Source organism: Chrysoperla carnea, chromosome 3 (genome assembly GCF_905475395.1).
Source record: "Chrysoperla carnea chromosome 3, inChrCarn1.1, whole genome shotgun sequence".
NCBI lineage: Eukaryota > Metazoa > Arthropoda > Insecta > Neuroptera > Chrysopidae > Chrysoperla > Chrysoperla carnea.
The window spans coordinates 45,841,634-45,913,722 of record NC_058339.1 but is presented as its reverse complement, the minus strand read 5'-3'; the positions used below and the strand labels follow the sequence as shown (position 1 = coordinate 45,913,722).

Here is a 72,089-nt window from a genome sequence, read left to right as displayed (position 1 = left end):
TGAGTGGTATTAATGTATACATTTCTTTATTAATTGCAAGAAATTTTTCTTGCCACAAGAAAGTTTTTGTTTTCCTTCTAAAATCCACAAATATTCTTGAGGCAAGAAAACCATTTTTTCATGTATGCAATTAAATGCTAAGTTCGAGAAAACATTTCTTGCTTCAAAAAAATCTCTTTTTCTTGTGTGTTTCCAGCTATTTACGTATTTAGGTCATATAGGTGCCTGGCCATAGGCACATTTCAGTTATGTGTAGTCAGTAACTTGAAATGGCACAAAGCCATCAGAAATAAGCATCACTGAGGAAGTCTCTATCTTAAAAAAGGCCAATTTTAGGGTGGCATTAGGAACGTACTTGTGAAACAGCAAGACAGATATCGTTTAGTAAAATCCGGTGCTGTTAGTGTTTCGTTTTCAACGATCTCTATACGCAATATAGTGACGAATATTACAAGGCTCTGTCTGGGAAGTAAGTCCCTAATAGTTTATTGTAGAATCATTCACAGAGAGCGGGAGATACAATGACTCATCTGTTGAAGACTTATACGCTGTTAGCCATTCTTTGACATCCTCTCGAATTTAGAATTTTGAACTCTTGAATAGCTCCAAACAGTTCAAAGAATAATCGTTCTTTTATGGGGCGATATCCTCTTCAGCTACCATAATGGACTTTATGGCCCAAGTGTGTCCTACCCGGAAAATCTCTGCAATCTAACGTAATCTTTTTACAAATTCAATTATCATTTTGTCCAATAAAATAGTAAACACATAAACTATGTATTGATATTTGAATCGTGTTTGTTATTTAATCCTTTTGTAATTAAAATAAGTAGAATATATGAAAAATGTTCATTGTGCTTCAATCACTGTCTAAATACAATATTATTATTTTTAATCAATCATATTTTAATCGGTTTGTTTAATTTTTTTTTTTTTATAAATACTGCATTACAAATACAAAACATAACACTTTTTTTTGTTAATTATTACATAAGTACGGTACGGTTTTGTTTTAAACTACTGTCTAAAATATTATATTTATTATTATTATGTACTTAATATATTGGTAAAGTTTTATGTGAGACTTAAGTCTGTAGCATGAGAGTAGTTTGTACTATTTAGTTGTTTTTTATTTTTATTTTTTTTTATAATTTTTTATTTTAAATATTTTTATTATTATTGTTTATATCATTATTATTTTTTTTTTAAATTTCATAATATTTTTTATTATATTTAAGATTTTTTCATTTGAAATGATTAAGATCAATACTATATTGGAAGCGAAGCAATCTTTGAGATCGAAGGCTGAAGGCTATCTTAAGGGTCAGAGGCGCTAAGTTGTATCAAGGAAAATTTATATTGTGTGTTATATACAGACGGTAAATATAGTTTATTTCGCAATTTCGCAATGTGTGCCATTTCAAGAGAGAAAGCAATTCAAAAAAATTAGAACGCAAAAAGGTAATCGTTGTTGGAGACAAGAAATGCTTCAAGGCAAATGATAAGAAAAAACGCTCGAGAATATTAGGAAAACATAGTGAATCACTTCGAGATGAAATCTGCAAGTTCAATCCACGTGAGTCACTAGTATAAAGTAAATAGATTTAATCACACTCTAATTATCTATTCATCACCCTATTTTTGGTGTTTATAGTAGCACTTTTCATTAGTTTAAAAAAGAATGTGGAAATAACTCTTAAAACTGTCCGAATTAACATATGAATGAAAATTTAATGTTATTATCATGGTTCATTGAAATATAAGTTTGAAAACTATATTATTGATATCTTCAAATAAAGCAATTTTAAATATAATAAAAAATATTAATTAACGAATACTACGAGAAAATATAAACAACGCTCAGTAAAATGTTTATTTCATTTCAAAAAATGGTTGTCTGTTATAATAGAAAATGTTGCTTTTATTCTCTGTATAACTCGAATGAATATACCCAGGTACTAAATGCTACAAGCTCTGCATTCGTTTTATTTGTAAATTGACAATATGTCATCACCTTTTAATTAAAAATTAAAAAAAAGTATGTATTTTATTTATTTTCATCTATCTGAGATTTAAATTATTTTAAAATTATCATTATCAGTTACTATTCATAAAAAAGAGCCGGAAAAAATTGATCCGACTCTTAACAAAATTATTGCCGAATTCAAATACAACGTATAATATAATAATGTCCCTCTTATCATCTTATGTTGGACATGGTATAATTCACCAATGCGTTGTGTTTTTTAAAGTGTACCGAGATCCAAATAGAATTGAAGTGATCCGCTTATCTTAGCGCAGAAGGCATTCATAATTAATGGCTTTTATTACTGTTAAACTGTTAGCTGCATTTATGATTCATAGACGTCAGGACTGTTATAAATTGTATCTTGCACCCCTAATTTTCCCTCCCCTGAAATTAATATCTTATTCTACCTTTCACTCAATATTAGTACAATTCTTTTTTACATTTAAGTTTCTCTTCATCACCATAATTTCGACACATTGGATAAGGAACGAAAGAAATGGATGATGAATTCTTTCAAACGTCTGGTGTTGTGACTTGGATCACTGTATCAAATATTTAGAGTAATACTTCGTTAAAACAGTTGACAAAAAATTTAATTAATTGAATTTCGAAGGGCATGTTTGATTTCTGAATGTCAGAAATATTATTCCTATAATTACAGCTTAGATTTTACAACATATAAAATCATACTCAATATAAAAATAGATTTTCGTCCATATGTTAATATGTATTGCATAAAAGTTGTTGAGAAACTAATAGAAAAGCTATTATAATAACTTGAATGACAATTTTAAATTAATTTAAAATTAAGTAATAAAATGATTTCTCATAATATTATAATAGCTAATTATAATTTATGAATCCGAACTAAGTAATATGGATTTATTTTGTTCACGGCACGTTAAGCAATTATTTTTTTTTTTTTTAGTTATTAGAAGTAATATTTTAATATAAGACTTTTTATAATATATTAGACAAAAAAATACTATACTTTCCACAATCAAACTGAGTATATACTTTTAATATTTTGTGCAGTGAAATTCTTAGCGTCTTTCATTATAATATGTGATAAATGTATGTCGAATTCCTAAAGTAAATATCTATAATACAAATTAGTAAAAAATATTGTCCAATTTTTTTTTTGTGGAGATATTTTTTTTTCTTCTAAAGTTTTTGTATAAAAATAAATTTTGCTTTCTCAATAATATTCAGCAATTTAACACCGTATATTTGAATCGAACATATTTTTAGGAAATATACATGATATCATCAATTACCGAACAAATTACGATTATTGAAAATAACATTATGAAATAATTAATTTAATTCCTCTGTAATTAAGAAATTAATTCAATTTGCATGGTTATTTACTTAGAAAATGACTTAACATTATAATATATATTGATGAGATTTTTATGACTTTTGAAATTGTTTAAATAATTTCTTATATTTACTACTTATGTACTATATTTTTAAATAAAAAAATAATGTTTTGATTTTATCAATTAATGTCCATTTTCAAACTGAACAAATTGTAAAATTATTAGATTTTTTATGATTCAAAAGTCAAATTTCACATTTATATATTTTTAATAATATAAAAGTGATTCATTTACATTGCCTCATATTTATTATGTATTGAAGTTTAGAAGTTTGTAAATTGACGAAATTGTGAATACAATTTTAAAATGCGTTATGTGAGGTATGAAGGTATCTGCCACAAATTACTCTTCTTTAGCGATAAGGATTTGGAATAAAAACATTGAATAGAACACCCGTTTTGATAATTTTTGAGTTTCGAAGAAAGAATCAAAGAATTAAATGATTTGAATTTTAGAACACACACATATTAATGTCTGGACAATTTCATATACCGCTTTTAAGTAAAAGAGTGACCCTATTGTCCTTGTGTCTCTTCGTTATGTAAAAACACAGTCAACTGATCTGAGTATACCGGATCACTCTGGCTTTAAAGGGAATGGAGCATCGAGCTCGTTGGTACGAGAGAGATCGAGTCAAATGACCCTTTCCTCTGAGCCTGTTGTTCCCATAGCAAGATGCTCCGTAATTTACCGAATCAAGGAATGACTACGCCAAGGCAATCTTCATTATAGGAACTTTGCGCAGGGCAAACTGTATATAATCACTAGAGCATAGCTGAGAAGGGTGGTGAAACTCTTGACAGAACACAGTCGATTGATCTACCACCTTATATAACATGGGAATCTCTAATAATCCTTCATGGACAACGATGAAATGATATTTATACCTGCAGAGCGTCAGGTTTAGAATGTTCAAGTCCAAAACCTTGGATCTATCAATTCTAGGAGAAATCCCGACAGACAAGCTGTGGACCTTCTGCGTGGCGTCTGGCCTCGGCAGAATCTTATAGCTTCATCTGCTTAAAATAACACTTTTGCTTTATTGTCGCCATTTTTAATCAAAATATTAGCAATATATTACAATATATAATATATAAAGGGAAAACGAAATATAATTTGTTGTTTTACCACTATACATATTAAACGTTAATCAATTCTTATATAAGAAATATTATCGATTAAATTTTGTGAACCAATCTCACCTTCTTATCTGATGAGCAAATTCTGATTCTAGTGTCTTTAGCTGGAACTGAATACACAACAGAATCTGGCCATGAAGCAAGAATCGATCGGTCTGACAACAGATCGTTCTACGATTGCACGGTAGATTTTTTTTTAAACTGCGAAGTATTTTTAATTTCCCAATTACTAGATTATTATTTTTTTAAATGGTTCTCTATTACGGAATTTTGTTTGGTAGTGAAGAATTAATCTTTGAGGTAGATCTTATCATCAATTATAGCTTCAATACATACTGAGGCAAGTTCAAACACTCCATTAAAAAAAACCTATCTGAAATAATTTGAGTTGTAACACAGAAGTACATTTTATAAAATAATACACAAAAATCTACAAGTCTACTTCGGAACAAATAGAAACTTAAAATTCTGTCGATTTTAATACTGTAACATGTCTATAAATTACGAAATTTGAATTTCCACTGTCAATTGTTAATATCGATTTCAAATTAGATACCAATCATATATGATAACATATGTATGTACAAATATGATACATTTTTTGTCTTTTCATTCAATGATCAGCTGAGTCTAACAAATATGGTTTACATTTTTTTTGCTCGTGGTGCTGACATCTTAGCGTTAAAATCCCTGTCACAATGATTGTTTTATAAACAATCAATAACGCATAATACTTTCCCTCTTTACAAAAATATTACTAACGAGCAATAAAATTGGACAGTAAATAAATCGAAATTAGATCAAATTTAAATGCCCTGCACTGTCTTGAAGCACTCACATATTAAATAAGGCCGTGTCTCCTGAAAAATGAATTTTTTCCTCCACAATTTGAATTCAGATAGGTTCATTTGTTTAATCAAAAGTGTTTCGAAATATATAAATGTTTTAAAATTAAGAATTTCACTTCAATATTCATTTATTTCTCTTATAAATAATATCATTCACATTTTATAATTATAATGAAGCAATTATATGATTGATTTTTTTTTAATAATATTTTTTAATAATTTTGTTTATAAATTGAGACAGTTCAGACATAATTTTTTTTTTCAAAATAAAAAAATTTTAAATAATAAATAAACATATAAATATACAATTTTTTTTATAAATTTTTTTAAAGTCTAAAATCACAGATATTTGTAATCATATAATTACTTCATAATTTTACAAAATTAATTATTATTTTTTTTTAAATTAAATTGTTTATTAAATGTTATTATTAATTAGAAGAAGTTGATTTTAATTATTATTTTTTTTGAATACTACAAAAATGCTATGGCATAATTCTAAATACACTACATGTAACACTCTGTTTTTTTTTTTTTTTAATTTTTTTCTTTTTAATTTATAGTTTTTTAATATAAAAAATGGCACAAACAAATTCTATATTTATTGTTTTTATCTTTTTTTAAATATTTTATTAAGTGCGAATTAAAAAATAATAACAAATATATAATAAATAAACAAAAATAACATAAATAATAATAAATAAATTATAAATAGAAAAAAATAAAATGATCACATAAAAATCAGAGGTATCCTTTTGTTTTTAGTTTTTAAGTGGCAGTCATGCATTTGTTCATGGGTCGATGGAGCAAGAATAAGGATTCCATTTCAGTAAAAAAATAATTCCCTGATGTTCAAGAAAAAATAAATCACATAAATAAATATAACAATCGATTCTAAAAAATTTATTTGGTATACAACTAAATAATAGAATAAATGGAAGACTGCATTCATAATTTGTGATAAAGAATGAGTATGTAGAAACTTACTATTGAACAAAAGATGTATTTGAACTGATATTTAAAGTTCACACATAACGAAAAATTTTTAATAGAAGGTCATTTGATAAAAGTATTGAATGAAAAAAAGCAAATAACTGAGATATTATTTACAATATCTAAATCAATGGCAATTGCAAAAATAGTTTCCAAATGTTACAATTGTTTATATATTAATTACTTCATAAAATTGTTGAGTAATTACAGGCCGGTGCGAATGAGGGGTTTTTGGGGTCTAACCTCCTTTTCATAGAGAATCGCTCTACATAAAATTGAGCAATATAGCCCTGTAATTCAGCCATTTAGGAAACGCATTTCCATTGACTAGCCCGCTGTTTAAGATATTTATGCATATTTTGAGCTCGATCCATTTTTTGACTTTGTCTTTGAGTCAAATACTTTAAACAGAAAACAAGAATCTTGGAGAGACTACTGAATGATTGGTTAAACGGTTTAGTCTCGCACAATATACATCGCAATATAGAGATCGATGTGCACAGATTATTGGGAAAGTTGTTAACAAAAATTAATTGAAAGTTGAAATGATGAAAAGTGCAAGAAAATTATCTTGAGGCTAGATGTCCGAACAGGCAGATCGTTCATATTTTCCATTTACTGTTATATTTTTAATTCAATATTTGAAACTTTTTCTTAATCCAATCGTATGCAAGATTTGCAATCGTATGCAGAAAAAAAACTATAAAAAATTAGCTTTGTACGTGCGTAAAAAACGATAGTACGTGTGTCAGGTTTTTCATCTTGTTTAAAACTTTAATATTATTCTTGTGCATATCAAATAGATTTTTTAGAAATGTTTAAAGCGTTAATTAAGGTACAAAATGAAATTTAATAAAAAAATGTTTTGAATTTGAATTCAATTCGAAAAATAAATAAATAAAACAAAAACAATCATAAATAGATCCAATATTTTCCTTCCAGTTTGAACTTTTGATGCATTAAAAAATATGCAAAATATCACTTGAAATTTTTAAGGTATTAAAATCTGTTTTATTAACAAACCTGAGTTTTTTTATTATTTTTTTTTTAATCTTAAAGTTACATAGTGAAAAGAACGTATTGGAATGGAAAATTAATTTTTTTTGTTTTGTAAAAATATATAAAAATTTGAGTAACAAAAATAAATAAATAAAAAATAACAAATCTTAAAATATTTAAATAAAAAAATATTTCTTTTATATTTTTGTTTTCTTTTAAAGAAACGTTTTTTATTATATTGCTTTCTTTTATTTTTTGGGTGCAAAAATTGGTTAATTTTGATGTGTGTGAGTTAAAAAAATATTTTGAATAAATTATGACCAATTTTTGCCGATTAAATTTAAATTAAGTCTTCCGTTTATATCACCTAAATCACCTTTCTTTTTTTTAGTTTTCTTATTTGCCACTCCATCACTCACACCGGGGATTAAGGTTCATGACATTATCGCCTGTTGATTCGGTTGCGTTGGTGGACCGGGAGCTGCTACTTGTCCACTTTGTAAACTACCTGTTAAATTTGGTGTACCAGCTTGCTGTGATAATTCAGCTTTTACTCGTCGTGCAATGTGCGATCTTGTATGCTTTCGTAAATGATCTTTACGATAGAAACCTTCCAAATTAAAGAAAATATCAAGTTAGTAAACATAATTTTGATATAATTAAGATTAAAAGTATCTTTGATTTTATAAAATAGGAAGTTAATCCTTATTAAATACTCTGGTAGAAAAAATATTTGAAGAATAATAAGTCTTAGAAACTTTGAAAAATTCTTAGGAACTCTGAATAAATCTGAATTACTCAACGTTTTTGGACTGTCTAATATGAATTAGATAGTTCAAAAACGTTGAGAAATTCAGAGTTATTCAGAGTTCCTTATTCTTAGACTAGACATATTCTTTCTTCAAATATTTTTTCCACCAGGATAGTTAGAAATTTATCATTTCACACAATCCTTAGAATTCTTATTGAAAATTTTAGCAACTTATAAAATTTCCGAGCGTGTCACCAAAGATGTGTCCTTTTTAATTCAGAACTTCTGTTCGAATTCAACTCAATAAAACAATTAACGATAAAATATTAACGAGGTCTGCAAAATGCATGAGTTTAAAACGTTCTACATTGACGCATTTTATACCAAGATAGATGCATCACTTATTCGTTGTTTAATTAGATTTCTAATAAAAGCAAAAGTCCCTCTTTTGGCTGGGGCATCATAAGTGAAGGTAAGGTGTTTTAAAATAATAAAGTACAACTAACCTTTTCCGCATTCTGGACATATATGGCGTTTTTCACCACTATGGATAACAAAATGTAATGTCAACTGTTCTTTGCGCTTAAATGCTTTTAAACAAACAGTACATACATAAGGCCGTTCAGGATTATGTGATTGTTTATGACGCGTTAGATGATCTTTTCGCTTTAAGCCAGCTCCACATATATCACATACAAAGCGTCTCTCTAGTGTATGTCCAACCAAATGTTGTTCTAGCAATTCCTTTTCAGGGTATGCCATATGACATTCCGGACAACAGTATAATGTTGAACCGTCTAGTGCTGTTGTTAAACGTATTTCACCAGGTTTTGGACGTGGTTTCTTCTCTTTTGGTGCCTTCTTCTTCTTCTTCTTTTTCGATGTTGTTGTCGTATTTGTATTATTGGTGGCATTTTGTGTTTGTGTTGTTGTATTGTTCACCACATTATTTGATGTAATTGAATTACCATTTACAACGCTACCTAACAATAAATTATTCGGATCGGATGTTTGATGGCTAGTGTTGATATTTTGTAATGTTTGTACAGTTTCTTTTTTGATATTTTCAGCGGAATATTTTAAAAAGTGATGTAACGATAATGGTAGTGTGGATGCTGGTAAATGTGATAAATAATCAGCAACTGTTGAACCGGGTGTTGCAAGACTTTGCCAACTGGCTGGCATTGATGCTGTTGCTGTTCCTTGTTGCAAATGACTCGTTTGTTGTTGATGCAAACCTAAATCGAATAGTTTCTTATATGTAGACTTAGTTAAAAACATAAATTTTGAATTTGAGAAGAAATAATTTTTTCGAACAATTGTATCTAAAATATCGTTAGATCATATCTAAAGTTCGGAAAATTCGGAAAGAATACAATAGTTTGATATGTGTTTACCGATTGCTTTCCGCGCGTCTACTTTATTAACTTCTCGTGTATTTTACAACCAAAAAGTATTTCAAAGGTCAAGTATCCTATACTTATGACAAAGGTTTGAAGCTTTTATGGAAAAGGCTTTTGATTGTTCCACAAAAAAATTTATCAACGAACTTAGGTTTATCAATGTTCTTGGAATACCTCGGTAATTAAAATCTTTAACGGCAGGAGTAATCTTGAAAAGAACTCCAATTGTCGTCAATGACCTCCTAAACGATACGCAAGACAGTCTGAAAGGCGAATGGTTGTATTTTTGTGAGATATTCGAAACAGATAACAGATGTGGGTGGCCATTAATAGCAAAACGTTCAAAGATGTGAAATTTCAATTTCAATGATCATTATCACTATAATTTATCCACATTAAGAAACGAAAAGTTTTAAAAAAATAAATGCTGTATTATTTTATGCTCAAAACTTCGATGCCTCAAAAAACCAAGGGTCTCCTGCTTGCGTTTCCTGCAACCGCCTTTTTATCATGGGAGATTATGTTTTGCAAGGGCAAGTCAATAGCTTCCAAACTACATATACGAATAACCAATTTCACGTGATCGAATGTATTAAAACCGTCAATTGTATTAACTATTTGTTCGAAAAATTTTCTCATCAAAATAATAATTTAGTACCAAAATCCATACTATTACTTCCAGGTCGGTTATCATCATTATTACCACTATCTTGTTCCTGTTTGACTTTTTCATGTTGTTTAACATCTTGTTGCTGTTGTTGTTGTTGTTGTTGCTGCTGCTGTTGTTGTTGCTGTTGCTGCTGCTGTTGTTGCTGTTGCTGTTGTTGCTGCTGCTGTTGTTGTTGCTGTTGCTGCTGCTGTTGTTGTTGCTGCTGCTGCTGCTGTAATATTGCCGCACATAACTCTTGCTGTGTTTGTTGTGTCCCATAAACACCAACACTTGTTAAATTTCTTTTAACATCTTGACGATCATTATTTACACGACTGTTACTCTGATTCTGTTGATGTTGCTGTTGCGTTGCATACAATGGACTTGTATAATGTTGTGCGAGATTTGAACCTAATTCGATTAATTTATTCCAATTTTAATGAATTGATTAATTAATTTATTCCAATCTCAATAATTATTCCGATTTTAATGAAACTTTTGTATTTGTCTTTTTGCAGTAACGGTCTTAGAGTGATGGAAGTGGTGCACCAGGGGGCCCCTTTTGGAAAGTATCAAAACGCTATAGATTTTTCGATTTTTACGTTTTTTTTTTAATCACATTAAGTATACAAGCTCTAAAGTGTTGAGATTATTAAAATAATTGCATCTAGGCTAAGACATCATCAATTTTTGTCAGGCCCATCCCGAAAAAAGAAGATATTATATGAGGCCTTACATCAGACAAAAACAGACTTGAAATAATTTTTTAATATGAACCTCCTTTTCTCTGTGAAAATGCCCCTAGATGTAAAAAGTGTATAGGCTTTCAGTCTCTATGTACACCATAATTACAAGTCTATGTATATGGGAGTACGGTGCTCCAAAATCAAATCTTGCACCACCCTTAAAATGTGCCAGAGTCGCCCACTATCTCTTTGTATTTTATTTAGAATCAGTCAAAATAATATCTCGCATCACTTTTGGAATTTGTGACAGTTCTTTAGCAAGCCAAAACACAGTGTGAAATCAATTTTTGGATAGAACCAATATCTACGAAAATATGAACGATTTAAATGTAAAAATATGAAGAAAGGAAAGTAACATATGGTGACGTCATAAGCTGCAATCAATCGATTTTAATTTTGATTTCAGATTTTGTCAACTATTCTCGCACATTTTCAAATTTTAACGAAAGATGCGTTGAAATCGATATCAGGACAAAGGCTACACTTTTACAGAGATTGATTAAAGCATATACCTACACTTTTTACATATTTGTATTAGCAAATCCATAACTTTTGGACTATAATATCAAAACAAACTTTTTAAAATTAATCAAAATCGGAACTAATATGAGAATTGAAAACTAAAATTCTTTACAAATTCAACTAACCGGCTGTATGATATTTAGTAGGACCATTTGTAACAACATTCATCATGTTATGTTGTTGATTTTGTGTTGTTTGTACATTATTATCATTGCGGAATTTACCCATATTAACAGGCATTGCCAATGGACTATGATGTTGATTAAAATGACTGGTGGCAGCGCCACCAGCACCCGGTCCATGATAACGTGAAACATCTTGATTATGACCAAGTGCTGCGGTTGCTGCTGCTACACCACCTAATGGTGTATCGGGTGTACCAAATTTTGCAGCAAATTGATGTATTGTCGGTATTGAGGCAGGAAAATGTCCTCCAAATGGAGAAAAATTCATATTGAAATGTTCAATTTTGTTGATTATTTAAAAAAATTGTATTGGAAACTAATCACTTTTGCATTCCTGTAATTAAAAAGAAAGAAATATGTCAAAAACTTGCTAACATTCTAATTTTAGGTTTTCCACTAAACGGACAGTTGACTTTTTGTTGAAAAACAAAAACAAAATTGAAATAAAACTGAAACTGTAATGGTCATTACATTGTCAGTCTTCAAAAAGTTGCAGTTTAGTTTTTGTCGACACGAGTTTCTGTTTTTTTTTTGTTTGCCCGTTTAGTGGAAAACCGCTTTTATTGCAATACAAATAACAACCGACTGCATCAATAGTTAATACATGCAATGTTCTTATTTATCAATTATAATGTGTATGTATTGGCGTCAACTTTACTCCATGAAATCTGTAATGAGCATTTTTCATATATTGTGCGTACTTGGGGTCAAGTTTTCGACAGTTCGGCAATTTAGCGCCACACACAGAACACTGCTGGTTCTAAAAAATCATTTATTAAGGTAAATTGAAAACGAGGATCAATGTTGGCAACCGCAACTGATATAGAGAATAGGGTATCTTATAGTAATTGCATACGGACATAATAAGAATAAATATAAAAATCAAAACCTCATTTTGATTGAACTGTAATAAAGATCTCGTACGATTCTAAAAATTCTGAAAATCACTTTGATTACCGGTACTCTTTGCGAAAATAATAGCTTAAACGTTATAATTGTATAACGGAAGTGTACGTATAACGACTTTGAATTACCAACAAACATTTTTTAATAAAATTTTATCATTCCAACAATAAGTATCAAGAATTTATAATCTTGAAAAAATTGTGAAACATTTTCTTATTTAACCACAAAATGCTTTAGTTTTTCACAGGAGTAGCGAATTTTCGATAATTTCAAATATTTAAATTTCAAACACTACAAAATATATTTACTTTATAAATAAACCTAAATACATTCCAATTATTTTAAAATTTCTAATTTAAAAAAAAATATTTTTTCAACTTTCAAATGATTTAAATTTTGAAAAATTTTAGTAAAAAAAAATTTAATTATAGTATTTTACTATTTTTTAAATAATCTTACTTGTAAAATTTATAATTTGAACAAAATGTTCAATGCTAAAAATATATTATTAATTTATAATATCAATGAAGCATTATCACATTAAATAGAAAGGGTGACATTTGAGGTGAAGGGATGCCTTTAATTAGCTAGGGGTTAAAATCCCGAGGTCATTTGCAAACAGAAATTAAAAGATCAATAATTATTCTGAATATTATTTTATATAAATTCATAATGCTTCATTTGTAATAAATTTTCATTTATTATATCTATTGAAAAAAAAAATTATTTATACTCTTTTTCCTAGATAATTTTCACACCACCCTTAAATTAATCCACTACATTCAATATAAATGTATGACACATATACATACATGTATGTATGTATATTGCATAAAAAAATGTTTTAACAATATATTAAAAAACTTTAAATAATATAAAATAAAATTAATAAAATACTTACCATTTTAAAAAATTTGAATAATTTATTTTAATAAAACACACTATATATATTTTTTATTATAAAATTGTCAGATCTGCGTGTATTAAAACTAAAGTGGTTTGATTGCAACTTATTGGACATCTAGGGGTAGGGGTGCGCATTTACCAAATATTATGTATTTAAATTACAACGCCAATATAACAACCTTGATGATAAAATAATTATTTATTAATTCATTTGAATTTACCCTTAAACTTTATATTTCTAGAATATCAAAATATTTTGGAAAATTGTAATTTAATATACATAGTAAAATGATTAAAATTTAACAATTAAAAGTAATTATCTTGGCAATTTGTTTTCTTTTCCGGAAAATCATAAAGTCTTTGGTATTATATGTTAAAAACCAAATTTTGAAATAGAAATAATTTAAATGGTTCTTAAGCTGGTACTAGAGCACCATATTTTATAAACAAAATTCCGACCGAAGTTTTAGCTTGAATACTACGGTCGGTCACAATTTCGTATTTTTTAAAAAATCGGACGAAAATTGAGAGTAAAAAAGAAATTTGTTTGTATGATCAAACATTGATTTAGTCATTCATTTTATTGTTAATGTCCAAAAAAAGAATACAAGAAATCTGTTTTTGCTGTATTAAAATTAATTTCGTAATATGTGAAAACTGTTGAGAGTTACTCATAGACCATAAATCTCTACAAAACGATCATCTACATTACCATAATAAGCGTCAATCGTTAGTTTATGAGATACTGAAGAGAATTTATCATTGGCATAACTCAACTAATTGATAAATTTTCGAGTTATTCGAAGTTTCAAAATTTGGAAAAAAGTTTCTTTACAAGAATCAGTTTATACGCAATACATATTACAATTATGTGCTATGTATTGCTTATTATACTGATTGATAAACAATTTGAATAGCTTCTTTTTAATATTCTCGAAATATCATTGTGAAATCTAATTTTAGGAGCAGGTAAGTTGAAAATCGGAGAAGATGGTAATTTAACTCATTATTTTGAGTTGTTCCAATATATAATTAGTATATATGTACCATTACCCCCAAAAATGTAAAAGTAGACTTGATACCATAACAAAATTTAAATGTTGAATTAAAATTAATTAAAAAACGAAAAAGCTATGAGCATTCAAAGATTGTTGCCCATCTCTTTCTTACAAAAAAGAGTTTTACGTGTAATCTCTATGGCGATACTCAACAATGACGTCCCTTTTAAATTATCTTCCTCTTTGTTTAATTAAGAGTTTTAAACGTTCATATTTTGCATACTTCACTTTTCTGTCCGTGTAGTGAGAATTATTCACCTAAAGTGATAATTAAAAATAATAAAAATTTAGAGTGTATTTTTTATATTGGCCATTCATATATTTTATTTAAGTCACGGTAAAAATAAATAGCTGTAACCGATTGTTCTTTGTATCGGGGAAGTCGGAATGCTATATGTTCCGATCTTACTAATAAAACTAAAACGTTTTTTTATAAAAACTAATATTTATAAAAAAACGGTCTTATTAACAACATCTTAGGAGGAGTAATTTTTCAAAATTAATATTGATAAAAAAACGTTTTTGATCACAATTACCTAGAACTTCTTCTTTTGAAAAATATATTCTATACATCATTATGTTGCTTTCCTTGTACTCGTTTATTTAATAAAAAAAATTTTAAAAAAATATTGCATTCAATTATCTTCTTAAATACTATAGATTTGGCATGTTTAAATTTGAATTACAAATAACAATTGTCAATCTCGACGATAACCAATCATTTTAAGTGTTATCATATTAAAAACAAAAAATCTCCATAGTGGAACCGCAGGATTATAGAACCAATTATGGAAGTCTTAGCGGTAATATCTTACGTTGTTCATATGTTGAATCGAATATTTCTTAGGCAAAGAAAACTTTTGAAGTCCGTATACAAGTAAAGTAAGCAACGTGGAGGTCGACATAAGATCAAATTTTTTAAGTAAACAGGGCTCGAATCTGGTTACAAACTTATAATAACTCTGTTTTCCATTGAAGGTTAAAAAATTACCACTTTTTTCAAAACTGTGAAAATAAAAAAATTGGGAAATTTGATGACAAACACGACATATGAAAATATATACCTCTTGTACTTTATTTTGAAAAATATCGTGTTCAAATATTTATATATACTTTAAATACATGAATGCTTATTAATTTGCTGTCATTATCTACAACTAAAACTTTTATTGGTTATTTTTTTAATCAATAATGAAAAATTAATAGAAAAAAAAGAATAAATATGAAAAAAAAATTCAAAATGTGCAAAATATGTAAGAAAATGCTGTTGCTAGCTTTTAGATAAAAAAGAAAAACTCTTTTAGGGATACATGTTTTCATTTTTCTTCTAGTAGCCACTGAATATAATAATAAATCATTCATTTTAGCTTTTAAAAACTCAAAAATCTGTTGTCAAATTCAAAATAACTTTTAAAATAAAATTTTTATTCCATTTAGAGAAAATGGCAAGAAAATGAAATACTGTTTGTAATACTTATAACCTTCATTATACAAGATGTAGATTAGTGCACAAAAATTTAATGTGATATTCCTTTCATTGAATTTAAAGAGAGTTTATAAAATAGTTTGTATTCAGACTTTTTGCAAGTAAATTGTAATTTTGGTTAAATATTTTCAACAATTGTTATAATTTAAATATTAGTTTTTCTAATTAAAACTACTTGATGTTTCTTCACTTTTCTACATTTCGAAAATGAAAAATTATTATTATTTTTTTGTAGCTTTTATTATTTATTCATCCTATATAAAAGCAAGTTGAATGTAAATATGATTGTCATTAAAAATTATCTGCTTTATTCTTGATACGACAATCCAGAAAACGATTAAGGTAAAATTTTATTCATTTGAAAAACTTATTTTAGTGTTTTATTTAATTGAACAAGAAATATGGATTAGCAAACTTCTTCTTATGAATTATTTTCTTGAAATAATTAAAACTAAACATGAATGAGTTATTATTAAATTTTAACTCCGGATCTAATGGTAGCTCTCAGATATACAAACCTTAAACTTAGTACGTATATTATGTATGTATATATTTAATTATATAAAAAATAAACTTCAAATCAAAATTGATAATCATATTTTTTTAAACTGATATTTCAGTTTTTTTCTTCATATTTTCTTACAATATTACATTTTGCTATTTTAAAATTTAAGAAAATTTAAGACGATATGGATTTTTCATTAATTTCCTTCTACTCATTAATAGTATTTTGTTTTATTTTCAATGTATTTTTATAAAAAAAAACTCTTAACATGGACTAAAACGGTCACATTCGAAGCACACGTAATTGGTAACTATAAAATTTTTTTCTTTAATTTTGATTCGAGATCTTATATGTGGCTTAATTTTCAACTCAAAGTCAATTTATTTTTACAAATAATTGAATTTATTTCAATATAAAATAGTAATGAAGAGTTATATAAATTGACGCAATTTCGAAATAATTCTAAGACAGATACCTTATCGGCGTGTGATCTGGCAGACATTTTGAGAGTTCCAAAAATCTAGTTACATATGTTAGCGAAGACGTTGTCTCCAGTGATTCTCTCTACCTCGGGAGAGAGATCTCGCACGTTGGCGCGTGCGATTCCAGTTAGTTTTGACTGTTAAAACTTCGAGCGTGGTCTACCAGACCAGTCGTCTATACTTGTGGTTTTAAAGAAAACGGTAGATTTTATTTATTTATTTTTATTGTTTAACTAAAATGATAAATGTTTTTGTTTTCCAAAGAATAAAATATAAGTTTTAATAAAATATTCCATTTCTGAACAACTTTTCAGTATTTTTAAGAGGTCTATCAAAATTATAAATAATTTCGGGTTGTTCGTTACTTCAATATATGTATTTACTAATAAAACTTGAAAAAAATCCTCCGTCTTAAAAACTCTTAAATGTGATTTGATTTCTATATTGTATATATTTATAAATTTTATTAATAATGATAAATGAAAAATTAAATAATATTTAAAAAATTCTAATAATTAAGTTTCACCAAACCAAAAATGTATTTTTTTAAATAATTTAATCACTTAATTAAAGATTTTTAATCCATATATAAAATAATATGTAATAATCTTAACAATTAAAACTCAACGCAAGTATTTATATTGACAACAATAAAAAAAGAAATATTATTTCATATTTTATTTACTTCAAGAAAATTTTGTGTGATTCTAAAATAGTAATCTTCGAATAAAGTAAATAAAATATAAATTAATTATACTTAAACAGAAAATTGTTAGAGAGAATGAATAATATATCTAGAAATATCATTCAAAATAGGATTAAACAGCTAATCAAATTTTTTATCACGAAAATACTTTACACAAATTAGCTGTAAATAGTTTGGTTTATTTCAAATTCAAACTTAAAACAATTAATTTTTTTCTATTAAATTTAAAAAGTCGACATAATTAAGAATTTTTAATTGCTTACTATTTTTTAAATAGTTCAATTAGATTAATTCATGCAAAACTTAAAAAAAAAGTGATGTCAACATTGGAATAAAACAAATAAAAATATCTACCCTATTCGTAGGTTTAGGGGCAGGGCACATTTTAGTAATTTATGCGAATAAGGAAAAAAATTTGAAAATATTTCGACGAGGTAGTGAATAACAACTTTTTATTCTACAAAAATTCTTACGATCGGGGACATCTCTTTTAGAGAGGACGGAAATGTTTTAATTGCGCTTTAAGTTGGAAATTAATTAATATTCATTAAGGTAATATTCAAATAAAAAGATATTTGAATACCAAATGCAAAAATCATTTAACCCCAATCAAGTTACGGTTATGTTTATTTTCGTACTCTCAAATGGTCTTGTTAAAATATGTTACCAAAATGTACCTTGGCTCTAGACCTATTCATTCGATAAAAAAAATTATTATACTTTTCAATTCACTAAAAAGCTTTCATGGTTGCCCGTTAAATCTGGTAATCGCTTCGGATAACCTAGAAGCATGTTCCAATATACACTAGTCAGTTTTTCAAACAATTATCAATCAATAAAGCCAATATTTTCTAATATACATTTTTTAAAGATTTTAATAAAATGATTTTAAGAAATAATAATTAAACTTCTTTTTTTGCCGTATTTTGATAAAAGAGTAGTTTTAAAAAGTTTTTATTCTATTTTATTTCAAAGCAGTTTTAGCCGAATGATTTAAAAAATATTAACCAAGTTCTCCGAAAACATGGTTTATGTATGTTTTTGAATGTCTTTAATACCGCCATTCCAAAACCAAAATATCGATTTTGATATAATATCGATTTAAAGAACTATTCAATGATTTATCAAATTCCGATGGATTGCACTTTAACTTATTCAACGCCTTAATGATTCCGGAAATTTTGTCTTTAAAGCCAATCATTCGGCTGGCACACACAAAAGTGTTGTAAAATGTGTCAACCAGTATATAATCCAAATTAAGTGCACATCGTGTTGAAATATGTAAATGTATGACCCATTTTTTGTTTAAAATAAAACCTTCATCAACAGTTGACAGTGACGTATGATAAGTTCTTTAACCGTTTTATTACCAATAGTAGTTGACAAAACAACTACAAGCCACGCCGTTAATCAACTGTGTCATTCGTTCCGAATGTCTTATTTTCATATATTTCGGAATATTGTACTTCACGATTTCACGATGTACATTGGAACATATTTCTAGTATTATTTTGAATCACATTGCAAATGGAATTGCATAAAAAAAAATAAATATAAAATAAAAAAGAAATAAACATCAATTTACAATTTTAAAAAAACTTTTATATACTGTACACTAAAATGATGTATACAAAATTTTAATTATTTTTTTTTAAAAAACATTATTATAAGTTTTAAAAAAACACAATCCTTTCTTTTAATTCCATCATAATATATATATATATATATACTTTTTTTATTAAATAAGAATATACTATGTATATAAAATTAAAAATAATATTGTCATTCATATTTAATTCGGTAAGAAATAAAGTAATAATAAATACACCTTGTATTAGCAAAAAAAACAAAAACCAAAAAAATTAATTCTAAAAAAATGTAAGCAATTTATTTTTTTTATTTATGTTTTTATTTTTTGCTGTGCTTCATCAAATAAATATCAAAGCCGAAAAATTATATCAGATGGAATACCAGCTTGTGTTCTTTAAATACATGTTTGTATGATGGTATTCGAATATTATGACGTCAATTTGAATTGTGGTAGATGAAAATTGATGACATCATATAGTGAGACCATTACAAAATCACACACAAGTGTTTAGGAACACAAGTGAAATTTGAACAATTGATCTTTATTTGAATCAATTAAGAATTCCATCATTAATAAATTCAGTAAAATTTTTTATATTTGTTTGAGATAAAATTATATTAAAGCGCATCATAGACCTTCAAATTTTGTCCTAGTTATATACCTATTAAATAACACCAGAATTTTCAAAACATTCATAGTTTAACAATTCATTCTTAAGTGTTTAACAATTTAACTGTACTTTCAGTGTTATCATTCAGTTAAATTAGTAGGAGCAAATGCAACATCGCTGACAACCCTATCTACCTTAGGTCAAGCACTCCAGCAATGATAGTTGACAATTCAAGTTAATAAGATTTTTTGCTGTCAATGATAAAACATGTTTATTTATATTGTATCAAATTTTGCGTATATATTCGAATATAATTTTTAGCGGGTTGTTTCGAGTGTGTATCGAAACCTATATAAACATGAAATATTGTTAGAATTTTTTAGGGTAAACTGTACACATTTCGAAAATAAAATTCGGTTTTTCACTACTGATTGTCAAACACAATATATAATGCTTATCGTAAGATTTAACGACAACATTTTATATTAAGAACCAAACTTCGCTATGTCAAAAAATTGGCATTTGACTCGCCAATTTGACTTTTTATCCACCTCTCTTTTGGAATATTTTTGTCAATTCTTGTTGTATTTCTGTCAGCGATGCTTTATCTATCCCTTCTTTAACATTTTTTCATTTCGATCGAACTTAACTCCACCATAATTGATTGGAAATGTTGAAGTTTAATATATTTTCAACAATGGTATACACCAATATAAGTTGTGGAGATACGCAATAACTTCCAGACATTGTCTACAGAAAACCTGCGAGTGTATAAGTATTGGCCTTTACATTCAACAATCTGTGAGGGCTTAATTTTAAATAAACCTACTATCATAATAACTGTATATTTTTGGTTACCTTATTTATAAATCTACAATGCGTCACTTCAACGTATACAATCGCATGTTAGTTAGCTATTTTTTGACTGCTACCATTAAACTGGTTCTTTAGTCATTCTATTCGTAGGCTTTCTATAAACATGTATATGTTATCTATCAACATGTTTATAGATATTACAATTAATATTTATACAATTATTCGTCACTTTATCATAAATCTTCATCGTCTGGGATAAAGAATAAGTCAAAAATGTTGATATTGGAACAGTCTTGACTTTTCCATTGTTTTATTCCTAATAGCGAAGGAAATGATTTTAAAATAGTGTAAACATTTTCGTAACATAATTTGACTTTCTTTTCGTATTCAAACTAAACATTGACTGTCTATGAATCGCTTAAAAATTAAAATTGAATATATTCACAAAAGATTTTTATGCAAAAACTATTAATAATTTGCAAATATGTTTAAATATTTAAGTTTTTAATATCAAAATAATATATTTATATATATATAATATACAATTTATATACTTTTTTTAGAATATTTTTTTAGTCCCCTAAAATTAAAATTTACGTTAAACTTTTGCAAACAACTTAATAAGTTTGATATACGTATAACAAATTTAAAAACGCTTTCGAGTGTTTTGTTTGGTTAAAAGCTCAACAATTAATAATTAAATTTAAAAAATAGATTCATGGATTGACTGATGATAATTTTCATTGCGGAGTATTCTTTCTTTCATTAACCATTTTAAATAGATATACATTAGTACATGATCATGGATTTATAACAAATGGACTTTAAATCGCTATCTAACACAATTCCCCACTCTTTCTATCCATTGTTATAATACATGGAAGTACCTTCTGTAGACAAATTAAAAATTTTTATTTGAAAAAGACAAGTCGTCAAAAGTTTTAATGGCCCCAATGCTCGACAATTTCCAATTTTCCGAGTATTTAAACTACTAATATTTTGTAGATTAAACTATACGTATAATTTTTATTGTATGGTATAAACACTAAATAATTGGAATTCAAATTATTAGAAAACGAGTTATTATTGGATTTTTTCGGGCCATTAATTAAAAACTCACAGGCTTTGACCATAAAAAACAATAATACCATTCAGTTCTCTTTTGAAATTATTAATTTTTCGTAGCTAATATGTTGTGCATAAGTTTACGATTCGATTATCTACAAATTCGATTTTCGGTATCTATTAATTACATCAATTAATGTTTTGTAAAATTATTGGATAAAAAACTTTTTAGCCATTTAAATCATGAAATCAAAATTATTTTAAATTTGTTTAAATATGAAAAGTATCATATATCATTCAAATGCCCGACACCTGTAGAGTACAAATTCCGAATTTAAATCTGATTCGTATATTATGTATATTATTTACATATTTAAAATACAGTTAATACAAAATACAGTGTAAAATTAAAATGACGGGAACTGTTTTTCTTTTTTTCTTCAAATTACTCAGCTTTTAAGTACTTAATAAATATGACAAAAATTAGTTCTCACAGTATGCTTCTATATAAAATTTTTTTTATCATTTGCAATATAATAAAATTATTTAATTTTTTTTTTAATTTACAGTTTCTTAGCATGAAAAAATATTTAATAACAAAATTATCATTTTTATTCGTAAAAACGCATAAAAATAATTTTTGCAAAAGCGATATATCATTTTTATACAAAATTTATAGATTTTTACGTTTTTTTTCCAAATATTTTTTACTTGGGGAAGTGTGTTTTTATTTAACAATTTAAAATCTTTTTTTTTTTTTTCAAATATTTTTAGTGGAATTGAATATAATTATTCCATAAATGATTTTAAAAATTTAATTTTTCCGTTAATCGACTTTGTTTCTAGTTTCATTAAGATTATCGTAAGTGTTTCATTTACTATCGTAAGGGCATCACGATTCCTAAACATCAAATAATCTCATGGAGGGTGTTTCGAATCATTAACTCGCGTGTTTTAATCAATAACTACACAAATATACTTGCATATTTTTATCATAATTAACCTGTAATGGGTAGTAAATATTTTGTGAAAAACTAAGTTTATCATGAAAGATAAAAATCCAAAAAGAATTTACTTATTTATCGTAGAAAAAGTTATACACAATAATGATAATTATTCACCATGATAGAAGAAAGTGATAAAATGAGTCTTGATTGAGATCAAATCTGCCCTATGATATATTTTACATTTACGAAAAATTTACGATATTAGTTAAGGGTTTTAATTGATAAGCTGCTTGTTAAAGGTTAGTTTTCAGTCCTTCGCCATTAATCATTTACTTACGAATGTCGATAATAGCCAAAATTGTTTATCTGTTTCTTAGGCGCCCACGGAGCGAGGTTGATCTTACTATCAAACAATAATTGATGAAAGTTTCAGATGTCATTGATAATATAATCATTCAAAATGAAACACGTATACGGTTAACTTATAGACTTTAATCACTAGACTGTGTGCCTGGTGTAAAAATATGTACATTCCACAGAAAAGAATATTGTCATCTTTACTTTGGTGAGCTATAAATTTCACACCGCTATGTTACACGTATCACAGTCTTGTGATTTAAGTTTTTGAATAAATTTATAATTGCTTTAAAAAAACTTAAAATCATTTTTGCTAAAACACATTTTTTTCAATTAGTATTAGAAAAACTAAAATACATTTGTTATAAATCGCATAGTGTGAGGATAATTACATTTCCATTAAAAACAAATAAATCTTTCTTTGTTAAATTATTAAATGATAAAAAAAGGTTCATAAATCAAAAATTGATAGTAAAATTATACAACAAACAATGCTTTACAAAAAAAGAAAAAAAACTAAGCTCAATACACTAGCTCGATTGTTGCGTCGTTAAAATTGCCTATTGTTGATTTTAAAAAGCTAAACAACACCGCTTCCGTATTTTGTTCAAAATTATAATACACACAAAAAATAAATCCAAAATCCTATTTTTTAATAATCTCTAAAGAAATTTTTTGATAAACTCTTGTTGTCTTTGTCCTTTTATGTACAAAACACACATTTTCCATTTATCAGGGCACATGATATTTTGACGTCTCAAGTAAGACAATCTCAACAGTATAAGAATTGAGTTAGTGAGAGCGATATGGATGATAATCGCAATAAACAGTATAGATCAGTGTTGCTGTTGAGTATTTGTCGTTGCTTGATGTAATATAGCCATTGCACCTGTTTCAGCAGCTGTTGGTAATACAACAGTGCTAATTTGTTGGTCATTTGTTGAATTATTATCACCGCCATTTAAATTTATTTCACGTTTGATATTATTTACTAGATGATGTTGTGGAACTTGTATTTGGACAGGGACTTGAATTTGTGTTGTTTCCGCTGCTGATGGTAACACAACTGTACTAATTTGTTGATCAGTTGAATCATCACCATTCACATCACCGTCACCAGCTGAATTGCCAATTTGTAAGTGATGTTGGGGCACTTGAATTTGAACAGGAAGTTGAATTTGATTGTTAGGCACCTACAAAAAAATTTTGGTTGAAATTATATTGTGTATAAAAACAGTTATTCAACTCATATCTATGTAGATATAATTTATATTTCATAAACGAAAATACAGAAAACATTATATGTGCGAAAATTTTATACAAAGTAAGTGTTTTTCCACTTCGTCCATTTGACTGTCGGTTCAAAAAGAAAAAAGCAAAATTGAATTGACAAAATTGGAGATCAGATGAGATTGATGTCAGTTTAGGAATAGCAATTCATTTCTGAATACAAATTTGAGATTTTCGCAATGTATTTTTTTTTAAATTATGCTTTTCAAAATTTTTTATGATTTAAATAGACAAACTCTAAATTTTTGTCTCGGTTTTTAAAATTTTATAATAAGTAGGATCTAAGAGTCCACGAAAATCCAGTTCAATTTACTCTTAGGCAAACATTTTCTAAGAAGTTACCTGAAGTCAATCCAAGAAATTGCCGTTCGTATGGGATTATGAACGACTTCTCAGAGTATTTTATAACTATTGGATTTTTATCGTAATTGGAGAAAAATAGTGCCCTCGATTTTTTTTCCTCGACATTTTATTTCGTAATTTGATTAAACTTAAGATACAAAGTAATTTTTAACAAAATCTATGAAATCTAAATTTTATTGTCAAATTAACTGAAATTTTGTGTTTTTGTATGTAGAATCAAAGACGTTTAAACGGCTCTTAGACGGGAGTTAATAAATTGGTTTAATTACTCCTGATTGAGACGTAGCGTGTAAGCGAAGCCTTTGAATCTACATAGACCAAATCTATTTATAATTTATTTGTGCTCATAACGTAATCAACCCTTCGTGAAGAGAATTTTCGGTACTTAGGAGTGTCGATAAGTGTGTTATGGGTTCTCGAGACTCAACACACGATTGATATTTTATAAAATATTAGCGACTCGGTGCGGCTTCGAACGCTTTCAGTTAGGATGTACTATACGAAATGCAATTATCTATATGATGGTAAAAACCGTTTCAAAACATGTTGCGTGGTTTAGAAGGAATTGGTGGATAAACAAGGCAGACGCGGAGGACGGACTTTTTTTTATACTATATATAGATAAACTTACATTGTTTGGATTAATACCCATAGCTTCCATAGCTTCGTTACTAACTTGGATAGTAAGGTGATGTTGTTGAGTTTGTGGCTGTTGTTGCTGTGGCGGTTGCTGCTGCTGCTGTTGTTGTTGTTGGGTAGTTTGCGGACTAGGTTGTCCTTGTAAAGCAGCTTTAGCCTGCGCTTGTTGCATTTCTTCTTTTAATCGACGAGCAGCATGCGATCGTGCATGTTTTCGTAAATGATCTTTTCTATAAAATCCTTTTCCGCACTCCCCACAAACCTCAGTTTTCTCACCAGAATGAATAACATAATGTAAATTTAAATGTTCTTTTCGTTTGAATCCTTTCAAACATACAGAACAAATAAAAGGTCGATCAGGGCTGTGGCCCAATTTATGCCGTTCTAAATGTTCTTTACGTTTCAAACCAGCACCACAAATATGACAAATAAATCGACGTTCAATTTTATGCCCAATTAAATGTTGCTCCAACAACTCTTTTTCAGGATATGCCATGTGACATTCAGGACAACAGAATAATGTTGTACCATCCAATGCAGTAGCAATTAAGACTTGACCTGGTTTTGGTTTTTTTGGTTTTGGTTGTTTTTTATATTTTTTACGTTTTTTACCCTTTTCACCGTTTTCAGCATTTTGATCACCCTCTTGACTCTCTGGATCCATACTAACTACTAATTGTGTTTCATCCGACATTGAGTTGTCAGGAGTTGAACCTAATGGACTGCATTCGATTTGAGATTCTCGTTTTATTGTCTCGGCAGTAAACTTAAGATATTGGTTGATTAATGAATTATTTTGCATTCTTTGTAAATAATCATTAACAATCGTATTATCATTTTCATGCATAATTTCTGTTTTTATATTAACTGTTTCCGGTTTCATTATCTGATCTTTGCTATTTTTGTCTTCATCTTCTTCGCCATTGTTTTCACAATCTTGTGGATGAGCTGCTTGTAATGTAGCACCAGCTTGTAACAATTGTAAATCATGCGGTTGTAAGGCAGCAACAACCGTTACACCCTCTGGAAGACCCTGTGAACCATCCGCAAGTAATACACCATTTTGTTGTTCGCCATTGTAGGCTACAGTTAAGACCGCTTGCCCATTGCCTTGCTGTTGAAATGAATGTATAGGAAGTGGTGCTACTTGATATTTCGGTTGAGGTTGGCCTGCTATGACTTGAATTTGAACAGTTTGCTGTGGATCACCAGGTTTTGCGCCAGGCATTGTGATTGGCAAAGTAATTAGCGTTGGGGATAGTAAATTTGCCATTTGTTGGGCAGCTGCTTGAGCTTGGTTATTACAATTATTTTGATCATTTGATCCAGATGCACTTTCAACAGGTCGTAAATAATGTACCCCACCTTCCCCGCCTTGTAGCACGCCAACTACTTGACCATTAATATTTTGTGGAAATTTTCCATTTGTTGTAAATTGAGCACTAACAGGTAACGATCCGCTAAACGGAACACCGAATGGTGTGAAATTCATGATACCAGCGATATAATTTGACCTATAAAATAAAAAAAATTAAAATTAGTTTTATTTTTCTTTTAACGGAAAGTTTTTGCTTAAGATAACACTCATTGAAGTATACAGTCAAGTTTTTATTGTATTCATGAGGTTTCTAAGTTTCCGGTGTAATATATTAAAATTGATTATATTACAAAATAAAATCAATTTATAGATTTAATTTAAGAAGATTCCTGTATTGGCGCCTTTGTGAAAATCCTAATACCGGAAGAATTTTTATATGCTAGTATGCATAAACTGATATTTTTGTTTTTCAGAATACTATTCGATCATAATACCACTTTATAGTAAAATTTACTTGTATATCCAATGTACGATGTTTTAACATATGTGATGGTTTGTGATTAAATGTGCAATTTTCTAGACACTTAAAATATTTTTTTGATTCGTGACAGTGGTTTGCATCGCACGAAAACTACTAACGATATCGAAACTAATTTTTTCTCTCCTTATATTAAGTAAGTCAATGTGCAACACAAATTTGCATTTTTTAATTTTATTCGAAATATGGCTACAAAAATAGAGGACAAATACTTTCTACTGTCTACCACTAAAATCGACAAGGAATTACGAGCAGGAGATTGGCAAAAAATGAGATGGCTTGACAATGCTTGCTCTGATCTCCAAACCATGAAAGTAATCGGTTGGTGCTCCAAGTCAAAAGATAGAACCGTGTTAAGGTCCATTGTTGAGTTCGAAGTTGATTTTTATTAAAATGTCTTCTTTAAATTCTTTAATACGTATAGATTTCCCCGATAGCTCCGACTTCTCCCAATTTGAAATGAAAGTTTATATGATATAAGAATAAAGGATTCATATTATTTTATAGTTAGTTATTAAAAATCTGGAAGAAATTTCATAATAAAAAAAAAAAATGTTTGTATTCAAAATATGATAATAAATAATTCTATAATCTTAAATTGGAATAATAATTTTATTTTAAAATATATTAAAAACTTAATTCCAAGAAGTATATAAGTAATTTGAATTATTAAAACAAGATAGACTCTCTTTTTAAAAAGTAAAATTTTTTCTCTCAGGTGTATATTGTATTGTTTTAGACGAAAGTTAATTGATACCACTTTCTAATCTTGAGTTATATGATGTGATTTAAAATATTTCAAAATGTACCAGATCATTCTCATTTAAATACTTAAGTATTAAAAATAAATAATTTTTGAAAAATATTATTTTAGTTATAGCAAAGAATTTATTATTAAAGAGTAAAAATTATTAAAAACATAAAATAAATTACCTTGTATCTAAGGGAAAATAACAATTATTTAACACTTTCTATTTTCATGTAAACCAGCATATTGACTAACACAAACCATAAAATTAAGGTCAAAAATAAAAACTAATAGAATATCACTAATTTTTCACAGAAATTTTCACAAATTTATTATACTTTTAACAAAATTGTCAAAAAGTCCAAAAAAATATTCAAAAAATTTGAAAATACCCCCAATTGATAATAATTACAATTAGAGGGGATGCTAATATTTACTACTTCTCCCCCATACGGTGATAATATGACTTAAGTCGGTTGTGGAGTTAAAGCAATCTGAAGAGAATGACACTATTGTAGTTGGAGGCTCGCTTAACATGCAAGAAGTGGGGTAACATATGAGAAAGCTGAATGTTGTGTTAATAGTATTACAGTAAGGTGAACAGAATAGGTGCCTCATTCAAGATATTATACACATGAACAACTTTATTTTAAACCAAAATTATTTTTGACCTACTAATGAAATTACTGTATATTTTTGTGTGTTTCAGTTTATGAATTGCTCATTGCAATAAGGATCTTGTTACACCTTCCTTACGTAAAAATTATTATTTTGATCCACGAAATGAAATGAGAATCCAATCTAGCTCTTTAGATTAGAAAAACTCATTCATCGGAAAGAAAGAAATGAATAAACCATAATGCAATATAAGGATCTTGTTACACCTTCCTTACGTAAAAATGGAAAATAAATTTTTCAAAAATTCTTGTAATCCACAAAGTTAAATGAGTTTCTAACCTTAGTCTGTTGATTGGAAAAACTCATTCATCGGAAAGAAATAACTTAATAAACCACAAAGGAAATTTTTTTAGGTAGGATAAAAAAGATGTCAAAAATGACCATCGTTAAAATTTATATATATGTATATACGTACATTATGTATTTGTATCCTCCTGTAGTGGTCGCAGTTAAGGTCCGATTTGAATAAAATTTGGTATCAAGAAAGGTTTTGGTATTTGAGAGGTCAAGTTCGTTAATGAGTAAAATCGGCAGATAAAAAAGGGGTGGAAGGTGTGTAAAGTACAAAATTTAAAATTTTTTCATAATAAAAGTTATTTTTATATTTTTTGATCAGATTTAAGCAAAAAAGTACTCTTGTGTTTTTTCTCTAGAAGCTTATTTTTCGAAATAAAAATCCTTAAAACTGTATTGTGGTGTCGACATCAAATTTTTTTTAAGAAAAATGTGTTATTTTTTTCAATATCTTAAGAGGGAATTCGCTTAGCTAACGCAGCTCGTGAGCTACGAATTTTAAACTTGAAGGCATTTCGATAAAATTTTTGATGACTCCTATCGAAAAGAAGTGAAAAGGGAGTTCATATTACGTAAAATAAACTTTTCATAATTTTTTTTTTTTTTGACGGATGTTCGATAAAATAACTCGAATTAATAATTTTATGACGAATTTTAATTAAATCTAGCGCGTAAATTAAATCAGCTGTCAAAATTTCCACTTCCTAAGGTTATTATAATCTTGTAGATATCAGTGGAAGATAATTAGACTTCCATCAAACCAAAGTGGCACTGAACAAGAGAGAGTGTAGATACCAGTGCTCATACATATACATCATGCACTCTCTCTTGCTCGTGCCACTTTGGTTACATAGACTTCTAGTAGGCAAGTGAAAAATATTCCCAAATTAGTAAATATACATCAAAAATAATCAGTAGTTCACTTTTTTGAAAAAGGAAGAATAATATAAAAATTGAAGAGGAAATGGTTTATTTCTACTACCGCATTCTACTTGAGTAGTGTGGGATATTCAATATTAATCCCACTTTCAAAGAGAAATTTACAGTAAGCATAATATATAAATGTATTTGATTTCATATTTTAGTAAGAAAACGGTATATAATAACCGATACATTGCATATACACTTGTGTGTATAATAATTGTCCTACATAGCCATAAAGTAGGTCCGTGTTTGTTGAATAGTGGATTCCTTAACAGTTAACTTTCACATTAACAATTGTAAGCGTGCGCACTCAACCAGTCAATCTTACTGAAATCACTGTATTCAATTAAACATTTTTTATTTTATTATTAATAAATAATCATTTTCAACATGATTTATCTGTAATATTCAATTTTTTTTAACCGATTTTAATGAAAAACAATCCTTGAAACTTCAAACTTAAACATGGCTCGATGCATTAGTTTTAAAATTCTTACGGGCGATCCAATTAATTGTTGATACTTATCGCAACGTAAATTCATACCATCAATTAAACAAGAGACCGATGGTCGAAGCAATGCAACATCTTTTGTTGTATTCTTGTGAATTATTAAACCGTTTGATCAATTTGGTAGTAAAGAAATTATAATTTTTATGGCGGGAGAAAATAATACCCACTACATTTGCTTACTCTTATAATTAAAATATTTTCATCTTACTAATTCTTTTAAGCTTTTTGTTTAAGAGTAAATCAAAACAGGTATTTTATCTGACAACCAAAGACTATGCAATATGTCCACTGATCGAATTAACAAGAAAATGTATTTTAATTTTTGTCTACTCATACAAGATTCGAATTCTTTATCACGAAGAATTCGAAAATATATGTACATTCATACAGTGTTAAGTTAGCTCCATATGAACAACTATATTATAAGGTTTGCGAAAAAATGTTATAAACATTGCTGCTTTTGAAAATATTAACATTCAGCTTTTCACTTTTGACATCGAATGTATTCCCACAAAAAAAAGTTCGATAGGAATGTTTTGGCAACGACTATTTTAACCTAAATTTTCAAAAAAATAAATAAATAAATAAAAATATTTGTGTATTTAAAGAATTTTGCAAAAGAACAATTTAACTGAACTGAAGATAACTGTTGTTACGTCAACAATAATTGTATTTGTAATGCAATTTATGAAAAATAAATCTTCTGTATTAATTATTTTGTTACATGTCATTCATTAAGTGTTTCAAATCAGCAAATATACATTTGAAGTCCGATGATTGCTTAATTAGGATAACAGATAACGTGTTTTATAAGTAGGATTTGCAAAATTTAATAATTGGAGTAGCCAAAACATTTCTATCCTTTTTCAATTTCTGGCCACCCTGTACATTCGATATCAAAATTTAATTGCTGACTGAATGTTAATATTTTCAAAAGCAGAGATTTTTGTAAAGAATAACTTTATTTCGTAAACCTTATAATAAGTTTTCCATATGGAACCAACTTAAGTAGACACACTGTATATTATTTTGTAACTTCTGCTAAAAAACGATCTTATCTAATTTCATCGAGTTTGGCGCCAAGGCTGGAAACTAGACACCGCCGGATTGAGTTAAAAATAAAAAAGCGTTTAATAAGGTTAGGCGCCGTAAAAAGGCAAAAAAAATGAGCTGCGAATGAACCCGATTGGTCCATCGATGTCCCCACAAATTGCAAAAAACCATCGATTTTGCTCGAAATTTCAAAACTTCATAACTCTTGTTGTTTTAAAGATTCAAAGCTGAGATTTAAATGGATTGTAGCTTTTGTGTCCATGAAATATCACACACAATTTCAGCAAGATCGAATGTATACTTTTTGTAAACCGCAGCTGAAAGCAAAAAACAGTACTTTTGTAAAACGGCCCTAAAAAAGTTGTGGTGCGGTAACATGCTATTTTTCTTACGCGATCATATGCTTCAATAGTTAAAGAAATACCTACTAAAGTTCCAACCTCTTATCTTCAGTAAAAGTGTGATATTTCATGGGCACAAAAGCTACAATACATTTAAATCTCAGCTTTGAATCTTTAAAACAACAAGAGTTATGAAGTTTTGAAATTTCGAGCAAAATCGATGGTTTTTTGCAATTTGTGGGGACATCGATGGACCAATCGGGTTCATTCGCAGCTCATTTTTTTTGCCTTTTTACGGCCCCTAAGCTTATTAAACGCTTTTTTATTTTTAACTCAATCCGACGGTGTCTGACGCGAAAGACCGGATTAGGCCACTTTACACTTTTTTTTGGACCCTTTCCGACCATCAAAAAATGTTAGATTTTAGTTTCTTCAATTTGTATCATAATTATCTACTAAATTCAATTTTTTTCTCCGAACTCAGAATTAAAAAATTCAAAAAGTTAATTTGATCACACTGCATAGGATAGGTTAATTTTCATTTTGCAACAAGAAAAAAATGCAAATACCTTTTCCACTTTTATATAAACGACCTTACAAGGATGTAATGTAAATTGCCTACAATTTTTGTAATCGATAGAAAATACTGCACTTTGGATACTTATTGTTGAATGATTCAAAAAGTATTATATGTAATTCAGTTATTTAACTATGATTGTTTCGAGAGGGATTCAAGGGGTCAATAAAAAGATACTTTAACCTCATCTTAAATAACAAACCTCTACAATACTGTAACGAGTCTGTTATCGTGGGTGGTTTTTGGAAGCAGTGGCGGATTAACCATTAGGTGGAGTAGACAACTTCCTAGAGGCCTGGAGGAAAGGTCAAAATAGAAAATGACAAATCTATAGGAGAAGAGCTCCAAGTTGATTTAAGAGTATCAAAAAGGAAAAAGACAAAAAATATGGAGAAAAGGTCAATTTTTATGAGAAGGGAACTACAGGGGGCACCAAGATAATTAACAAACAGTCAAAAAACCGCTCTGTCTGAGGATCCCGGAGCATTCTATTGCCTATGGACCCCGACATTGAGGCTGTGAAAAAAGAAAATTGAAAGATTTTCATGGAAACGATGTATATGGAAAAAGTGTAATTATGGTTGTGCTGTGAAAATAACTTCCAGTTCTTATGGACAGTTGGGTATGAATAGTTGATACGAACAGTTCAGTGCGAAGAGTAGTAAAGCCAATATTGTAAATTCATTTTGTGGAAAATTAAATGTACTATTGTTAAACCGTAAAATATATATCAAAGTTTTCAAAGTATTCACCCAGTATTGCTTTTATTCTACCGAATCTACGAAAAAACGTTTCTTTTTTTTATCATAAATGATCATTTTTAAACTCACATACCAACTATTTAACGACTGACGTATTTCAAAATGTATATGCAATACTTATTCGACGTAAAATTTTATATTCTTTAATTTGTAAAATACTTAAATTTACTTAAAAATGCACCGTTTAGAAGACACAAATCAAAAACTTAAAAATTTTATGAGTTTTTAAGTACTCCTTGATTCGCAAACGACGCGAGCAAAAAATTGGTGTAAACTTCAATAAAATTTTTTTTAAATCAGACGAAGAATCTTTCCGGATTTTTAGATTCTAGGAAATAACTGAGAATTCTCAGTTTTCGAGGTTTCCTATAACCCTGCTCACAACACCATTTTTATGATTATAAAGTAGAGATTTTGTTATAATTAAATATTAACAAATTGAGATGATTATGTCAAGGCTTTTAATAATAATACTAAAAAATATTAAATAAACCGCAAAAATTTAATTACTACTTAAGTAAATACATGCAAGGAATGTGTGATCTTATTGCCCCATTATTGGCCATCCTCACTTTTTATCTCAATTTCAGCTTGATATCTCTTCTCGTTTTTGAGTTATCGTGTCCACAGACAGACAGACAGACGGAAAACCAGAATTTTGTTCGTAGTATCAATATTTTAAAGCGTTACAAACTTGGGACCAAACTTATACCTTGATATATATTACATATATAGTATACCTTGATATATATTACATATAAACTGGTTAAAAACAAGATAAAGAACATTTTATCTTAAGGAAAAAAATTTCACCCTGAAAACTATTTTTTTCTTTAAGATAAGCATTCAAACGCCATCTCATAGAATATTGAGCTAAATAATAAAATATTAATATATTGATTCAAAAACAGGTGGCACTTTGTTAACATGACATGCATGTCTGATAAGATCCATTGATTAGCTATTACTCACGACAGATAACAGTTAACATAATTATTTTCAATATAAATTAAACTTTACGCATCCGAGCAAAGCTAGGTTGCCCAGGTACTTAGTTTTTAATGAGTAATGTAGTTGAAACATTTAAAGATTAAGTTTATTTAAATTAATGACTAATACAATCTTAGCAGCAACTTTTACAAATTTTATAATCAATATTAGGGATAACAATATCAAAATATAATCGTAGAAATATAAAATTTAGAATTGTATAAAAAAAAATCAATAAATCTTTTTATATTTCGAAATAAATTCATATTCAATCTGATCAAGTTTCCATTCATGTTCAATAATTTCTAATGCTTCCCATTCCATTTTAAATGGACGACCCGATGGTGTCATTGGTGACATTAGTATCTCATTATTATAATTGATTTCATCATAGTACATTTCATCTTCAGTTAAAAACAATGAATATATGTTACGTATACCAAATACATTTAAGAAATACCATGATGCTGATGATACCCATGATGGATTTAATGCTTCTAATTCAATACCTCGTTGTAGCATTGGTTTGAAGCGTAATGCTAATGGAAATGGTAGCTTTGTTGTTACAAAACCAGAGAACATCCAATTTATCCAACCGCCACCAATTAGCATTGGTATGATTTTTGTTATGTTACCTTTTTGATTTTTAAAATTTATTATTATTTTGTTTGATTTTGCTACTTACACTTTTTACATTCAAGTTAAGCGATTTTAAGGAAGCAACATGAACGCAAAAGTGTACATTTAAGTAGGTTTTTGTGAGGTTTAAGTTTTCTTTCACACATGGAGGTATTATAGAAAGGAGACGCTGTACTTCCACATAAAATGGTATACTACTACTTGAAACATGTGTAGTACCCATGGAGATATTATTTCTACATATATTAGGTTACGTCATATTAGGCCGTTCAAAATTACTAAAAATAAACGTTTTCATGAACTTATTTCAGAATTATTGGATTTAAGATCAAATAGCAGTTTTTTTGTCAATACATATTTTTAAATCATGTCTAGATAGAGCGTCTCTTAGCTGAAAACCCTAATACCCAAGAGCGAGCGTGTAGACATGCTCACATACAGTGGTGCCGAATGTTATCCGACGTCACTTTTGCTAACATGAATGCTTCAGTTTGACTGCGATAATCAAAATTCAATATATGATGACTTATTGGAGACTACAACCTAGCATCCAAGAATCCCAGATACACTTTGAAATAAAAGACAAGATGCACGGCAGACCCAGAACAAGCCAAATTGACTATAAAAGGCTACCAAAAATTCGATAAAATACACAATTTTAGAACTTAAGAACTACTCGTTTAATCATAGTGATAAATAAGCACCGAGAGGAAAGATGTGTAAGTAACAAGATTTTTAGTAACCCTTATTTTTTAATGCAAAGTAATTCCAGATAATCTATTCTAAAGGCATTGTTTTTGCTTTTAAAAGCGTCTGCCTCGTCGCCAAATATAAATTAAGTAGTACCATATACGAAAATCTGGCGAGATAAATCTTTCTTGATATTATGCTTGAAATTAGAAGTCAGGGGAGTCCATACTATTTCTAAAATCATACCTCAGCTCATACCTGACTTAAGAGATAATGGACAAATTCGAAATCCTTATGTAGCTACAGGAGCGAGTTTACACTTAAATGGAACTAAGCTTTTATTTTTAACATTGAGTTACTTAAATTTATAAGTTATTATTTTTTTAGCCTTAGCTAGAGCGGCGTTTAACAGATATATTTCTAGAGGACGTTTAACATCACGTTTAATAGAGGTAGAGCGTAAACAAGGTCTTTTAATTTAGCTAGATCAACTACATCTACAGTACAGATGTACTACCTTTAGAATTATTTAAAAGAAAAAAGGAACAAGAAAAATCATGAGAATACTACTTCAATCATCAATAATTATGAAAAATTGTTTCGGGCTGATTCTCTAAAGTTTCGTCACATGATTGAAATCTCTGATAGGCCATCATAAAACGGGGCTTGATTTTTATGACGAATTAAAAATGTATCACTGGTTTTCAAGCTGTAATTTCTATATTAAATAATTATAAGTAATCGCACCTTTTAACATATCATTAACAAATGATGGATCTTTTACTAAATTATGCATTGTTGTCACTGGTTCATTTTTAGTTTCATCGACAAAATAACCATTAACTGGATTATTAAAGAAACTATGCCTCATATGATACGCTTTATACGTTAATAAATGTCCATTTTGTCTTAATAACTTCGCTCTTACAATCGCTTGACTATCTTCAACTTGAGACAACTGTATAGTTTTGGGAGATCCAATTAATATTAGAGTAAAATGACTCAATATTCCTTCCAAGAAATTCAAAAATAATAACGGTAAAAATACCCAAAAACGTATTTGAGGATCCAAAAATAATTCTTGAGGCATTTTATTTTAAAAATCGTTGATGCGTATCTTGTTTTTTTTTTCTTTGGATTCAATTCGTTCAACTTTGATAAAATTGAAGAATGAGTAATCAATGAGTAACCTAACCTCAAATATAATTTAAATAAGTATAATATTTATGCACAACATAAAATTATTGACAATAAAAATCAATAATTGAATAACAAATTAAAATTTATTTTTGAAAGATTTTTAAGATGGGTGAATTTGAAAATAGTTTCAATATTTTGAAATACCGTTATATATTGTGACGACGTAATTACTATGAGGTTTTTTCTCGAAATCCCATTTGTTAATGTCTAAAAATAAAAGCTAACAATAAAAAAATATAATTCATATACTTAACTGTTTAAAAAATTAGCACATATTTCAGGAACGGGAAGAATTACAGATGCTACAGGTTATTGACCTTGAATGAAATCGCCTATCAAAATGTAACCAAAGAACAGTTGAAGCAGTTTTTCAATGTTTTCTTTTTATTTTGATTTTTTCACTCGCGGACTTTTTTGTTTTTTTTTTCGGGGTGACAAGCACCTGTTAGAACCGATGATATTAACGATCACCCCTCTACTTTTCCCGTATACAACCCCTACTCTTTCTAAAATCGCGACAATTCCCACCCGCGACTAAACTTGCTACGTAACAAACTGGCAATAACTAACGGTACTTTAAACCCCGCTTGTTGAGTATCACAGCGTCGTTCACTACAAAAACAGGTCACTTTATTTTATCATTAGAAAAACACCTTTCACAAACTTTTTCCACCTCTAAAGCGTTCAAACAAAAATATTCGAATTGTAGCAAATTTTCTTATTGTTATAATTAAATATTTTAGATGGATTAAGAGTAATTGGAAGAACGTAAAAACAAATAAAAAAAATGTCGTCATTGATAATGCACCTACAATAAGTATATTACATTTCAGACATATTGGTTTAATAGTTTCGTAAACTATCACTAGATGGGACAATAAACTTACAAATGTTTAATGAGGAGGGTAATTCAAACAATTTATTTGCGTTTGTTTTTCAACTACATTATAATTTTTTTATTCCAAGTAAATTTCAATAAATGAGAAATTAATTACATTATAGCTTATAATTAAAAGATTTTTTGGTGTAATTTAAAATCATTTCTTTATTACATAATTATCAATAATTTTACATTCAAATTTAAAAATAAATATATTTTCTTATAATTCTAAAAATCTGGTATACCACTTAAAAAAATCAAATTTTTTATAATAAATAGCAGTAAACTAAGTTTTGTTAAATAATTTTATTGAAAACCTTAAAAAGAATAGATTATGCCTAAATAAAAATAAGGTTTAAAAAAACTATAAATTACAATGTTTCTAAAACAGTGTCTATTTTTTACCAGATTGAAAATATAAAAATATATTTCCAACTCTGATAAGCTTCGTATCATTTTAGCACTCTTTTTATTAATATTCTTCAGACTCAAAAGTATGCTATTGTCTAACAATTGACTTTTTAATTATAATTGTACTTGGTATAAGGCTGAGAACATATGATCAGAAATTCTTATACGAAATTCTCTGCCTAAATACTTTCTTTTGAATCAGATGATACATATAATAAGATTAATTAATATCCAATTAAGACAGCTATTAAAAACAAAATTTATCATCTTTTTTGTTCAAAAATTGGCAATTAATAGCAGAGTCCATTTGCAAAATTTAATGAATTTATTAGCTTAAAATTTTGAAGTGACTTTTATAATTTTTCAGAGAGAGGTGGGAACTAAAATCAGACAATTTAAATTCTATTTTGACAAACTTGTTTTTTTTTTCTAGTAAATTATAATGACGAAAAAACTTACAAATACTTATAAATTTTATAAAATGGAATTTTTACTTGAATTTTTTACTTTTTTTTAGTGGAATAATGGAATTTAATGTTTATTTAATATTTTGAAATTCATAAATTTCAAAGTTTTACCAAAGACAGAGCCGTCTTTAAACATAGGCTTTATAGACCCCCAGGTTTTGGGGTAGGGGACGGGGGCTAAACAAATCAGAAACACAACATTTTTAGGACATTTTAACTTTCATAGAATTGACTATTGCATTTCAAAATATTATATTTTCATACCATGGAAATTATTCATTTTGTTAAAATATATCCCCTTCAGGACCCACAATAAAAATATTTAGGTAGATTATAAGCTTAGCTAATCATCATCACTACTAGTATAAAACAAAGTCGCTTTCTCTGTCCCTATGTCTCTTTGTATGCTTAAATCTTTGAAACTACGCAACGGATTTTGATGCGGTTTTTTTTAATAGATAGAGTGATTCAAGAGGAAGGTTTATATGTATAATAACATCCATTAAATAGTGGAGAAGTACTGCTATTTTTGAGGTTTCTAAAGTGATGTCGTAAATAATTACATTTTTTCCGCATACATTGCAAACGCAGGCTGAACCCTACGAGTTTTATCAAAATAATGTACTAAGTATTGTACACATTGAAAAGGTCTACAGAAAAGTTGCACCCGTGTGAATCCGGGACGGGTCACTAGTTAATAATAATTTTATAATTTAGCTAAATATTTTTACTGTGGGTCCTGAAGGGGATATATTTTAACAAAATGCATAATACAGCCCACAAAAATGCTCATCTTAATTTGAATAATGGAAATTATTATTTGAAATTTGTGTATATTTATTAAAAATGATTCGAGTTGTGTTTTAAATAAGAGATATTACTATATATACCAAAAAAAATTTCCTTGCATGGGCCACCAATCATCCTGAGCCTAGGGCCTCGCAATTATAAAAGACGGCACCGATCAAAGTGACAATTACGTAATTTTGGTCGTTTTCCACTTATATAAAAATGTGTGATGTAAAAGTTTTAAGTAATTAAAAACTGCATGCACAGAATAAAATTAATTTTCGTTAACTTCGACTAATGAAATTTATACATTAAAACTATAAACAATATATTAAACCTGATCTAGATAATTCGGTCAGCAAGTAATTTACAAATAATTGTTTTTTGGCAGTGAATTTAACAATAATAATTGATAAAAGATCCTGCACAAATCAAATACAAAAGACGTTTTGGTCGATTTCTTCTTAACTTGCTCATCAACCGTATCACTGGGCATAGTTTTAAAAGTCAACATTTTAGTGAACAGTCAGAACTGTTTGGAACAAAAATTATCAACCAAAAACTAACTGTACATTTAAAAATTTTGGGTTAATTCAATTCCTTGTTGAGTAGCATGATAAGAAGGACCTTCTATCAAATAATTTCACCATAATGCACATTTGTATTTTATTGTGCAGGTTCCAATTTAAACATCAATTTTTCAAATGTATACTTTTGAATGTTTATTTTTACAATTAGTATAAAAATTCAATAACTTTACTAATAAAATTTAAGTGTTATCAAAGTTTTTCATCAATCACACATGCTCAAATTTTTAAAAAATGCCTATTTTATAGTTTTATTTAAATGAATGCCATTTGACATGGCCGGATTATCTTAACTAGATTCACATGAGTTATATTAAAACATTAAATTACGTGGGTTTCATTTTACAATAATTTTAAACATTATCTAAACTATTGAGATTTTTGTCTTTACGTGGATTTATATAAACTAGATTTTAATTTCAAATCATTAAACTTTTCTACAATACATAAAAGTTTCTTAAAAACTAAAATGATTCTTATTTCCAACAATTGAAAATTACGTCAACTTTTTGTTATTCTTGAAACAAATTTTATTCCAATCCTGGCCTGTACTAAGGTCAAGAACCAAAGAATGAGTATCGATAAGGCCCAATTTTCGCCCTTCCAAAAACAAAAATCATAAATATTTATCTTCCATAGAAACAAGAAACTTCAAGAACTATTTTATAATTCAAACCAAAATGAATCTTTTATAATATGTCTGATAATCACAGATGACAGAACAAAACTAACAGAATTTTTATACAGCGAATTGAAGGTTGATACTTTAAACAGAGTCTTTACAGGGTGGCCCGGAACTGATGGTCATTGCTTAAAATCGTATTCTTTGGACAATTTTAAGTTGAAAGTGCCTTACGCTAAAATCTTTAAAAAAAGACGCATATTTATGAAAAAAACTAAATTTTTAATAATAATCATCTTTTTTTTAAATATACTAGAGCGATAAAACGACCTTATGATAATATTCCTTTCTAAATTTTGTAATAGGGTAGGCGCCTAAAATTTTTTTTATTTTTTTGTGTCAATCGACGTTTGTTATAGATCAAAAACATAATATGAAATCAATTTTTGGGATAACATCAAAAATTACGAAAATTTGAAGGATTTAAATGAACAAATAGAAAGGATTTAAATGTCATAAATTGCAGCTGCCATAGAGACTACAAATCAAAAGTTGTTATAAGAAAATATAGATAAAATTATTTAATTGCTTATATCTTTTATGTTTGCCAATCGATTTTAATTTTTATTTCATATCTTGTCATCATTCTCGTACATTTTCAAATTTTAACGAAATATTAAAATTAAAACTAAGCAACTACCGTATTGTTTACAATTATTTATTTTATTATTAAATTTCAAAAAGAACCATGTTCTCCGATCGATTTTATAATAATTAAAACTATGCATTTGAAATTATAACACTAATTTTAATTTTGAAAATAAAAATTTTTTCTTAAAATTTGTTAAAAGTCAGAGATTTAAGGACGTTCATGCGTCAACGATATTAGTAGAGAAATTAAAAACAATATGATAAAGCGATAGTTTAAATGATTTTCTATGATTTAAAACAGGAAAAATATCCTGTTATCGAATTAATTTCATTAAATTTTAAGTTTAAAAAGTGACTAAAAGTAAGGTTTAACATGAGACTAAATGGAAAATATAAGTCGATATTTTTCAAAAATTATATCGATAACCATACTTGAAACTTTTACCAGTTAATTATTATTTAAACTTTTAATAGAATTTCAAAAAAAATTTCTATTTTCTACTAATTTAAAATTCTTTAAAATTTACGTACTGTTTCCCTATGAACGCACATAGCAAAACAGGTTCACGCATGTTCGTCCTTAAATCACATCACGTTGGTAAAATAAAAATTTTTTATTAAGTGGATTGGATAAACAATGTAATATTAAAATTACACCAAAATTTCTCTTTAAACACAATTTGATTATAATAAATAATTTAATAACATAAATATGAAAATATGTTTCAGAGAAATTCGAAATAATTTCAAAAAACAAATATTGAAATCTAATACGCAATATCGAACTTCTTTGTTACATATTTTAAAATGCAATCGATTGGTGTAGTATATCAATAAATAGACTTAATAATTGTATATAATAGGTAATTTTAAAACGATCTTCAAAATGAAGAATAATAATAACTGATATGAATAACTATGTAAAAAAATACTTATTTAAAAAACTTAAATGCTCGCTAGAATTGATGGCCATTTCGATTCATACGCTCAATATACAAATCAAATAATAATTTGTTAGTCGTATAATAATAAGGATTCTGATTTACACTTAATTCGGGTTGATACTGTGGCTGTGCTGGTGGACCAGGTCCCCATTGTTCAATTGGTTGACTATTATTTGGTAAATTCCCTGGTATTGTTGAATTAATATGTAAATTATTTATTCGCTTTGATAATGGCATAAATTCTAAGCTGTCATCGTCGAATAAAGCTCTACTACGTTTTCTGAAATTGCAATAACAAAAAAAAGAAAATTATTATAAATGCTTAAAATTATTTATTTTGATACGATAGTACATTTTCATTACCTATTTGTTGTAGACATTTTTATGTATTTTATTTTGATATTACGTCTAAATGAAAGTCATTAAAAATAGTTAGAAATTTAAAAAAATTATTTTTAAAGACTGACAGGTTCAGTATTTGGTCAAGTTTATTTTTGTTTTTGACAAATGTTAATAGGTTATTTTATATGTAAGAATAATATCTCCTGTAACAATTACGATTTTAATGTAATATTCAAAATTTTAATTATTGCGTTTTGAGTTAAAAAATGATAACCAGTTTACGAAATAAATTGACTCTAAAATAAATAAATAGATACATCGAATTAAAAAAAAAAAGTTCGCTTTTAAAACTTTTTGCAAATTCTAGAGGGTATGAAATTCATACCCATAACTCACTAGAATTTATACTAATTCATATTAAGATTCATTCATTGAAATAAAGGATCGTTTATGTAAATTGTAGAAATAAAAGCTCTAATTGTTCGTATCGATATACTTTATATAGACGGTGACCCATTTTTAATCGACGGTTTCAAATATCCCCCATACAATGTGTTTTACGTAACGTGTTACGGCTTGAATGTTCGAAGATATTTTATGGTGCACTTGAATTTGATACTGACCCTCATTGATCAACATTCCTTTGAAAATCGAACAGATTAGGGAGAAATTTTACCTAAAAAAAAATACAACTATACTTACTTAAATTATGCCTTTAAGCTTTCCATTCAATTTCAGATAAATATTACTATATCATAAGATAGATGTTTTGGCAAGCGCCATTTCAGAGAAGAAATTCAGATTTTTAAAGTAATTAGTAAATAACTTGCAGTCCTTAACTGTAATACATAATAAGTTGGATAACTCGTAAATAATTTGTTGGATAATAGGCAGAATGAGATATCTAAGAAATTTTTGTTGAGATTTTCTCTAAATTTTTTCAAAAATCGCTCGGTACAATTTTTTTGTTTTCGATTTGGTTGAAAATCATTTTCTAGAATAATTCTGATTCTCGAAGTATTCTCTTCAGTCGACACATCAAAATCTTGTCGTTCAATGATTTACTTAGGGTAACTAGAGAGCTCAAAAAAAAACATAAAAATGAACCTTATTTAATGATTGGATGAGATCTCTACAGAATCGCTCCGAATTTAACATGCACATGACTGGATTTGTCCAAGCGATTACTTCGTACGCTTACTTAGTACTACCTTTTGATTGATTAGTTTAAAAACTAATAATATATATATATATATAGATTTATATGTATATTATATATAATATTAGACAGTTGAAATTTCGATAGTGTAATCACTACCATTGCGGCTATAACAACAAATAACAAAAATCAAAATTCTGAATTCCAAAATGACCGCCATGCAAATTGCGACAAACGATGGTATGGAACCTTTGTGTGCGAGCCCGACATGCACTACACGCAAAATACGCATAAATTCTTCAAGAAATATAAAGTCCCTCATCGCCCGATCTCTGTGGTATTTTTCGATGTTTCTTTCCATTTGTTAAAAAAAACAACAAATGTAAGAACGGACAGGGGGATTCGAGAAACCTTATGTATGCTTATGTGGTGGTAGGGAGGGGTCAAAAAAAGTTCATTCGAAATAGCTGCGTGGCCAATTTTAAAATAAAAGCACCTAATAAAATAAAGATAAATAATCTTCTTACATCAAAGTTAACGATTTCTTCACATCCATGCTCATACAGTCTCAAATAATTTTCTTTTCTTCATTTTTATATAAAGATTTCTTTATTTACATTACTTTAACAAGACACTCAGTACATAATATACAAAATCATACATTTATTTTTGAAGTATACAAATTGACTAAATCAGTACATTAATTTATTAAATTAACTTTTTATTATATAGTGTGGCTTGGGAAGAGTGTATACAATTCGAAGAATGTATTCCACATTAAAGGTTTACCCTCAATAACTTTGAGATAGTACGAATACCATTTTGATTTATAAATGGCTATTTTTTTTTCTTTTAGGAAGCAAATAAAAATAACAATTCGTGGAAAATACTCTTTGAATTTATTACGCTCCTACGGATTTATTTTATTGAATGACCTACTCGTAGCGGCACACTATTTTCTTCCAGATAAAAATAAAGAGATAATTCGTACCATTTTTCAATTCAAAAATAAGAATTGCGCTGTGGTTAATAAATTTTACAGATTCAGGTTATTTGGAATAATTTTTTTTTAAATAATATATATACCTATCTACTTTAAATAATGTCCTTTTAATACTTCATTGGTTTCCCTGATTTACTAAAAAATTGTATTTATTTGCTTCTAGATAAATAAGAATACTAAAACTATCGTATTGTTTACTGTAGACAATTTTTTTAAACAATAAGATGAAATATTAAAATGTTTTCATTAGTTTAAATTAAAATAAAATCATGGTTTTAAGACCAAATAGTAATTCATTTTAATTGCATTCGGATATTAAAGTGATACAAAACTTTCCGGATCCGATTTATCATTAACGATTTATCATTAACCAAGTAGAATCTCATTAATTATCATTGTTTGATTAATATTTGTAAATTTGAAATTTTTATAACATTGTAAAAAATAAAATTGACCAATATTTATTATCCGATCATTTTTTTCTAAGTTTAATTTTATAATTTGCTAAAACAATTAAGAGCTTTTGCAAGAATTTTTATAGAAGATCAGAAGTTTCCGACCCACTTCGCTGGGAAATTTCAACTTTAGACTGAAAACATATTACCGCGTTATAGACAATCAACCTTCACTTTTGCTCAAAACTTCAAGGGTTTTAATTTCAAAAGTAAAATATGACCCATGTTACTCGCTGAAAATGTAGCTTTCTATAGGTGAAATAATCTTTAAAATCGGTTCATTAGTTTTAGAATTTAACCGTTAAAAAACAAAAAAATCAAATCTTTTCTCTTTATACGATTAGTGTACAATAAGTTTTTTTAGACTCGAAAATTTTTAATTTTTTCAACCAATTGAGATTTACTATATTTGTTAGAGCAGCTTCGTCCATTTTTTAATTTTATGAAGTTTTATTTAATTGTTAATTTTATATTGCCGGAAATTTTAATAATAATCCGTAAATACATTATTTTTACGTAATGATCGGATAAATAAACATAAAGAAATGAGGAGGTAGTAAATTTGGCCATAAAACCCTTACATTTATTTTAAAATTTGTGATTCTGAACATTAATTGTAACCTAATTTAAGCGCAGCTTAAACTTTGACCAGATGTTTAGAAAATTCTTATGTAATATTTTTGCTGCAATTTTAAACTTCGTTTACTAACTTGCATTAAGACACTTTTTTTTTTGTAAATTCTTAAATGAACTTTTGTTTAATTTATATAAAATTAAAAGTCATTTTCACATATAAAATGAAATAATTTATTTAATAAAATTTTTTAACATTTCATCGAATTGACACTGAAAATATTACATGAAAAACAAAACAAAAGATGAGAGACAGTTTTGGCACATTTTTTGAAATAATTTATTTTGTTATAATTTTCTTATCGTATTTTTTTTTTCTAAATACCATTTACATATACTTATTAAAATCCAATATTATTGGTAACTGGACGGGTTAATACAAAGGCAACAATTTTCAAAGTTTCAGAGTAACGGGAGATATTTTTTTATCAGACTTAAATGTATTGTATTTGTATAATTTTTCTATATCTTCCATATCTAAAACAAATTACAGTTGCCTCTTGTAATTTAATTTATTTTTTAAATATCCTCTTGTAAATTATCATTCCAGTTATTAACAACCAAATATTTTCAATTTTTCTTTTTTCATTTTGACGAAAAATATACATCATGATAAAAGTGGATAACAATGTGATTGCATAGTTAATATTTCCTTGAGTTTTCACTTAACATACTTCAAGATTACTAGCATTGTTGACATCAATAGTTGATATGAAAAATATAGACATTTAGATGGGAATTGAACTCATAAACTTTTAAGAAAGAATTTTACCTCTCAGTCACTAAAATATATATTGCGGTTATGTGTAAGTATTTTCACTATCTTGACGTCTTTGTATATTTTATATTCGAACAGTTTTGTAAACAATGGATCAATGCATGTAAAGTTTACAAAACTATGCATTTTCTAAATCCATATAAAATGAAAATAAATTTTTGGTTGTATAAAAAACATGGAATAAAAATTTTTTTAAATGGAGTTATATTTTATACATTTGATTTATGTATATTATAGATGTATATTTTAATTTAATTAATATTTACATAAATTATTGTAAATAAATACAATAATAATAATTCGAAAACTAATTTTATTTAGCTATACAGGGTGTAATGGTTTATTATTTTTACAAGGATAGACGACAAGATTATATGAGATTTGAGTTAGGAGTAAGCCTTGGATGACAAGAGGCGGAGATAGAATTGATTTACCAGTGCGCTCGTTATTCCTGTCAGTATCATACACTTTTACATCCTGTATATCGGAGAGATAACTAACATTTTTATTAACATGCAATATAGTTCTTAATTTTTTGTTCGAATTTAATACCCTGCTAAAGCCATTCTTAGATAAATATATAATACTAAAAATTATCTAACAATCAATCTAAACATCGTCGTGCAAATTTCATTTCTAATTTTTGCTAGGTACATTATTTTAGGTTTACACAGTAAACATTAATGAAGCTATTACAAAAGGAAACAAATTAATGCTCTTTAAAATTTTTAAGGATATTTATGACGTATAACAGACTAAGTTAACATCCTTAAACTTGCAAAATAAACTCATCTTACAATTTTACAGGCCAGAAATTATGCCATATCTTGTCAATTATTGTCCTATGACTCAAATTTTACTAATATAAACTATTATTAAAAGAATGATACGATTTTAAAATGATATTATAAAATCTGGGGCTTGAATTATTCAAAGCTGAATAGTACAGGAATCTTCATTCTTACTTGGTAAATGTAAGGACTGCCCTTTCATTTTATAAAGAATAGACAAACTACTGAAGGTAGGATCAAGTCCGATCAGACAATTTAGGGATGTGATGTGAAACTCTTGATAAGTGGTTTCCCTGACATCAGAAAAAATGTATTACTGTTAGCAACTTTGCCTTTCTAAATGATATATGAAATATCGACGTTCGGTATATTAAAATTTATATTAAAGGCATATATTAATGCGAAGTAATTAATTAGATTTTCCTGAAGTTCGACCTAACCAAGCCCTTTGAAATGACCTAATATTGTGTAGATCAAAATTTTTTTTAAATCATTTAACAGGGGATAAGATGGGATATCAGGAAAACAAATAAAAACTTATATACCCTATATATAAAATATATTAGAGTATACTAAGTTTAGTCCCAAGTTTGTAACGCTTAGAAATATTGTTGAAAATTTTGGTACAATTGTTATTAAATCATTTAATTAGTCTATTGTTATTTGTCCGTCCGTATAATCACGAGCACGATAATTCAAAAACGACAAGAGTTATCGAGCTGAAATTTTTCTTGAGTGTTCAGGGTTTGAGTTCTCTTGAGTATTCAAGAGCAATATGACTCTTTTGCGTCATGGGTTCGAAGGACCCATCTTTTAAATCAAAACTTTTAACCATCTTTTAAAACAAAACTTAAGTATTTATTTTCTCAAGAACTATAAAAGATAGGTTGAATATTTGTAGATAGCTTCAAATAACGAGTCTCTTGATTCTTATTTTATACTAAACCCATTTGATGTTATGAAAAGGGTTAAAAGAGTTAAAATTTGTATCAAGGCGTATAGATTTAAAAAAAAATTCGGGGTAAAAGTCCGCCATTTTATCCTACATAAACACTGTTTATATAAGATATTTCAATAATTAACGAAGTGTTTATTTTCACTTAATACTTCTAGATTAATTTCATATTTAAATCACTGAAGTCGATTTTATCACAATAAGATATTTCTATGTTTTAAATAAAAAGTGTGACTTAAAGCAGGATAGGTCTTTTATCTCATTCTAAAGCCATATCATTCTGATTCCGATACTTTACATTATATAAAAAGTTTTGAACCATAAAAATTGATTATAAAAAATAAACATATATTGCCTGTTAATAAAAAGTTGTATAGAGAAAAAACAAAAATAAAAGATGTTTAAAAACAATACATAGGGGTGAGTGGAAAAAATAAATAAATAAATGAAATAATTAATTAAATAAATAAATAAATTATAAATATTATATAACATAAGGATATTGTAATAAATATATTTTTAATGATTTTGGTAATTCTAAATTATCTAATATATTTGCAAGTTCATATTTAGAATAAGTTTGACATGAACGTAATTGTTTATTGATTGCAAGTCTTGCACAATGTGTTAAACTAGGAACAGTACTACGTAATGGTTTATTTAATGATACAATTGAATTGATTTGACCATTTTCATCAACAAATACTTGATTACCAAGAAAATTATTATTATTATTATTATTTTTATTATTTATATTATTATTATTAATTAAATTACTATTCAATTTGGATGTTGTTGAATTATGTTTTGTAACGTAATATTCAATCAAATCAACAACACAATCAAATTGAGGCACTATTGGAGTAACATGTGATACACAATCAAGACGAAAATGTCCATTATCATACTGAATACGCACAGATGTTGGTTCTTGTTTTGTTTGTACAGTAATTGCAAATAAAAAATTTGGATTTGATGATTCACGTACAACAAACGTACCATTTGCGGTACCGGTTAATAACGTTTCACTATCATTCCAACTTAAACCCTCATGAAACCAACCGGATTCTTTTAAACGATTTACAGTCTGTGATAAACATTTCATATCATCTACTACAATTGGTTGAGGGGGTGGTGATGTTAATTTATTTAATTGTAATAAATATTCTGGTGAAATTGTTGTTGGGAAAAATATTTGTTGATTATTTTCAATGCCATTACGTATTCTTCGCGTTTGCCGTTGAGATGTATTTCTTCTAATTGGAGCTTGAAATATGGAATTATTGTTTTTAGTAGGCGTTGTTACACGTGGTACTGTGATATTTATTGAATTTGGTGATATTTCTAATGATGTATTTAATGATGTAGGAACTAGAATTGATATGTTAGATGATGTACTTAATGGTGATATTGAAATCGAGGTGCTCGATGGAGATGTTATTTCTGTTGTTGATATTAATAATTTTGTTGATTTTGTATCATTTCGTAATGATGGCAGTGATAATGATGCTGTGGATGATTCATGAAGAAAATCATCAATTCTAGTATTGATTAAACCACCTCCAGACATTTGATGCATGGGTTGTGCTTCATGAATTCGAATACCATTATTTTGACTATCTTGTACTAAACCACCTCCACTTAATTGTCGATAAACACGATTAGTTGGATTGGATATTGTTAAACCGTTAATTCCTTCACACAAACTAGGAGGCGGTGGCTGCTTAATTAATGGATTTGAGGTGAATATCGAAGGTTGATAATTATTTGTTGGTGAACTTAACGGTATAAAATTTGGTTGATTCGTAGATGTAACAAAACCATTTGGTTGTAAATTTATGTTACTCATTGTTACATATGGTTTTGTGTTTGTACTGGGGGTTGTTGAAGTTATTGGTGGTGGAATATTTGCATATAAAACTGGTTTTAATCGAGGTGGGGGTGTTGGTGGTATGTCTGTTTCACTAACACATGATGATGTTGTTAACGACGAAGTTGGTACTGCTGTCGTTGAGGGTGATGTAAATGTAGGAGTAAGGTCATCGTCATCCTCACTTTGATGTGAATGATGTTGCAATGATGAATATTCTGTAAATGGATTTGTGTTGTATGGGGATTCTTCTTTTTTTGTATTTGATGATTGTGTTGAGGTCATTGTTGGAAATACGTGTCGACAACGTGGGCAAATTGCATCTGAGGATGGCATCATCATAGTCACTGGCGAATATATTTTTCTATATTCGTGTTGAATCATTCTTGATTGCAGATCATAATTAGAATTTTCGTTAATTGTACCAAATTTTCTGTAACAAAAAAAATTATTGATTAATTATTTTGCATTGAGGTGTTATAAATTAAAAGTCAATATTCTTGTAGGCAGTTTTTAACGCATTTCAGTTTTATTAATGATACCAATTCATATTTGAAGTTAAAAAAAATTACAGAGTTACAAAGAAAAAAAAAATTTAATTATTATACTTGTGAAGTTAATAATAGAACAAATAATATTCCAAAGAAAAAAGAAGTTTTATATTAAAAAAAAAGGTCCTTTTTTGAGTATAAACCAAAATATTGAAAGTTATATTCCATATAATTGGGTTGTACATAGTGACTTCCAGCTACACAAGAATATTTTTGCAAAAAATTATTCAAATTTTGAAAATGAATTTCTTTTTATCATCTTTTAAAAACTTTTTATCATTTTTAGTTAGGAATAATTTTTCTTATAGAAGTAAATAAGGGTGATATCAAGACTAAATTTATAATTAAAGGCATCTAACTTATTAAAAAACAAAAAATTTTGGTTTGTTAAAAACAGAAATATGATTTTATTATTTAAAAAATTAAAATTAATCATAATGAATTAGGTAAATGTAAAAGCATGTGTGAGATAGATAAGCTTTGTGTTTTAGACCAAATGCGCAATTTTGTTTAATTATAAACAATTTTTTTAATTAAATTCAAATTAATACATAATATTAATAGAAATCGAAACAAATAATTAATTAAATTCATTTTTATTTAACACCGTAGGTATTTAAACCACATAATCTGCGCACAATTACGTTCAAAAGTGGGATTAAATGTATGAAATCAATTTGTGTCGAAAAAATTTGTTTTAAATAACTAAAAAAAAAATTGTTTTAAATAACTCAATTCTCTTTAATTAAGATTTACTCGACAAGTGTTATTTTTTGTTATAGTGTACTTTTCTGTATCATTAATATTATTAATAATCGAAAGACTTTTAATGTATATTGTAATAGCATATAGTCGAGCGAGCTTTAAGACGTTTGACATGAATCCACGAGACCCGAGTTTGAGTCTTGGTATATATGTATTAAATGTATTTTATTTATCACCGGAAATATTTATAGCGTTCACATAATCTGTATACAATTACGTTAAAAAAAATATATAAAAACAATAATAATTTATGTTGAATTCATTCCATTTTCCACAAACAATGTTTCAAATATATGTAATAATTATTCATTAGAAGCGACTTTGATTCCTAACATTCATTTCAAGACTCAAATATTGTAAATTGACAATAGTTTGAAACAAGTACATACCTTTTGAACACAATAACACGAAGTATACTATAGAAAGTTTTATTATTGATCGTAATATTTTATTTTACATTTTATATTAATTTTCATTTCCTGAAATTTTATGGAGTATACAATTCTGGAAATAAATATTACGTATTTCATATTTGTAAAGAATGATCAGATAAGAATTGTATGTTTTTAAATTGGAATAAAAACAAAACGGTATAAGATATGAATAGGTTTTTTTTTTAGTTTTAGAAATTGTAGTATGTGCGTACGAAATATAAGTAAAAAAAGTCCAAGCTGGGAATATCTCGAAAACGTTTTCTCTTATTTAATTTTCTTGAAATCTTTCATTTCGTTTTTTGCAAATATTATAATTAATATAAATTATAAATGTGAAAGTATGGATGTTTGTTTTGCTTTCGCGTAAAAACTACAAAATGAATTTGAATGAAACTTGACAATAATATAGCTCATACATTAGAATAACACATGAGCTATAATTTATAAAAATATGAGAAAAAAAAATTATATTTGTTGTTTTGACATTTCATAAAACAGGGTGTAGGACATTTAAAAAATCTTTGCCATTTATGTAAAAAAAAAAACGCCGGCGAAGTTGCGGCTAAAAGTTAGTGTAATAATATGTATATGTATATGTACGCGTTTTTCCATTTTGAACAAATGTTTCAAAGCACATAGATTTTGAGAGATTCGCAATCTCCGGAAAAAAAACTCAAAAATATCTACGTACGCGTTATGCCGGTGTGTTGAGAAACAATTTTTAAATTTAAGTCCGCATATAGCGATAAATAAATGGATGAAATTTCCATGAATTTGTTTTCATTGGTTTTTTCTAAAGGATGCTTTTCTACTATACGTGTGTGTGGGAAGCATCAAATACAGAGAAACCATAAAATAATTTTTTAAATAAAGAAACGTGTTTTTAAACTTAAAAAAAATATATGCTGTGTGCACAGATTATACTTTGTATTTGCTCTGAAGTGATAAGAAATTCTTACAAAAGTTTTTCGAGAAAATTTTCAAGGTTTTATACTATACAGGTACAATACGCATTTGGAAACATGTCTCTAATTAATTATTACTTGGTGACATTTTCTTATTTAAAACATTTTCTAATAGAGAAAAATTATTCCCATGGTCATTGAATACTTGTTTAATTAATTATAATTATTTATACTGACAAATTAAGTGTGAGGTTGTCTGGTAAAAAAAGAAGATAAAGATTTGATGAAAACCGAAATTCAGCAGCAACTAAACACAAAATTCTACAATGAATTTGTATTCGATTTCTGCAGAACCAAGTAAGTTTTTGGGAAAACAAAATTTGTATCTAGGAACAATTTTCTGATATATATTCATCTTAAAAAATACATGGTTATTCCCATGAAGATTTCTATTGCTTAGCTAGTTAGGAAAATATTAGAATGCAATAAAATATAAAAAATATCTACATACATCTTTTTATATTATACATGTAAAAGTAAGTTTGTTTGTTACGCTTTCACGCAAAAACTACTGAGTGGATTTGAATGAAAATTTAGAATAATATAGCTCATACGTCAGAATAAAACATGAGCTATAATTTTTAATATTAATTTTAAGATATATTTTTTAAAAATGTCTAACATTTCAATACACTATCTATGAACATCATTTTAAAGCTAAATGAAAGATTTCTGTAAAAATGGTGACTAGATACAATTTATGGCCATCTGTTCTAATATACTTAAAAAAATAAACATTAATTTGCGTCCTCGCGGGTAAATAGTGATGTTTTCGAAAAAACGTTTCAAACAAAAGTTGTTTATTTTTTTTATAAAGAACATTTTTTACACTTAAGCTTTTGTTTTTGAACGGTTTACAAGACCCAATTGACCTATGTTTGCTGATTTTAACGAACTAGGTCTCACTTTTTATGTCCTGAACACGCTATAAAAATTTCAACTTGATATCTCTTTTCGTTTTTGAGTTATCGTGTTCACAGACAGGCAACCGAAAACGGGCTAATTAGGTGGTTTTATGAACACCTGTACCAAAATGTTGTTGGTGGCATCAATATTTTCAAGCGTTACAAACTTGGGACTAAACTTAATACACCTTGTATATATTTCATATACATAGTATAAAAAAATTGCGTTATTTATCATTTTTGCATCTTTTATTCGAGTGTCGTCCAGATCAGAGTAGGTACCGAACCTACTTTTCGAGCTGAGGATATGTCTAATGAAATTTTAAGATCTTAGAAAATTTTATTTCAAATAAATTGAATAACTAAAAAATTTATAAATTTGAATAAACTGAAGTATTAACCCGGGAAGATATTACAAAACTTTAAAAACATCAAAGTTTAGTTAAACATTGTCTGTACATAAAGGAATACGATAAAACAATATAACTTGATGGTTTATGTCACTACGATGAAAAACATTCTGATCATTTTGTTACATTAAAACGCTGAATGCTTCTATAATTTCTGAAAATACAAATTACCATGACATTACCTTTGAAAAGTATTTAATAGTTTATCCAAACTCATAATTTTATAATGTATGTCAATCAACTTAATTTATTATTACTATCATAAAAGTTATATTTTATTACCAAATAACTTTGTATTCGTGGATGATGTACAGAATGATTCAGTAGAGTATTTTTAGAAATTAACTATTTGAATGAAATTATAAATATATTTTTGCCTTGGGAGAGTGATAACGAGTTCTGCGAGTTAGGAAGGTATGGCTGCGCAATTTTTTTTCTCTTAGCATTTTGCAGGAACGTTTGTGGTAAATATAGCAAAAATCGGAATTGGGTATGTGCTTTTAACTACAGTTTAGACATCATTTTTTTGAGCTTATACAATATACAGGGTTGAACACGCTATACGATACCGAAGATTATGGCTAAACGGTTTGATTTTAACAAAATTTTCTTTCAAGGAGATGGAGGATTATTGACTGTAAATTTTAAAATTATTTTCGTACTAAACAGGATGGCCGGAAGCACGGAATGCACCAAAGTTGTATTTTATTAATCTTAAATCCTGTTTATTATTTCATTTTTAGATGCTACGATCAAAATAAAGGTATTTTTCATTCAGGTTTACGTCACTTTAACTTCACGGTTTTCGAAATATTCTGTATTTCCTGAATTATAGTAGCAATTTTAACGTATAATTGCTCAAAGCTTACATTAGTTTTTTCAAATCGAATTTAACTTCTAGTCTATTAATCGATTGAGTTTCTTGTCACTACTGTAAATAATTGAATTACGTATATAGGTTGTCACAAAATTATAACTAAATAATTACAAGTTTTAAACGATAATAACTTGTTTAATTTAAATACAACACAGGGTTTATGTCAACTATCAAAAGCCATGTTAACAATGAAATACCATCAAATGTCCTATAGCTAGCTAACTGTGTAAGTTTTCATGAAAAAAGCACATTTTTAGAATCGACAGTTGATGGTATTTGTATTTCGTATAAATATTACTATATACTTAATAAATATAATTATTAAATAAAAGCTTTACTGGCAGGTTGGTATTCAGGAATTTGGTGTATGAAGGCAATATACAAAATTAATGTCCTTTACATTTTTCTTAATCTACTACATACTGTCTAAATCCGGGCCTGTTTACTTATAATTAAAATTAATAAAAGATTTATAATAATTTTATTAAAAAAAATAGTATTTTTTTATAAAATATTATTTTATGTCCCTACACACTACAAATAACCTCCTGCCAATTCGAATGACACAATATCACAAACACAACACAGCAAAGTTTTCCAAGAAATATTTAATATTAAATTTAATTGTATATTATAGGAAAACATTTATTTTGACGGCCACTGTTGTTGGTTTGTTCTATATAATCATAAATAAATAAATATATATTTTATAACCATCCAACTCATTTAAAATATTATATTTTGTTATATTAAATTAGTAGTGTATTCCTAGAAATAATTACATACACAAAGGCTACTTTTTTTTTGCGTGCTCCAGGTGCATTATTATTTTGGATTATTTTTGTTCGAAATTCGTTTTATATTTATACACGGTTTTTTAATATACGTAATTTAATATAAAAAAATTTGATTGTGACCGCCATTCAACCTCTATATATGTATCGTCGACGTGTACGATAATCAAAGTGTTAGGAAGCGAATTAAAGTTGGTAGTGTCAAAGTTATGAGAAACAAGAGCTAAAATTTTAAAAATCTGGCAACATCGTTAAGTCAACAACTATTCATTGTATATGTGAACGTACAAGCATATACAGTGTGTCGCATTTAAGAATAGACCAAGCGTGGGCGAGTTATATTAAGTCAAAGCCACCATTGTTATAAGTTTATTGCGTGCCATAAAGTTTATTGTGTGTCTCTTTGTGCAAGTTCGCATTGCTTATAGAGGAGGAAGCGAGACAGGTATATGACTCTTCTACCTCAGTTTCTCTAATAGTAATGAGATAGGTAGAACAAAATGTTTTCTCTCTGTCTTACTCGTATTATTGGTTGACACTGGTTAGGGTATCACTGTCTTACTCGTATGTTAGATACAGAAGTCTGAGTGAGTGGCTTCTCTAAGCCACGTTTGCCCATGGATGATGTAGACACCCTTACTTTTTCGTTATTTACAAAAATATCGAATTGAAATTTTGAATAGCCATAGATTAAACTCAGCCTACTACAAATTGACAAATAGGGCCAATTCTTAATTTTTTTCCTATCGTCAGAGATGGTAAGAGATATCTAAAAAAAAACTATTAGAAAAAGTTGCTTAGAATATTTTTATTTTTTCAATATTTCAATAAACTTGTAATAATTTGAGTAAAGACTTGTATTAATTTGAGCTTTTTTACTACGACAGACTTCATTTTTTAGGCTTCACTTTCTGCGCATTCAAAATTAAGTCTTTTTGCGATTTAAAAAAATATGTACAAAAGATATTTAAAAATAATATGTAAATAAATTTTGTGCAATAATTTTTGTAGCGCTTGTCTATAAGCGGTAAAAACTCAAAATAACATTTGAAGCCAACTTTTTATTGTACACAGAGGTAAAAACAAGAGGTAGATGTACCTAGTTAATAAAAATAACGAGTCAATTGTGTGAGTGTAACTAAAATTAATACCGGAAATATGTTATAATGTTCATATAATTTTTATTAATAAAGTTACAGGTTTATAAATTCTTTTTTATTCAATGGTTTTTTTTATACTAAATTTAGACACTATTATTTCTTTAGTTTTTATATATTGTTATCTGATTGTGTTTTTTATCGTCAACACACCTATTTACACCATTACTAAACTATCAATAGAAAGAAAAACTGTTTTTCAAAACTGTTTTTTATTATTTTTTGTGTAAGATTAAATCCAATTATTTGAAATTTACTTAGTCACCATACTTATAGTGGTAAAATCACACCATCGAAAATCAACAAAGATTATTAATGTAATTTGGAGTTTTGAAAGTATTATACAAATATTATTTTTGTGCTAAAGAACTTTTATTCAAAATTAATTACAAGTTAAAGTGAGCTAGCGATAAAGAGAGGGGGCATTGGTAAACGAGAATAATGAACTTTCTTCGTATCCGAGCAACCTTACTATTACTGATACTATTTTGAATCCTATAAACTAAAACTTTATATATATATTTTGAACTTAATCAACTCATATATCGGTTATAGTGACCAACTGTCCTTGCATTTCAGCAATTGTAATGTGTATATATGCACATTCTTTCAATTTAATATAAAAATGTGTAAATCGCTTACAATGACCATAATTATTGATCTCTAATAATCGTTATTTATTGTAAAAATAATCGATTTTGTGTATACCTTTGAAAACAATCACTTTCCACGAAATGATGAGAATGAATTTTCATACTTCGAGTAATTACTTTTTCAATTTATTTAATATTTTCGTCTGTTCACTGTTTCACTCAAAGTGTGCTTTTCCTTTTCACACACACTGTTAACAACACCTTTGAGAAAATCACTTTATTTATCTAAACTTTTAACCGAGTTTAATTTTTCTTAACAATTGTAAATAAATTTATTTGTCACACTCAAATTACCAACAGACGACAACCACTCTCATATTTGGTGTAACATACAATGAAATTGTTTTGTACAATATTATGAAATTGAATGTAAATAGTTTGCAATTCCAGAAAGAAATGAATACATATAAAATGAATCCAAGAAATCTTCACTGATTGCAATTCTAAGATTTTTATAAAAGTAGGTATATAAAATTAAAATATTTTTAAAGAAATGTGTACCACCAGCTGTGTTTCTTATAACTTAACAGAGTAAGACAGATTTGTATTATAACGTGGACTAATATGGTCAACTATGCGCATGCGAATTCATTATTGTTATTTTCGTCGTATGTTTTCCGTTAGTTTCTAAGAAATTTGAGCAATTAATTTTAAAGCGAAAAATTAAAAAAAATTTACTATAAATAAAATCTAATCGGTATTTTTAAAACCGAAAAGGTGGTTTATATGGATTTCTCCTGGCAAAACGTATAACATTAAAATCGTAAATCTCTGATTTCATGAAAAATTAATTTATTTTAAGTATTTGTATTTTTAGTACAGTAAAAGATGTTACAAAAATCTGCTAATAAAGGAAAATGAAAGAAACCGCTGATAAAACCACATGAATTGTGTTTCTAAGGTGTCAAATATCATTAGTAAAGCATAAATTAGTAGGGCAAATTTTTCTATTTGTAAATAAACCATAAATTTTTAATTCAATGAAACGATTAATGTTAGAGTTCACGTAGAAAACTAGTAAATGGGGATCTTGTATGACCTAACTATTAAATGTTTGTCAAATAATCGAAAACTATTATACATGTATGAAAAAGTGATTTTTTTGTGGAACGTCCTTAATATAATTAGACGATACTTCGGGATTATGTATGGTTTTATTTATCATTCTACATATAATATTCGATGGTTTTCGATATTCAATAAGATGATCTATAAATAACGGTTTCAAGAATATATATAGCAAAATATTTACTAGACGGAAAACGCTGAAAAACTTTTCTTACTTCGTTTTTACAGTAATTTTTAAGCAGAAATGAATTGAGAATCAATTGATATTTTTAATGTTAAATATATCAATTTTGTCTTGCGAGTTTTAAAAATGTACTATGGTGTTTTTTACAAGGAGAAAATTTCTTACTTTTCGGTGGTAAGATCCGAAGAGCACTCTACACAGTCATTTAAAATCCTCTTCTACCAAGGCGTGTGAATTTTTGCACGCAATACACTTAAAAATTTAAATTCTTTGCAAAAATTAATGCAATTTTAACAAAATATTACCCACGTTATAATGACTCAGCTATATTTAAGCATACAACCAACCTTTTTAAAATACGCAGAATAAATAATTTATTAAAAATTATACTTATAATGTTTCTTCAAAATAGAATTTTTTTTGAAAAAGCCATTCTAGGAAATAATAGTTGATTGCAATATTATAATAGAAATAAGGGGGGGATTTATTTATATTTTTCTGGTTAAATTGAAATTTTATAACAAACAAAATTATCAGTTTCTAAAAATATTTTTTAAATCGTGTGACCGGTAAAGAAAACTAACCCATTTTTAACAATAATAGTAAAAGAATTCGATCGTGTTGTTTTTATTAGAAAACTAAGCCAAGGTTAAATGTGCAATGACCTGCCTGATATTGCGATATGTGTAACTACCACCCGCGATAGCGTGAGCGTGCATGTTTCATGTAAAGTTCAAATTACATGAAATAGATAACATAATTCTAGAAAACATAATATTATCACACACAAAAATCACAAGAAAAATCGATAAGGATTTTTATGTTTTTTTCTGTAGTATAAAAATATTTCTAAGAAATTTTAATTTTATTATAAATACGATAAAGTATAAAAAAAATTTGTACACACATATAAAGTTATAAAAATAAATCTTTTATGATTGCGATAATAAAACAAATAGCTTTACTCAAAAACAGTTTTTTTTTTTTAAAGAAAATATACAAAGTACAAGGTGAGTCACTTTTTAAGGATATTCAAACTAATTTATATACAAAATACAGGGAGTCCTCTCGCTACTGTATCAAAAAAACATTTAGACTAGAGCAGGCATGGTCCAACGTGGCTTAAAGAAGTCCCTCAGACTTTTGTATCTAAAATACAAGTAAGACAGTGACAGCCTAATTAGTGATAACTAAAAACACAGAGAGATAACATTTTTTTTAGTGACAACTAAAAACACAGTAAGACAGAGAGATAACATTTTTTTTCTACATATCTCCTTACTATTAGAGAAACTGAGATAGGTAAAAGAGTCGTATACTCGTCTCCCTCCTTTATGAGCAATGCAGAGCAGACTTGGATAAAGAGACACACAATAAAGTTATAACAATGGTGACTTCGACTTAAAATAACTCGCCCATGCCTGGACTAGAGCATAAAAATAGTTATACCATTACCGAGACAGAGATTCTTTTTTTAAGAATTTCTCACTTAATATTAGTCAAATTGAAATTGTCATAACAAGCAAAGTTGAAGTTGATCCATGCTCTTAAAACAAAATGTATTTTAGAACTTTAAATACAACCATTTTTGTAAAAATTAAACTTGGGTTTCTTATCTTAGTTTTCCATAAAAATTCCCGATCAATCATCTTCTCTGATGAACCATTGATTTAATTTTAAAATCATTAGTTAGATCATGTTGACGATTCTTTTAACGCAATATTCATCATTTTCAAAATAGTGTCTGACAATTTTCAATTATCCCGATTTGTGGTCTAATCCAGAGCAAAATGAAAGGACGAAAAATGTAATACCTATAAGCTAAGTAATCAAATTTCATTTCATATGAGAAGCAGATTTTTCACATCGATAAAATAGCTTGTCGTTTGAAGTTGAAGATTGGATTGAACTCACAGACAGAATATTTCAATCTCTGGAACTACGTTTTTACAAAGGTTTATTACTATAAATGCATTTATTAAACAATTGAATAAGTAGCTTAGTAAAGCATTCTATACACGTGAATAGGAAGGAAGTGTTTTATGTGTATGTTGTTGAAATGTTAATTTAATAAAAGAAACACGACACAAAGTAGTACACTCGTCTTGGGTTTTTATTCCTTACTTTATGCAAATAAAGCTAAAATTTTGGTGACATACAGAGTTTGATGAGTAGAATCCAATAAAAAAATCGAATAAAAACTATGTGACAAACATAAAAACTTTGAGCCTTTTCTTCCCAGAAAAATATATTGCAAATTTCTATAAAACTATTTAAAAATTAATTCCTTTTATTGCGTTTTCCCGGTATCTGAAAAAACGAAAATTTATAGGGTACTGTTTTATATAAAAGTATACTCCGGTCTTTAAATCGGCAGTAAAATTTTTTTTATATTTCAAATAGAATTGGGAGGCAATGAAAGTTTGACCAGGCAGTAAGGGCCCCAAATATTTATGTATGGCTTGCGTTAAAAAGAAAACTTCCTTCTCTTGGAGTCTAATACACAAACTCTACATATCATCAAAAGTTTAGCTTGTTTACAATAAGTGAGAAGTTGGTTGAATAATCTGTTTCAAATGACTGTAGTAACAAAAAAAATATCAACATTTTCACGTGAAACAAGGGTAATCTTATTAAACAAATAAGTGCAATGTGCATATATGGATCTGTTGTTTATTTACGCACCTTGTAGAGTGTATATTCTGCAGGTAGAATATAAATAATACGAAGAAGAGAGTCAATTTACATATCTATCAAAAGGGGAATCCTATCAAAATAATGGATAATTTCATATATATATATATCTTTTAGAGCAGGCGCTGAATGGGACTGAGTGTAAAATATGAATACCGCATTTTGTCAAGTGATTCTTGTTCAGAAAAGATTATAGATTAATTTTCTGGATCTTGCCAGAAACCCTATTGGTCCAATTTTTGCATACCCTCTCCCCCTCTACAGAAACAGTTAAATGACATTTTTTAAACCAAGTCAAAGTTACTCTAGGTTCTTTGGGTCATTCAAAAACAAAAAGGCTCTTTGTGAACTTCTTCATCGTTTTCGAGATATTAACAGTTTAATGTTTGGAATTAAAATAATGTTTGAAGATCCTTTAATAAATTTCTGAAGAGTAATACAGGTTACTTCATTCAAGAGGCTCAATTTTCATTTCTTAAAAAGATGTTTAATTCCCATTTTATTAACAATGGGTAACATAGAGATTTTCAATATTTCAGTCTTGCAGACTGTTATTAATAAGAATTATAACATCTTAAAAGTTGAGGCTTTGGAATTAAAGAATCTGTAATTAATTACTCTTCTGAACTTCACAAAGGATGTTCAAACATTATTTTAGCATTTTCATTTTTGATAAGCTCAAAAATCAAATTTTAAATTTCGTTTTTTAGCTTTTAAAATGGCTTTTTTTGGAGTTTTTCCAAACATTAAACTGTTGACATCTCGAAAACGGAAGACTTTACGAAAAAATCACAAAGAACCTATTTGACGTTAAATGACCCAAAGAACCTAGAGTAACTTTTACTTGGTTCAAAAAATTTCATTTGACTGTTTTTGTGGAGGGAGGAGAGTATATGCAAAAATTGGACTAATAGGATTTCTGGTAAGATTCAGAATTATTAATCTATAAGCATTTCTAAACAAGAATCAATTGACAAAATGCGGTACTCATATTTTGCACACTCAACCCCATCCAGCGCCCGCACTATTTTAGATATTCCTTATTTTTTACTTTGAAGTTGTTAGCAGTAGATAGCGATAGTACAGAAGCCATCAGTATATATTGTTATTGATAAATACACCTCTAAAAATTGCTTTGGATTAATTATGCTTTTATTTTTATCTATGAAAATTCTGATATGTGGATCGTTCTCTTTCACGCGGCTAGGATAGTTTTTGACAGCGCGCGCAAGCTTCATTTTGTCGGATTTGCTCATTACTTTTACCAGAAAGATAATTGAAAAAAAAACGATAATTGAATAAATGTATCAATAGGCATAAATCCCACAAACATGGTGTATTTATCAATGATAATGAATGCTGGCGGGTTCCCGGCATTTGTACTATGAATGAATGGTTACATATTTTATCAGCAGTAGCAATAAAAAAATTTAATCAAAATTTTAATAATAGATTTCTCTATTTATCATTGGTTTAAGTATACAGATAACACTGAAAACAATGAATATTTGAATATTAATTGAATGATTTTTTATTTATTTTTAAGTTACGTTTAAGTTCGTTATTTAATTCCAAAAGTAGCGAAGCGATTCTGATTTAGACTGCTTTCGATTGATAGTTAAAAAAAAAAACGGTTTACCAGGTTAGAAGTTTAAAATTTTAATTTTCTTTGTTACCAATGAAACCTTTATCAATTTTCCAAAAACAAATGAGAATAATCAAAGTTTTATTTTATTATCATACTATCGAAGTTGCGGACATGACCTGTATTAATTATTCTTAAAATGTCACATATATTCATGGAACACTGATTCGTGGAAACGTAGGTATCATGTTGTAAATTAATTTGAAATTGGAGTATAAAAAAATTAAAAACTAAAACCGGACTACGCAGAATATGAAAAGAAACATAAAACAAGTGAAAATAAACAATTGACTGAGTTAATTTTTGAAATACCATGTATAGACAGTGTTAATTACGAATTCGTTTATCTATTTACGACATGTATGTAAAGAAAGATAGCCAATCTTACACACAAAGTAATAAGAGTTTCTTTCTTCTAACCTCGTCAGTGGATATAGTATATGCTATAAACAAAAACGCACATAATACAGTCAAACTTGGGAAAGTGAGAAAACTCTATAAGTGAGAGTAATAGCCAGGACCCGTCATTTTAAGCCCCCAAAACCTCTATTAGCGAGGAACAGAAACCTCTGTGAGAGTCGTTTTTCTTTCATGGACCTCCGTAAATGAGATTGGCACTTATCTATACCTCTATAAGCGACAGTCGAGCTTTATTTATTTATATTATTTAGGAGGAACTATAGCTACAATAAATAACATTTACTACATTCGTACATGCTATGACTTGTTATTGCTGCGTACCTCTATTAGAGAGAAACGCTACCCATGTATCTGAATTAGCGAGAAACTCGGGTTAGTGAGAAACCTCTATAAGCTAGAATGAGATTGTGCTTCCTTGAACTCTCGCTTATTCAGGTTTGACTGTATATGTAAAGTATAAATTTAAAATTAAAACAATAGATACCTGTATACATACATACTATATAATGTTTCTGCGTAAACACTGATGTTTACGAAAAAATGTTTCAGACAAAAGAAGTTTTTTATAAGGAACATTTTTTATATTTAAATTTTGTTCTATTTCTAAAAGTTTACAAGATGATAAGACTCAATAGGGAATATTAACGAAATTTAAATAATTGGACATCCGGTTACAGCACTTTAAAAGAGAAGAAATAAGTATTCTGATATTATACTTAATTTTATCCCTGTTTTGTAACTTTTCTTCCGAATTGGGAGTACAGAGTTTGTAGGGCGTTGACATTAGAGTTTTGATAAAACAATATAAAGATGAAAACAACATAAATTATAAAAATTATTACCAGATATTTTCTTACATATTTAAATTTTCATCGTCGTCATAAAAACAACAGTTTATACGCTGATTACTATTGACCGTGACAATGTTTATTCGTACGGTATTCATATGTATTTATATTTATGTAGAAAAAACAAAAACATTGTTTTTAAAACGACCAAATAATATTATTCGTTTAGTGTGTGTGTTTGTCAGAAAATTTTATTAACTTTAATTCTAAGAAAATAAATCTTTTTTGAAAAATAAATACAATATATATATATTTTTAAAGCTTTTGTGTCTGTGTGTGAAATACAATTTGAGAAATATAATATTTTAAGTCCATTTAATATTACAAACAATAAAAAAGGTTATTAATGCCATGATTTATTGTTTTGGTTGGAAACATTCAGACGGAGTGATATAATGATGTTATAAAAGTTTTGATATTCGGCAAATTTATTATTATACATTGGTTTTGTTTATTTTGTAAGGTTTTATCATTTATCACTTAATAGGTCTAAATTCACTTTTCTAGTTGATCTCTTTATTCAAGAAGAGAAACTATTCAAATTTCCACTTGACGTGCACGGATGTTCCCTATATAGTGCTTAAATCTTGTCCGCGATTTAATAAAAATATTGATCGCAATCACAATATCTTTAAATCGAAAAGAGAAATCGATCTGAAACATTGACTTCCAGTTCGTTTTACGATAATTATAACTGGAAAAAAGTTAAAAATATCATAATATGAAACATTTTTCATAAACTCAATGCATTTGTAAACTACCCACTTCTCTGGGCAACTTCAATTTTAAATACAAAGATTATTGTGTTATAACCTTCACTTCTTGTAAGGATAGCTGTATTCTGCCACGCTTCGCTATGGAACATAATGGTTGCATAGAAATAGATGAGAAGCGTCTAGTTTTATGAAATTTGATTAACTCCCAATAAAAGAGTTCCCCACTTTTAAACGGCTCTCCTGACTTTCATGGAACTTACAGTTTTTTAATGTACACTTCATGCTCTTTTATTTGATATCAGACTTATTTGTAAATATTCGATCCTTCATCCTCACTTTCAGTCCCTCTCCCCGTATCCTCGTGCGTCGGGGTTATAGTTTTGTAATATACACGCCAAGCTCTTTAATTTGATACTCCATTTGGGTATATCTGAAAATATTCAATTGTTCATCCCCACTTTCACGCACCCCCTTTCAACCCACCTCCGCATTTTAAAAATAGGTAAAAACAATCCTCGAAGCTGGTTGTATATCCTGTCAAAATTTGAGATTAATCGATGTAGAATTTTTTAAGTTTTTGAAGCACACCCTTTTAAGCACAGCTCTTTCTCATCCTCTCGGCTATCTCTGTACCAAATTTCATTTAAATCGGTTTAGTAGTTTAAGCGTGATTACGTAACAGACAAGCAGAGTTACTTTCGCATTTATAATATAAGCAACGAAGTAAGGTTTATAAATTCTATAAAAGTTGTTAAAATATTAACACCAACTCCATACATTCAGGAGTATTTAAACAATTAACGTTTATAAAGTTCATGTATTCAATTCAACACAGAATGCCGTGGTTGAAAGAATTTGTGTCACTATGTTAAACAAAAAACTTTAAGTATCTATTTTGCAAAATATATTTTCGAAATATATATTTGAAAATATTATGTTCTTGTCATTGAAAATAATGAATGATGTTTTTTTAAGGTTTTATAGTTTTATATTTTATGTTTCTCAAAATAAAATAAAATAAATTAAAATTCAAGCACACACATTCAATTAACTGACTATATTTAGCATGACATGCGCGTGTTGAGTCTGTTTAATATTTAATTTTAATGCTCAATAACATATCCACATAAAACTGTATACCTATGTATATCTAATAAATAATTGTTTGAAAGTCTTAAAATAATCATTTGAAACTTATGCCAATTTTGTTTAGAAATTGTAAGAAACTCATTACCTACCTATTGACTTTTTATACCTTGTATATTATGCAGTATAAAAGGGCACTAATTTTTACCAACGAATTAATACTTATATATTATAAATTTGAAAGTAATCCCTATCCCTACATGTTATAAACCGCGTTATTTCCAAGGGGATGTAAGTGATATTGGTTTTAAGGGGGGGAGACGGTAACCGAGGACAAGCGGGATGAAGGAAAGCAAAAGGGTCTTCAAAGTTGACATTGTATATATTGTGGCATATAAAGGGGATAAGTTGGCTAAAGACTGATTCTCTACTTGAATCAATGATTCACTTAATGAATCATGTATGGAATCAATTGAAATGAATCACTATCACGAGTGAATGAGAGAAAAATATGCTTTATCACTTTTTATTTCGTTCTTTAAAGGAGCAGAGCGAACTCCATGGCCGAATGCCGCGTTATTTTCCAAGTGGATGTAAGTAAAGTTGATGTATAGAGGTACGGCTAAGGTTGGAAAAACGGGTTGAGTGATAGCATGAGGGTCTTCAAAATTGGTTCACTAAATGAATCATTGATTCACTAAATAAAATACAATGAAATGAATCATTATAACTAGCGAAGCTGTAGGCAAAAGCTATGTTATAAATGTGAAAGTAAAAACTAAAAACAATCCTATGGATTTCAATGAAACTTGGAAATAATATAGCTCATACATCAGAATTACACATGAGCTATAATTTATAAAGATATATTCAAAAAATTATATTTATTGTTTTGACATTTCATAAAACAGGGTGATGGACTTTACTCTATTGTGTCGACTGTCAAAAATATGACAAATTTTGTAAGAATCCTTTTATTAGAGAATTTTACGTTTGGTACGTTCATTGTCATGACAATACTTCGATTTTTAGAGTATATTGAAGGAGCGAAATTTTTCATTTCTTTGAATTTAACGTGAGCCCTGGATCTTAAATTACTTTTAAGTGTCCCGTTTTTATTTTGCAGAGTGCATAATTAACCATCTTCCAGGTAAAAGCGAGAAAATTTTAATCGTTACCTGTAATTATTTTACGGTCCATAGAACAAAATATCTATTTCTAGTTAAGTAATTTTAGTTTAAAATACAAAAATTATTTACTTTATAACGACGCGATCCATTAATTTTTACTTAAGAAATAATTTCTAAAATGATTACGTAAACATGTAGGTAATTTGCCTTAAAAAATAAATATACAGAATACAAAACATAAAAATTTTTACAATTAAAATAAAAATACTTTTATAATTATTATTCTCATTTTAAAAGTCAATTATTGTTTTATTTCGCCATGCTATTAAATAAATTTACTCTTTTAGATTTTCTTGTTGCAAAATATAATATGTTCAACAGTAATTATTATCTTATTTCTAAGAAATTGTTGTTTAACAACCCAACAAACATAGGTACGTAATGATCATTGCTGTTCGTTCTTTTATGTTAATATCATATTTTATACTCTTTTCATGGCTTCAACAAGCATCACCAAGCTAAAGATTTAGCACGTTTACTCACGAGAACATTACATTATGTAGCCATATTATACAATACATTCACATATATGTACTAGAAGTTCGTACAGTATTGAAGGTAAAGAGAAGTATAAAAAAAAAAAGAAACAAATTTTAAAAAGTTGAGAAAACATGTATCAACAATCCCTATACTTCGAAAAGACTAGATTATAATTTTTCAGTCCATATTTTCTGTTTCTTTCTTAAGTTTATTTATTAATTTAAGAGTATTTTCTTCTTAGCCCTACAGTAAACAACTGTAGCTGAGAATTTGTTGAAATAAAGGTATAAATAATTTCAACCACAAGTCTAAACTTGCCTTGGCGCTCGTACTACCTTAAGTGGAGCATATAAAGCCTAAAAATCGATTTTTAGATATTGATAAAATGTTTTGAAGACCATATCTGAGTATTTTAGGAACAATTGGCATGCTGAAAGACCATAAATTGTAATAAATTTAATTTTCTAAAACTGTGCTTGTGGTAAATTTTTGCATTTTATTAAACTTAATCAAAAAATATCGAATTTCGTTATAACATTGAATGTAATTACTACCATTGTTAATATTGAATTTTACTAATATTAATCGGAAAATTTCCAAAATTATGTTTATCCATTTTAATCCCGTTTGTAAAAAACTAAAGGTAGCTTCTTACAGCCAGATATCGAATTTCGATAGAATGCTTTAGTATTTATTTATCAGTTTAAAAACTAGAACAACATCACAAGTTATGTCACCTTCAGGACGTTTTATAACCCTGTCTATTGATTGATACCACACATTGTTTATTTTTGTAAATAAAATCTTTGGATTTGTATAAACTACAAGTATGAGTGTATAAAACCCATGCGACCAACTTCACTATTTACTGACTTCATGACTGTAACCTTTACATTTAACAAAGAGACATAATATAACTTAGTACTATGACCCCTATTCGTATGATATTATTAATTTGTATTGTTTAAATATAATAAATGGTAACATTACCTGAATTCGAATAATTTATTCAATATTTATGTTTGGCACACAAGTAAATGATTTTTATTTTTTAATTTAAATTTGGCAATAGCAATGTATTTCATTAAAGATATAATTGTTAAATTCAATTTCAAATTACAAGCAAATTATTTAAGGTATTTTGAGACCTATTAAGTATCTAGAGTACTAGAGGAAATTTGTCCAGAGTTTTTAGCCCGCTTGAAAATATAGATGCTACGAACAAAATTTTGGTACAGGTGTTCATAAAATCACCTAATTAGCCCGTTTTCGGTTGTATGTCCGTCTATCTGTCAACACGATAACTTAAAAACGAAAAGAGATATCAAGTTGAAATATTTATATCGTGCCTAAGACGTAGAAAGTAAGGTTCAGTTCGTAAAAGAGCAACAAAGGGCAATTTGGTCTTGGGTACGTAGGACCCATCTTGTAAACCGTTAGAGATAGAATAAAAGTTTAAATGTAAAAATCACTGTTTACCCACGAGGGCGCAAATTTTTTAGTATGTATTATATGGGAATATCAGTTCCATGTTTGTGGCTGAGTGAATATCGTTCTTTACTTACATGACGTAAAACAACAAACGATTGAGCCATCAACACTGCCTATACGTGGTATTTCAACAATTAACTCAGTCAATGGTTTGTTTTCACTTGTTATTTATTATACCAGTCACTATGACGTTGTATCTTACAATTACCTTTACGAAAATTTAAATAGCCTGTGATAAATCTTTCACGGGGCTTGAAAAATCGCTTAAGCTTCTGATAATGGTTCATTGAACACGATATTCAAACAAGGCTATAGTAAAATAAAAAATGCAAAAATCCTTTTGTCCAACATTCAACAGTAATCTTTGATTTAAAACATTAATCATGCGATTTGATCATTGTGCTATTTTCTTTAGAGTTTATCTGGAAGAAACATTTCGTCAAGCACTGCAATAACCTTACATCAACTAAAATAACGGAAGTAGAAATTAATGTATGTATTATTTTCTGTCACACCCAACCATGAATTTTGTTTGCAAAAAGAAATGGTTTATTTTTGACACTATACATAATTATTATTTGAAAAGTCATGTATAAATTATTCGAAGTAGGCACTTCTCTAGAAAAAATTTCGATTTAATGTAAATAAAAATGAAATAATATACACAAAAATTACGAATTTTTCCATACGGTCATAAAGCAGGTGCATGTGTTTGCAATGTGAAACATGTTAAAAATAAGTAACGACAAAAAAATTTGCCAACAGGCAAACATGCAATAATAAATTGGAATGATTCTAAAAATGACATAAATACATTTATTAACAATAATTATTAAATGTATAACTATAATTTCTAGGAAATTGTTCTTTTCAACATACCGTATCACAAAACAAATCCTTTAAAGAGGATTTCTTCTACTGGTATAGACATCGACTCAAGATGATAATCAAATCTCATAATCGCTATCCTTATATATTATAAATATGAAAGTAAGGATGTTTGTTTGTTTTTGTTTGTAACGCTTTCACGAAAAAATTTGCGAATGGATTTGAATGAAACTGTACAACAATGTAGCTCATATATCGGAATAACACAAGAGTTATATTTTATGAAGTTATATTAAATAAATTAAACTTATTCTGACATTTTATTGCTCCATCTATGATCATCATTTTGAACCATAAATTAAAGATTTCTGTAAAAATTTTTAATAGGAAATGTCAAATAATTTATGGCCATCTTTTCTGATTTATTCAATTAATTATGACTATTTATACTTTAAAAAATTGAAAACTGAACAGAAAATACAAAATGACTTGATAATATAAAAATGAAGTTTCATCCGAAGGGAGGGGGGACATAATTAAGACTTCGGTAGGCTAAATGGAGGGCTTCAAAAAGGCTGGAGTTGAGCTTCAAAGTTTATGGACGCCTGATTAAACAGTTAAATTTTCATCGCGAGACTTTGGTATTTTGATAAAAATTTTTTATCGATTCTTTTGAACATATTCAATGCGAGTTAAGTAATCACTTATGCAAGCATTTCACTCATATTTAACAGATTATTCCATGTCTATGGAAACTTCAAAGCCATAATATACAATTATTTAATAAAATACCTACAACAAATATGTCAATAGCAACGGCCACTTTAAGTTAGTAACTCCGCTTTGATTTTATCTATTTTTATGTGCAGTTAAAATCGTTTATAAACACGAAATGACAAGGTCTCGAACGAATCTCATTAAACACATATTTGAAAATATATCTTTACATACTCTTGTTACTAGACCTATAGTGACAAAACAAAAATCAAATATATATATATATATATAGTCACAAGTAAGAGAAAAATGTGTAAAATAACTCGCAAAACGATTTAATTCATAGTTAAAAATTAACATTTACAATCTGTCATTCATTTGAATAAAAGGCAAGATTGTTGTTCAATCCAATAAAATTTAATTTGCAGACGGTTTTCTCGAGTACAAACTTTAAAATAACAATATTTTTGTTATTAATATTGGTTATGTGTTAAAGTTTGTACACGAAAAAACAGTCTGCCAAAAAAGTTTTAAATGTATTGAACAGTCTTGCGTTTTATTCAAATGAATGGCAGACTGTTAAAAGTTGTCCTTTTGGTTTTACAAACTAATATTAATTTTTAATTGAGCATTAATTCGTTATTTATGTTATTTTATACCTTTATCTGTTGCTTGTGGCTGTACATGTGTCCTCTATTGACAGACTGTAAAAAATTGATTAATTTTTTCTGTCAATAGCTGTCTACTTTCACTTAAAAAATGAACATATTGCTGTCATTATAGTTAATTTTGACTGTATATATTTTTCCAACAAATTTTTCTACACATTTATAAATGAAATATTTACGATGTCGGCATTCCACTCAATTACTATCATATTTTATTTACATGACTGTTTTTGACGTCTGGATTTTTTTAATTACTTTTAAAACATTTCAATTTTATTCAAGATTAATTTTTTATTCTACCATTGTCGCCGAGTAAGTAAGGGAATACAGTTCAACCTCTCCGAGAACCAATATTATTAGCTTCAGTTGTAGAGGCTACGTAATTAAACCTCTTCATCTCTGATGTTTAAAACAATTTATCCCGCTCAATCGCAGCTGAAAAAAATCATCGCAAATTTATTCCTAATCAAGTATTTTTTTAAACTATTTTCAAAATTACAAAAATGTATTGTTTCATACCGGGACCAGAAGTGCGAAAAGTAGATTGATATAATATAATTTTAGCGATTTA

The 72,089-nt window shown here is 27.8% G+C and overlaps 5 protein-coding genes across 7 annotated transcripts; all 5 read right to left on the bottom strand.

The window, feature by feature from the left end:
- Positions 1 to 7,695: 7,695 nt before the first annotated feature.
- Positions 7,696 to 13,578, bottom strand: LOC123296447 (mastermind-like protein 2). 3 transcript variants are annotated; one of them, XM_044877920.1, is made up of 5 exons: positions 13,454 to 13,578; positions 11,587 to 11,980; positions 10,203 to 10,604; positions 8,648 to 9,379; positions 7,696 to 8,000 (listed from the first exon to the last, which is right to left on the bottom strand). In XM_044877920.1, exons 2-5 carry the CDS (start codon positions 11,912 to 11,914, stop codon positions 7,825 to 7,827), a joined length of 1,638 nt encoding a protein of 545 aa, XP_044733855.1. In that variant the 5' UTR covers positions 11,915 to 11,980; positions 13,454 to 13,578; the 3' UTR covers positions 7,696 to 7,824. The 3 variants fall into 3 exon arrangements, with proteins under 3 accessions (XP_044733855.1, XP_044733857.1, XP_044733856.1); XM_044877922.1 differs by having other exon boundaries at positions 10,215 to 10,604; XM_044877921.1 differs by lacking the exon at positions 13,454 to 13,578 and having other exon boundaries at positions 11,587 to 12,258.
- Positions 13,579 to 23,588: 10,010 nt separating this feature from the next.
- Positions 23,589 to 37,448, bottom strand: LOC123296446 (transcription factor Sp1-like). Its single transcript, XM_044877919.1, has 3 exons — positions 36,890 to 37,448; positions 25,366 to 26,887; positions 23,589 to 24,274 (listed from the first exon to the last, which is right to left on the bottom strand). The coding sequence occupies exons 2-3, from the start codon at positions 26,863 to 26,865 to the stop codon at positions 23,918 to 23,920; spliced, it is 1,857 nt and encodes a 618-aa protein (XP_044733854.1). The 5' UTR covers positions 26,866 to 26,887; positions 36,890 to 37,448; the 3' UTR covers positions 23,589 to 23,917.
- LOC123296064 (ER membrane protein complex subunit 3-like) lies at positions 30,302 to 36,525 on the bottom strand. Its single transcript, XM_044877526.1, has 3 exons — positions 36,183 to 36,525; positions 34,419 to 34,741; positions 30,302 to 30,472 (listed from the first exon to the last, which is right to left on the bottom strand). Exons 1-3 carry the CDS (start codon positions 36,523 to 36,525, stop codon positions 30,302 to 30,304), a joined length of 837 nt encoding a protein of 278 aa, XP_044733461.1.
- A 4,372-nt stretch (positions 37,449 to 41,820) lies between the features above and the next one.
- Positions 41,821 to 42,481, bottom strand: LOC123296449. Its single transcript, XM_044877924.1, has 2 exons — positions 42,350 to 42,481; positions 41,821 to 42,266 (listed from the first exon to the last, which is right to left on the bottom strand). The coding sequence occupies exons 1-2, from the start codon at positions 42,364 to 42,366 to the stop codon at positions 41,999 to 42,001; spliced, it is 285 nt and encodes a 94-aa protein (XP_044733859.1). The 5' UTR covers positions 42,367 to 42,481; the 3' UTR covers positions 41,821 to 41,998.
- Positions 42,482 to 43,611: 1,130 nt separating this feature from the next.
- On the bottom strand, positions 43,612 to 57,760 carry LOC123296063 (integrator complex subunit 6 homolog). The gene is made up of 3 exons (XM_044877524.1): positions 57,539 to 57,760; positions 48,609 to 50,405; positions 43,612 to 43,654 (listed from the first exon to the last, which is right to left on the bottom strand). The coding sequence occupies exons 1-3, from the start codon at positions 57,583 to 57,585 to the stop codon at positions 43,612 to 43,614; spliced, it is 1,887 nt and encodes a 628-aa protein (XP_044733459.1). The 5' UTR covers positions 57,586 to 57,760.
- Between the last annotated feature and the right edge of the window lie 14,329 nt (positions 57,761 to 72,089).

Bases quoted from the DNA above. Each gene is read 5' to 3' on its own strand.
- LOC123296447 (XM_044877920.1), bottom strand. From the start codon at position 11,914: ATGAATTTTTCTCCATTTGGAGGACATTTTCCTGCCTCAATACCGACA. The intron at 10,605-11,586 runs GTTAGTTGAATT...TAATCGAATTAG, and splicing joins TACTAAATATCATACAGCCG to GTTCAAATCTCGCACAACAT. The intron at 9,380-10,202 runs GTACTAAATTAT...TATTCGATTTAG, and splicing joins AAGTAATAGTATGGATTTTG to GTTTGCATCAACAACAAACG.
- LOC123296446 (XM_044877919.1), bottom strand. From the start codon at position 26,865: ATGAATTTCACACCATTCGGTGTTCCGTTTAGCGGATCGTTACCTGTT. The intron at 24,275-25,365 runs GTAAGTTTATCT...ATTTTTTTGTAG, and splicing joins TGGGTATTAATCCAAACAAT to GTGCCTAACAATCAAATTCA.
- LOC123296064 (XM_044877526.1), bottom strand. From the start codon at position 36,525: ATGCCTCAAGAATTATTTTTGGATCCTCAAATACGTTTTTGGGTATTT. The intron at 34,742-36,182 runs GTGCGATTACTT...AAAATCAAAAAG, and splicing joins TGTTAATGATATGTTAAAAG to GTAACATAACAAAAATCATA. The intron at 30,473-34,418 runs GCATTAGAAATT...ATAATTCACAAG, and splicing joins CATTTAAAATGGAATGGGAA to AATACAACAAAAGATGTTGC.
- LOC123296063 (XM_044877524.1), bottom strand. From the start codon at position 57,585: ATGAAAATTCATTCTCATCATTTCGTGGAAAGTGATTGTTTTCAAAG. The intron at 50,406-57,538 runs GTATACACAAAA...TTTTTGTTACAG, and splicing joins GAAAGTGATTGTTTTCAAAG to AAAATTTGGTACAATTAACG. The intron at 43,655-48,608 runs ACAATATCCTTA...TTGTTGTTATAG, and splicing joins TCATTAAAAATATATTTATT to CCGCAATGGTAGTGATTACA.